Source organism: Manihot esculenta, chromosome 8 (assembly GCF_001659605.2).
Source record: "Manihot esculenta cultivar AM560-2 chromosome 8, M.esculenta_v8, whole genome shotgun sequence".
Taxonomy (NCBI): domain Eukaryota; kingdom Viridiplantae; phylum Streptophyta; class Magnoliopsida; order Malpighiales; family Euphorbiaceae; genus Manihot; species Manihot esculenta.
The window spans coordinates 12,496,982-12,569,070 of NC_035168.2; the positions used below are offsets into that span (position 1 = coordinate 12,496,982).

Sequence of the window (72,089 nt, forward strand, 5' to 3'; positions counted from 1 at the left end):
CTGGTTTCTGATGCTCTAGTTTCACCCTCTGGCAAACCTCACAGGCTGTCACAAACTGCGCCACTTCTTTCTTCATGGCTGGCCACCAATAGACCCTTTTCAGATCTTAATACATCTTGGTGGCTCCTGGGTGAACACTATACCGCGCATTATGAGCTTCCCTCATAATGTCTTTCTTCACACTGCTCCTATCTGGTACACAAAGTCGACTCCCATAGCGAAGGATCCCTTTGCTATCAAATTTGAACTCTGCACTGTTGCCTGACTGAACAGTCCTGGCTATTTTCATCAACTCTGGGTCCTCGTGCTGTTTCTGAGCTATCTGCTCCAGAAACACAGGTGTCACTCTCATCTGTGCTAGCAACGCACCTGTACCAGACAACTCTAGCTGTAATCCCTCTGCGAAAAGCTTGTAAAGCTCCATCACGACTGGTCTCCGCTCTGCTGTTATATGGGATAAACTACCTAGTCACTTCCGGCTTAGGGCGTCTGCCACAACATTCGCCTTACCCGGATGATACTGGATCTTACAATCATAATCACTGAGCAATTCTACCCATCTTCTCTGCCTCAAATTCAGCTCTCTCTGACTTAAGATGTACTGTAAACTCTTATGATCGGTGAAGATCTCGCATTTAACCCCGTAGAGGTAATGCCGCCACATCTTGAGTGCAAAAATAACTGCTGCCATCTCTAGGTCATGGGTGGGGTAATTCAACTCGTGCTTCTTCAACTGTCTAGAAGCATAAGCTATCACCCTATCACTCTGCATCAAAACACAACCCAATCCCACTTGAGATGCATCACAGAACACTGTGAAATCCTCGTTACTAACAGGCAGAGCTAACACTGGTGCTGTTGTCAATCTCCTCTTGAGCTCCTCAAAGCTCTCTTCGCACTGGTCTGACCAGACAAACTTATGGTTCTTCTGAGTCAGTTTGGTCATAGGAGCCGCTATCTTCGAGAAGTCCTGAACGAACCTCCTGTAGTAACCTGCCAGTCCCAGAAAGCTTTTAATCTCAGTCACTGTAGTGGGTCTGGGCCAGTTAGCTACAGCCTCTATCTTCTTGGGATCTACCTCAATTCCTTCTGCTGATACCACGTGTCCCAAGAAGGAAATGCTCCTCAACCAAAACTCACACTTCGAGAACTTGGCATACAAACCATGCTCTCTCAGTGTCTGCAGAACTATCCTCAGATGCTGGGCATGCTCCTCTGCATCTCTGGAATACACTAAGATATCATCGATGAAAACAATGACAAAGTGATCCAGAAACTCACTGAAAACTCTGTTCATAAGATCCATGAATGCTGCAGGGGCGTTAGTCAACCCGAACGGCATCACTAAGAACTCATAATACCCATATCTGGTCCTGAAAGCTGTCTTTGACACATCTGCCTCTCTAACTCTCAACTGATGATATCCGGATCTCAGATCTATTTTCGAGAAACAACCTGCTCCAGCTAGCTGGTCGAATAGATCATCAATCCTAGGTAAATGATACCTATTCTTGGTAGTGACCTTGTTCAACTGTCTGTAGTCGATACAAAGTCTGAGGGATCCATCCTTCTTTCTGACAAAAAGCACTGGAGCACCCCAAGGTGAGGTACTAGGGCGGATGAAACCCTTATCTACCAAATCCTGCAACTGCTCTTTCAACTCCTTTAACTCTGCTGGCGCCATCCTGTAGGGAGGAATAGAGATAGGTCTGGTACCAGGCAACAATTCTATTTCAAACCCTATCTCCCTATCAGGTGGTAGTCCTGGTAAGTCGTCTGGGAACACATCTGGAAACTCTCGAACTACTGGTACTGTGGCTGGTTCCCTAACCTGACTATCTAGCTCCCTCACATGAGCTAGAAACCCCTGACAACCCCTCCTAAGCAAACGACGAGCTTGAAGGGCTGAAATCAAACCTCTGGGTGTACCTCTCCTGTCTCCTCTGAAGACACACTCTGACCCATCCTGATCTCTGAGCCTAACTATCTTCTCTCTACAGTCCAAAATAGCACTATATGCAGATAGCCAATCCATCCCTAGAATGACATCAAAATCTGTCAAGTCTAGAACCACAAGGTCAGCTGGAAGGCATCTACCCTCTATGAACACTGGACTGAAACGACAGACTGACACTGCCACTGATGGGTCACATTTGGGTCCACTGATCCAGAGAGGATACTCTAAATCAGAACTGATCAAACCCAATCTCTCTATGGCTCTCGAAGCAATAAAGGAATGAGAAGCACCGGGGTCCATCAAAGCATACACATCTGAACACCCAATGATGAGATTACCTGACACCACTGTGTTCGACGTGTTCGCCTCCTCCTGTGTCACAGTGAAAATCCGTGCTGGGGCTACTGGATTTCCACCTCGGGAACCTGCTGCTGAAGTAGAGGCTGCCCCTCTCCCTCTACCTCTGCCACTACTCTGAGGCATGACTGGAGCTGCTGGTTGTACAACTGGTTGTACCACACTGTAATACCCTGCTTTCTCAGACATCGGAATTCTTACCGTCCGGTGGAATTCGAAGTTGTCGGAGCCTTCCCTCAGGGTAAAACAAAGGTTTTAAGATGGTTTTAAGTGGTTTAATGGTTTTATGTTAGAAAGGATATGAGTTTTGAAGAGAAAAGACTAAGGAGGCAAAATGCAGGTTCGGCCGCCGAAGGTAATGTTCGGCCGCCGAAAGTGCTATAGGTTCGGCTTCCGAAACTCCAAGTTAGGCCGCCGAACGTTGCATGGTTTCGCATGCAGGTTAGGCTGCCGAAGGAGGGGCGGTTGACCACCTATAAAGGGCTCCTTGCTCTGGAAAAAGAGGAGGTTTCTCTCTCTTTTGGGCTAAGGTGAGTTCATGCTTTCCTTGGGTTGATTTCATGGTTTCTCTTCAAATCTTTTAAGGTTTTCATGAGTTTTCTCCTTGAATTCAAGAGTGGTGAGCTTGGAGCAAGGAGGTGGAGCTTGGAGACTTTTGGAGCTTGGATCTCCATATCTTCAAGTTTGGGATCACACCAGCCTTTGTTCTTCAAGAGGTATGTGTTGATCCTTATGTTTGATGATGTTTTAAGCAAGTTTTATGGAGGGAGAAGGGAGTTATGCATGAGTTTTTGCATGAGTTGTGCATGTGAGGGTTTAGGGACCCTTTGTGCCTTTGTATGTTGTTTGAGTTGTTTTTGGGGTTTTGAGCTTGGGCTAAGCCCCTTTGTGCATATCTTTGCGTATATGCTTGATATGTGTGTTGAGATACATGTTGAGTAAGGTTTGGGGGAAGTTGAGCATGAGGTGAGCGAGGTTCTGCCTAACTGGAGAACCCAGCTTCGGCCGCCGAAGGAGGGTTCGGCCGCCGAATGTGTTGAGGAGGTGGTTTCGGCTGCCTCAACCTGCCCCCGAAGGATTAGACTTTCGTCTCTGGAGGGGAGGTTCGGCCGCCGAAGGTGCCGCCGAAGGTAGGAGACTTTCGTCTCTGGAGTATGGTTTGGCCCCCGAAGCTTACCCCCGAAAGGGTTCGGCCGCCGAAAGAGGAGATTCGGCCGCCGAAAGTATGTGAGTTTCGGCTCTGTTCAGGACATTCGGCCGCCGAACCTGCCGCCGAAAGTGTCCTGTCCAGCCTTCTTTTGCATGCTTTATGTGTTTGGTTTATGAGCTTGTAGAGGGGTTTTGGGGAGTTGTTGTAGAGTTGGTTATGAGTTGTTTAGAGTGTGCTTGACACCTCAATCGAGTCCGTTTGTGTAGGTTTGGACCCGACAGTTCAGGGAGGTTGTCAGGAGTAGCAGTTACAGAGTCAGTACAGTTTCTGCCAGAGGAGCAGAGGTGAGTAGAACGAAACGTAATCTTTTATTAAAGAAACATAATGCTTTAGCATAGTGCATGCATCATGAATGCTATGATATGTATTAGGGTGATTGCATTAGAATCACGAATGTGAAGCATTGCATATTATGTGATCAGAGATTAGGTGGACCCAGGCGACTCCAATAGCCTAAGCTTCGGCTCCTGTCATTGTGTCAGGTCAGTGTTGACAGAGGGTATTTTTGGGGTCATGTCTACCTTAGTGAGGATTGGACCAAGGCGACTTCAATAGCCCGTCGAGGGAGTTTTGGGGTCATGTCTAATCCAAGATATATGGAGATGCTTGAGTTGTGATGCATTGTCATAGTAAATGCGTATGAATGAACTGTTTTTCAGTGTTTCTACTCACTGGGCTTTAGTAGCTCATCCCTTTCCCCTAACCCCAGTGTTGCAGGTACAGAGTAGCTGGGAAGTGAGAAGCAGCAGAGTGTCGATTGCAGATTTGCATATGTAATAGTATAGTGTGGACATGATGTAAGTTAAAGGATATATGTAAAGTGATGTAATAGTTAGTCAGTTAAGGTATACATGTATTAGAATGTGCTTTTGCCTATTGTCAGTGTATGTTAATCCCTAGTGTATGCATGTATCCTATTTTACAGTTGCTTGATGAGAAATGAGTCAAACCAGGCTTAATACATGTTGTGTTTCGCAAACCCAGTGACTTATAACTGTGAGGGAAGACAGGGATTACTTCCTTTGACCCAAGACCAGTGCGGAGGAAAGACCAGGTTTGATTCCTGTGATCCATAGAGAGGCCAATAGAGAAGACCAGGTTTGATTCCTGTGACTCTATGGTAGCCAAGTTAACTTATGATATGCTGACCCTACAGGGTGGGTTCTATGTTTCAGAGCATAGTGCATGGAGGTTACTTGGTAGAGTATCACTGCTTTAGTACAGATAGCCCTGAGGGCTAGTTCAGATTAGTACGTCTGAGCATTTGGTTCACATGATTGGACCTATAGTACAGTGTTTTAAAGGTTAAGTCTGGTAGTTTTAAAGACAAGTTTTAATAAGTAATAGTCGAGTCGGATCATGTATGGGATTTTAACAGACACACAGAGTTCATAGCAGGCTTACTACGGGTCCCGGCGGCCTTAAGCCGATCTGGATCCTAGTGCCGAGCAGTTTGGGCCGTTACAAAGAGGGTACCGGTTTTCGGGCTGTTACAGATGGTATCAGAGCATAGGGCCTCTAGAGTACGGTGTGCTGAGCTAAGATGCTCAGGGATTAGAGAGATCTCACATCGGAAAGAGGTTGTCGTAGAGGGCAAGCACAATAAGATAAGATCATGTCCACTAGGATAGGATGTTGCATCTTGTCTATATGATGATGTGTAATGCCATGTGAGATACATGTGCATTGATGATATGAGATATCTGATGTTCTGGATGCATGTTAGATCCTTTAGCCCTCAGGATGTATGAGATGAGATGTATGAGATAGAACAGACCAGGTGTGGCTTAGTCGCCACTGGCACAGAGTAAGAGCAGTTCCGGCGAGACTGTAGTGCCCCTGGCAGAGTTAGCCATAACGATGAGATGGATATGTAGAGGGCTATTAGTGACCAGTTCATCCATGAGATGCGATGCTTTGCATGTGTATGGGGTTAACACGGATCATATCATGATGATATGCCCATATGCTGTTATGTTTATGTGGTGCCATGTTTGATGTGGGTTCATGTGTTGCCACATGGACTATGTGATGCTATGGTTTCTGTGTGTGTGCTCCTTTCTTAGTAAGCAGGATGCTGGATACTCGTTGGTCTATGGGATTGACAGGAGTTCCATCTGAGAGAAAAGGTAGAAATACTTGTTCCTCTGTTCTGCTTGAGCACAGCATAATAGCATCAGAGAGAGGGTATATCAAGGGACTCTAGGAAGTCCTTTGATACAGTCAGAGGAGGACTGGACCCTAGAGGATGGCAGTTGATGAGCGAGGTTAGTAGAGAGGTTAGTGTGCCAGAGAGGGTACTGAGAGAGTTGCTAGGAGATGCTATGGTCTCGGGTTTTATAACCCCAGGTATAGTGAGAGTGATCTCTCATCTCTAAGTGCAACCCCTAAGAGAAGAGAAGAGTAAGAGAAAGAGTAAAGGAAGAGTAAGAGAAAAGCAAGAAGAGTAAGAAAAGTAAGAGCAGGAAAGGAAGAGAAGAAAAAGAAGAGTGAGTTCAGGAGAGGTTAGAGTCCGGTCTGGGATTAGACCAGTAGTCGAGGCAGAGGAAGAGGGTCAGCCTCTTATCCCTCAGGTTTCCATAGAGAAGGTCCGTCAGCTTCGGCTAGGATCTTCACCCAGGCTCAACAGGAGGCAGTCGCATCAACCACAGTGGTGCCAGGTATGCTCACTCTAGAGTGTTTTGATGGGCATGTTTTTGTGAACCCTATTGTTTTTACTCCTGTTGCTGTGAGAGCCAGATAGGATGGGTTTGATGACTTCTAGGCTTAGAGTGAGAGTTACCTCTTTGGGTTAGCCGACCCGAGTATGATCCATCAGAGGCAGGGCATGTAGCGAGTGGATGCCTTCCAGCTGACCTTTTGGTTCTAGATTGGACTGTTCGATGTCATTCTAGTGATGGAGTGGCTAGCTACTCGTAGTGCTACCGCGTCAGTAGAGCCAAGGTAGTTAGGCTCACAGTTTAGGATGGACTAGAGGTAGTCCCTAGGAGGGACAGAGTAGATTGCCTAGAGGTTTGATGTCAGCCCTACAGGCTCAGAGTTTGCTCAGGAGAGGTCGTTAGAGGGTTCTAACTCCTGTGAGAGAGTTTAGTCGTTGGGTTCGGGAACCAGCCTCTGTGTCTGGGGTTGAGAGAGTTCTTAGACGTCTGACCAGACGAGCTGTCAGGTTTATCATCTGTCAGGGAGATAGAGTTGGGATAGAAATGGTTCTGGACCCAGAACCATTTCTTTCTTTCCCTACATGATGGCACCTGCAGAGTTGAGCGAGTAGTAGAGAGCAGTTGTGAGACTTGGTAGATAAGGGTTTTATCCGACCTAGTACCTCACTCTGGAATGATCCAGAATAGTTGCGGGAAACGAAGGATGAATCCTTGAGGCTTGTAGCGACTGTAAGCAGTTGGACAAGGTCACTACCAGGGACAGGTATTCCCATTCAGGATTGATGATCTATTGGATCAGCTAGCAGGAGCTGGTCGTGTTTCCTAGATAGATCTGAGATCCGGGTACTACCTGTAGTGAGTTCAAGTTAGTATTAGTTAGTCGTGAGAAGTCAGAAGAGGAGCAGCTAGTTTAGTACAGATGAAGAGAGAAGGGCAAGGATCGGAGTGTGCAGCGAAAGCTGTTGCTGTGTAAGAGACGTTGTGGTAGTACTGGAGGTGTCTCCTAGAGAGGGGGAGATCTCCGGAGATCTCACCTGCTTCGCTCAGTTGTGTTTTCACTCCAGTAATACCGAGTCTCTTTTATGTATGCATGTTTTAGAGCAAGAACATTCGGGGACGAATGTTTTTGTAAGGGGGGAAGATTGTAATACCCTGCTTTCTCAGACATCGGAATTCTTACCGTCCGGTGGAATTCGAAGTTGTCGGAGCCTTCCCTCAGGGTAAAACAAAGGTTTTAAGATGGTTTTAAGTGGTTTAATGGTTTTATGTTAGAAAGGATATGAGTTTTGAAGAGAAAAGACTAAGGAGGCAAAATGCAGGTTCGGCCGCCGAAGGTAATGTTCGGCCGCCGAAAGTGCTATAGGTTCGGCTTCCGAAACTCCAAGTTAGGCCGCCGAACGTTGCATGGTTTCGCATGCAGGTTAGGCTGCCGAAGGAGGGGCGGTTGACCACCTATAAAGGGCTCCTTGCTCTGGAAAAAGAGGAGGTTTCTCTCTCTTTTGGGCTAAGGTGAGTTCATGCTTTCCTTGGGTTGATTTCATGGTTTCTCTTCAAATCTTTTAAGGTTTTCATGAGTTTTCTCCTTGAATTCAAGAGTGGTGAGCTTGGAGCAAGGAGGTGGAGCTTGGAGACTTTTGGAGCTTGGATCTCCATATCTTCAAGTTTGGGATCACACCAGCCTTTGTTCTTCAAGAGGTATGTGTTGATCCTTATGTTTGATGATGTTTTAAGCAAGTTTTATGGAGGGAGAAGGGAGTTATGCATGAGTTTTTGCATGAGTTGTGCATGTGAGGGTTTAGGGACCCTTTGTGCCTTTGTATGTTGTTTGAGTTGTTTTTGGGGTTTTGAGCTTGGGCTAAGCCCCTTTGTGCATATCTTTGCGTATATGCTTGATATGTGTGTTGAGATACATGTTGAGTAAGGTTTGGGGGAAGTTGAGCATGAGGTGAGCGAGGTTCTGCCTAACTGGAGAACCCAGCTTCGGCCGCCGAAGGAGGGTTCGGCCGCCGAATGTGTTGAGGAGGTGGTTTCGGCTGCCTCAACCTGCCCCCGAAGGATTAGACTTTCGTCTCTGGAGGGGAGGTTCGGCCGCCGAAGGTGCCGCCGAAGGTAGGAGACTTTCGTCTCTGGAGTATGGTTTGGCCCCCGAAGCTTACCCCCGAAAGGGTTCGGCCGCCGAAAGAGGAGATTCGGCCGCCGAAAGTATGTGAGTTTCGGCTCTGTTCAGGACATTCGGCCGCCGAACCTGCCGCCGAAAGTGTCCTGTCCAGCCTTCTTTTGCATGCTTTATGTGTTTGGTTTATGAGCTTGTAGAGGGGTTTTGGGGAGTTGTTGTAGAGTTGGTTATGAGTTGTTTAGAGTGTGCTTGACACCTCAATCGAGTCCGTTTGTGTAGGTTTGGACCCGACAGTTCAGGGAGGTTGTCAGGAGTAGCAGTTACAGAGTCAGTACAGTTTCTGCCAGAGGAGCAGAGGTGAGTAGAACGAAATGTAATCTTTTATTAAAGAAACATAATGCTTTAGCATAGTGCATGCATCATGAATGCTATGATATGTATTAGGGTGATTGCATTAGAATCACGAATGTGAAGCATTGCATATTATGTGATCAGAGATTAGGTGGACCCAGGCGACTCCAATAGCCTAAGCTTCGGCTCCTGTCATTGTGTCAGGTCAGTGTTGACAGAGGGTATTTTTGGGGTCATGTCTACCTTAGTGAGGATTGGACCAAGGCGACTTCAATAGCCCGTCGAGGGAGTTTTGGGGTCATGTCTAATCCAAGATATATGGAGATGCTTGAGTTGTGATGCATTGTCATAGTAAATGCGTATGAATGAACTGTTTTTCAGTGTTTCTACTCACTGGGCTTTAGTAGCTCATCCCTTTCCCCTAACCCCAGTGTTGCAGGTACAGAGTAGCTGGGAAGTGAGAAGCAGCAGAGTGTCGATTGCAGATTTGCATATGTAATAGTATAGTGTGGACATGATGTAAGTTAAAGGATATATGTAAAGTGATGTAATAGTTAGTCAGTTAAGGTATACATGTATTAGAATGTGCTTTTGCCTATTGTCAGTGTATGTTAATCCCTAGTGTATGCATGTATCCTATTTTACAGTTGCTTGATGAGAAATGAGTCAAACCAGGCTTAATACATGTTGTGTTTCGCAAACCCAGTGACTTATAACTGTGAGGGAAGACAGGGATTACTTCCTTTGACCCAAGACCAGTGCGGAGGAAAGACCAGGTTTGATTCCTGTGATCCATAGAGAGGCCAATAGAGAAGACCAGGTTTGATTCCTGTGACTCTATGGTAGCCAAGTTAACTTATGATATGCTGACCCTACAGGGTGGGTTCTATGTTTCAGAGCATAGTGCATGGAGGTTACTTGGTAGAGTATCACTGCTTTAGTACAGATAGCCCTGAGGGCTAGTTCAGATTAGTACGTCTGAGCATTTGGTTCACATGATTGGACCTATAGTACAGTGTTTTAAAGGTTAAGTCTGGTAGTTTTAAAGACAAGTTTTAATAAGTAATAGTCGAGTCGGATCATGTATGGGATTTTAACAGACACACAGAGTTCATAGCAGGCTTACTACGGGTCCCGGCGGCCTTAAGCCGATCTGGATCCTAGTGCCGAGCAGTTTGGGCCGTTACAAAGAGGGTACCGGTTTCCGGGCTGTTACACACACTGCCTGAACTCATCTGCTGGGATGGTGCAAAAGTCACCTGAGGACAATCCCGAGCAATATGCCCTTTCTGTCCACATCTAAAACAAGCTGTAGATCCCAACCGACAAGCTCCTCCATGTGGTCTTCCGCATCTTCTGCATACTGTATAAGCTGTGCCAGAGCTTGAGCCACTACCTATTCCCAGACTAGACTTCGCTTTACTCCAGAACTTGTTCTTTAACCCTTTTGCTCTATCCCATCTCTTGCTGCCTGAAGTGCCTGAACTGGGGGCCTTAGAACTCGAAGCCTGTGCTTTTGACTGTTTCTGAATATTGGCACTAGCTTCCATTTTCCTGGCTGCATCCACTATAGTGTGGAAACTCTCCTTTTCTGCTGGAAGAATCAAGGAAGAATACCTGGGATGCAATCGCATAGTATATCTCCTTGCCTTCTTCTGATCAGTATCATAGGCTTGACCCACATACTGAAACAAATCCAGGAACTTATCTGTGAATTCATCAACACTCATTTCGTCTGTCTGTCTCAACTGTTCGAACTCTATTACTTTCATCTCCCTGGAGCTATCAAGAAAAGCCCACCCTGCAAACTCATTGGCGAACTCTCCCCATGACATACTGTTCATCCTGGGGTCCACATAATTCTTGAACCATTCTCTGGCTTTCTTGCATTTTAATGTGAACCCCGCCATCTCAATGGCCCGACTATCATCAGCTCCCAACTCACTGGTTATCATCCTAACTGATCTGAGGTATTCAAATGGATCATCTCCCGTGTTGTATTTAGGAGCATCCAATGTCAAGTACTCTGTCATTTGTACCTTACCTCCAGATGAGCTAGGTTGATGTCTGTCAACAACAGGGGCTACTGATTCTGGTGGTGGTGGTACTGGGTCATTTAGCTCTGGGTGCGCTGCACTTGGATGGGTAGGGGAAAGTAGATACATAGGATATGGTGGGTAATAATGAGGATAAGGCATATAGGGCATGTAAGGAGGATATGGGACAAAACTAGAGTACTCCGACATACCTCCCATCGGATACTCTGGGTCCTGCGGAAAGGCTGAATAGCCAAAACCTAAGGCCTGAGTGCCTCCCTGCGACTCTCCCATACCTTCCTCAAATCTGCCTATACCCATGCTGTCATCTCTAGACTGGTCAATCTCCATAGCCTCCCTCATTTCCTCTGATCTTTCTCCTCTCGCTGTACCTCTTCTGCTCTCGTCTACAGACCTTCTAGGGTCTATTGACGTACCTTCCCTGCTAGATCTCTGAGACCTTGCCCTCGGTAATACAGGAGGACGAGCAGTTGGTCTCTCACTGTCTGGTGGGACTCCAGTCAATCGAGCTGATCGACGAGTTCCTTTCATCTTTACTCTCTGGAAAACAACACAAAATATAGCACTTTAGCACATAAACAACACATAGCAATAATGCACATGCATAAATCATGGCATTTCACAGCATTAAACAGATAGGACTCCATACCCTATCCTAGTGGACATGATTTCCTATTGTGCTTGACCACTTCTAACCTCTATGAGCCCGACACTCTCTCTAAAGGTCCGATCATGTGAACCTAGGGCTCTGATACCAATATGTAACGACCCCAAAATGGACCGTCACCGGCGCTAGGATTCAGGTCAGCTTAAGGCCGCCAGAACCAGCAGCAAGCCTGCTATACTCTCTGTGTACCTGTAAATCTCATACATGATCATACATTTTCTGTGAAAATGAAAACTCTTTTCTGGATCAAGGCTTAACCTGTGCATGCACTATCTCTGTACTATGTACTTTGTACCCCTGACTAGAGCTTGCTCTAGATGGGATAACTCTTACCTGTTAAGCCTGGTTTTTCACATACTCTGTAAAACACATATATATATACAGATCATGTATATAACAAAAGATTTACAATACAAACATCACTAAGTCAAGCACATTTCTAACTTTATACACAACTATTACATCTCTTTAATATTACATGTCCACTCTAAGCTATTACAAATCTCTTTACTCTTTCTGTATTTTGTTGATCTCTTCTATACACTGAACACTGAACCTGCAAAACTGGAGTTAAGGGAGTGGGATGAGCTCTATAGCCCAGTGAGTAGAACAGTAAAACATATCATTAAAGCATGATCTTATGGAATGCATCATAACACAGACAATCCACATCAAGGGTAAACCTGTCACCACATAGTCCCGGTAACTCTGCCGTGCCAGGGCGTAGAATCGAGCACCTGGTCTTCCTGTCATATATCTATATATATGTGTATATAACACCTCTGTACTTACCATTGCCAGGGCGTAGTCAAAGGCTCCTGGACTTTACTCTATACCTGCCAGGGCATAGTCAAAGGCTCCTAGACTTCTCTCAGAGACTATTGGATCATTCAGCATTCACCCACATCAACAAATAACTATGCAATGTAACATATTCGTGAAGTCTAATGCAAACAACCTATTATATACTCATGATGCATGAACTATGCTCAAAACATTTCATTACTCAATTAAAAACCTTAAGTTTCGTTTAGTTCCACTCACCTCTGGCTAACTGGACTGACTCTGCAGGCTCGGAAAACTCTGGAGCAGAACTCACTGCTGCTCTCTCTGGTTCCTCTAGTCTGTGTAAGCACAGAAAGACGCAAATGAGGGACCAAACTAGCTTAAAAATCCCCTTAACCTCACTCTAAAACTCATGCAAAGCATGCAAACGAAAAGCTGGACAGAACACTTTCGGCGGCAGGTTCGGCGGCCGAAAATCCTCTCCAGAGACGAAACTCATGCACCTTCGGCGGCCGAATCTCTACTTTCGACAGCCGAACCCTTTCGGGGGCAAGTTTCGGAGGCTAAAAGGCACTCCAGAGACGAAAGTCTCTAACCTTCGGCGGCACCTTCGGCGGCCGAACTCCCCTCCAGAGCCGAAAGTCCAAAAGCTCGGAGGCAAGCTTGGGCAGCCGAAGCCACCTCCTCATGGGTTCGGCGGCCAAATGTACCTTCGGCGGCCGAACCTGAGTTCATCCGTAAGGCAGAAACTTGCTCTGCCTCTCGCCAAAAGCACATACCTCTTCCAATCTCAACCACCTCACTCCCTTAACTTGCATATACCCAAGGATATGCTCAAAGGGGTCAGAAACTACCTTAAAACCCCAAACACACAACACAAACAACACAGAAACAAGCTTTACTCACAAAAGCATCAAAACCTCACAAATAACCCTATTCATGCAACTCTCCCCCAAAACCACATAAAACCTTCAGAAAACATAAAAACAAGCTCAGGATCTTCACTTACCTCTTGAAACCAAGAAGCTGAACGATCCTAACGTGGAGTTTTGGAGCAACTCTCCAAACTTCACAACTTTGAGTTTTTAGCTTAAAACCTTCAAAATAACATCAAAACTAATCAAATCTTTGCAAGATTGGATGAAAACATGAAAGAATACTTACAAAGGACAGGGTCTCACCTCAGAAAGTGAAAGAAAAAGGTGATGTTTATCCTTTCAACCGACTGAGGGCCATTTATAGGTGGCTGGCGAGACCACCTTCGGCGGCCACACGTGAAACCGAAAGCCATGCATGTTCGGCGGCCGAACCTCAACTTCGGCGGCCGAACCTGGCTTTTCTGCCTTGGTTCATTTCACTCAAAAACTCATTTCCTTATACTTTACAACTTATGAACATATCAAAACATGTAAGAAAAACATAACGCTCACCCTTCTAGAGACCTCCGACATCCTGGACTCCACCGGAAAGTAGAATTCCGATGCCGGACTCCAGCCAGGTATTACAGTTCTAGTATGTTTGGTCCCTCATTTGAGTCCAACTGTGTAGGTTCGGACCCGAGGAATCGAGGACCCCAGCAGTGAGTCAGCTGCTTCAGTCTTTGTCAGAGCTAGCTGAGGTGAGTAGAATAAACCTTTACGTTTTAAAACGAATAATTTATAAAGTATTGAGCATATTCATGCATCACGAATGCCATGTGATATCTTAGGTTGTTTGCATTAGAATTCACGAATATGTTGCATTGCATTCTATGATGTTGATGTGGATTGGTTATTGGATGATCCTTTAGTCCTCATATGATGTGATGTGATATGGTACGGTATGTCATGGTATGGAAGTCCGGTTGACCCATTCTACGTCCCGGCACTATGTAAGAGAAAGACCGGTTGATCCATTCTACGTCCCGGCACCTTGAAAATGTTATGTTATGATATGTTTAAGAGAAAGTCCGGTTGACCCATTCTACGTCCCGGCACTCTGGAATGTAGAGGACTATTGGTGACAATACCATCCGTGATGTGATTTGTCTGTGATGTGTTGCATTCCATTATGGCATATGATTTAAATGTTTTTAATATTCTACTCACTGGGCTCTAGTAGCTCACTCCTTTCTCTAATCCCCCAGGGTTGCAGGTACGGGCTAGACAGTGAAGTCAAGATGGATGAAGTCACGTGTATGTAATAGATAGAATGTGGACATGATAAATTGTAAAATGATGTAAAGTTATGAATAGTTATGTTATGAAAAAAAATGATATTGAGGATTAGAGGTTGTGCTTGACCCTATGTGTATGGTGATCCCTTTTGTATACATGATCTATGTTTTATGATGTTTATGTTCCTCCAAACTTGTGTATGATGAAATGCCCCATTGGAGCATTTGTTGAGAGCTCCAGTGTGGGGTTTATGTTTATGTTTATGTATATGTTTATGGGCATGCACAAGTTGAGCTTGGAAAAAAAAAAGAAAAGTTCAAATTTTTATGTATGTTGTTGATCATGTATGGGATTAATCAGGTTTACAGGATGCATGTCAGGCTTGCTACGGGTCCCGGCAGCCTTATGCCGATCTGGATTCTAGCTCCGGTGGCGGTCCGATTTTTGGGTCGTTACATTGAGGATGTCCATCTTCTAGGACGTGGCCATCATCTAGAGGAAATCTAGAGCCTTTTCCTTATTCCTTCAATACCAGAAGATATTTTCGCATTCCCATCCTTTCTTAGCTCCACATACACGTTCTAGCTGGTACAAAGGGGATCAAACCGCCGGACATCCGATGGCGGAGGACAAAAAATTTATTCTTCCATCACTTTAGGGAAGAAGATATCTGGTTAAACAGTGTCTGGTATTTCCTCCCACTGAAAAATTATAACTCTTCATTTTTTCGAGTGTCCAGCTAGTACAATTGAGAGAAGAGGGCCATGCTCGGATCAATGTTATTATTAAAACAGACAAACTGGAAGGCCACTAAGATTCTCCAGTTGTTGGGGTGCAACTGGATGACTGAAAGTTTATGGAATCGAAGGACCTTAGTGAAAAATGGGTCTGTGGAGAACTGAAGACTTCCTTTTAGTTGCTCTTCGTAGACTATGATGGTATTCTCCGTAGGGATCTGGTCATCTGCGCGAACGCTTAGGGATGGAGAAAAGACGCGAAAGATTTCTCAAGAGATGTGGTATTCATTGTGAAGATGATCTATATCTCTCTCCGTTAGTATGGGAGGGATATCATTGATTAGGCTGCCTTCACTTTCATGGACCGCCCGCAACAGAACTGTAACGATCCGAAAATCCGGACCGCTACCGGCGCTAGGATCCAGGTCGGCATAAGGCCGCCGGGACCCGTAGCAAGCCTAACATTCATCCTGTGAACCTGTTTAATCCCATACATGATCAACACATACATAAAAATTTTGAACTTTTCCTTACATTCAGTCATTCTTTCATTCATTCACCAAACTCAACCTGTGCATGCACTATACATAAACATAGTCATAAACATTATCTCCTCTTTGGAGTCTCATCATTGCCCCACTGGGGTGACATAACATGTATTGAGTTTGGTTTACAATAAACATCATTAAACATTAAGATCATGTACTAGAAAGGGATTAACATAATACTATGGTCAAACACAACTCTAAACTTTCATAAGCATTATTACATAACATTTCTACATCATACTCTTACATGACTGTACTCAACATAACATAACAACATTTATCATGTCCACACTAGCTATTACATGACCATGACTTCATTACACTTGCTGACCTCCTGGTCTATCCTGTACCTGCAAACCTGGGGGTTAAGGGAGAGGGGTGAGCTACTAGAGCCCAGTGAGCAGAATAATAAAAACATATATTAACATTCATGCTTTCATGAAATGCGTCACATCACAGACAATTCACATCAAGGGTGAACCTGTCACCAAATAGTCCCAGCATCATATCCGTGCCAGGCCGTAGAATGGGGTCCTGGTCTTCCTGTCATATCATAACATTACTTACCATTGCCCTAGGGCCTCATCTGGCACCTGGTCTTCGCATTCCATATCGTGCCAGGCCGTAGAATGGGGTCCTGGTCTTTCATTCCATGCCAGGCCGTAGAATGGGGTGCTGGTCTTTCCTCAGGGACTAATTGGATCATACAGCATTCACCCACATCCACAACCAAGAATGCAGTGCAACATTTTCGTGGATTCTAATGCAACAACCTATTATATCTCATGGCATTCGTGATGCATGATTCATGCTGAAACATTTATTATTTACTTTAAAACATAAAGAGTTATTCCACTCACCTTTGGTTAGCTCAGACCAGACACTGGGGCAGCTGACTCACTGCTGGGGTCCTCGGTTCCTCGGGTTCGAACCTACACAGGTGGACTCAAATGAGGGACCAAACATCTATGAACATGACTCTAAAAGTACTCCCCAAAAACCCCCTAAAACACCTTAAAATATCCATAGAAAACATGCAAAGGAGGGCTGAACAGGGTACTTTCGGCGGCAGGTTCGGGGCCTGGAAGGCCCTCCAAAGCCGAAAGTCATGCACCTTCGGCGGCACTTTCGGCGGCCGAAGGTTCCCTCCAGAGACGAAACTCATGCATGTTCGGCGGCACCTTCGGCGGCCGAAAGTCCCTTCCAGAGCCGAAAGTCATCTTTCGGGGGCAGGGTTCGGCAGCCGATTCATGCTACCACAGGCAGGTTCGGCGGCCGAAAGGACCTTCGGCTGCCGAACCTGGTTTCTCCCAAAAGGGCAGAAACTCAGCTCCAACATACACAAACGCCTCCCAACTCATTCAATCATGCATTTTCCTATTCTACAACATGCATACTCAAGCATACAAGCTCCTAGGGGCTTCAAACTATCCTAAACCCCATCTACAACACATCAAACAACCCACATTGTTCATAAACATACATAAACTCATAAACATAACCATAACCTATCATGCATTTCTACCCCATAGATCTTCATAAAACTAGTTTAAAACATGCAAGAAAGGTTGGATCTAAGCTTACCTCTTGAAGATCGAGAGGAAGGACGATCCTAGCTTGGAGGTAGGGAGAAATCCACTCTTTGGTCTCCAAGCTTCCAAACTTGCTCTTTTTGCTCAAATCTCTTCAAATCAACATAAAGCTTGTTAAAACGTGAAAGATCGGAGGGAAAACATCAAAAACGAACCAAAGGAGAGCATGAACTCACCGTGGCCGAAAATAGGGAGAAAACTCGCCCGTTTCGGCCATGGAGCTCTTATATAGGGCTGGCAGACCACCTTTCGGCAGCCGAACGTGCCCCCACATCTCATGCAAGTTCGGCAGCCAAATATGAGGTTCGGCGGCTGAACCCTTGAGATTTTCAGAAGCCTAACTTGCCCCCCTAAACCATCCAATGTTCGGCGGCCGAACCTGAGGTTCGGCGGCCGAACCTGGAAATGTCTCCTTGGTCTTTTTCATTTAAAACTCAATCTCCTTTTTGTTTCAAACCGTAAAATACATTAAAACATTTATGAAAACATGATTTTACCCTTCTAGAGGTTTCTGACACCCGAGATTCCACCGGATGGTAGGAATTCCGATACCGGAGTCTAGCCGGGTATTACATTCTTCCCCCCTTAAGAACATTCGTCCCCGAATGTTCACCAAACAAACATAGCATGGCATCAAACATAAGCATACACATAGGAACACATAACACTTACCTTAGAAGAGATGAGGATATTGCTGGAGCATGGACTCCCGTGTCTCCCAGGTACACTCTTCGATGTTGTGGTGATTCCAAAGGACTTTCACCATCGGGATTTCCTTGTTCCTTAGCTTTCTGATCTGGGTGTCTAGGATCCGTACCGGCTGTTCAACATAGGTGAGATCCTCTTGGATCTCCATATCAGGCTCACTAAGAACCTTGCCTGGATCTGACATGAACTTTCTTAACATGGAAACATGGAAAACCGGATGGATTCTCTCCATTGAAGCAGGTAAATCCAGCTTATACAATACATTCCCGATCTTCTGCAAGATCTCAAAGGGTCCGATGTACCGTGGAGCTAGGTTACCTTTCTTCCCGAACCGAATCACCCCTTTCATTGGAGACACCTTAAGCAATACCAAATCCCCCTCCTGAAACTCTACTTGCCTTATGCGGATGTCTGCATAACTCTTTTGCCTGCTTGCAGCAGTCTTGATTCTTTCTCTGATTATTGGCACCACTCTGCTGGTGATCTCTACTAGCTCAGGCCCTGCCAAGGCCTTTTCTCCAACTTCTTCCCAGCAAACAGGTGATCTGCACTTCCTTCCATACAAAGCTTCATATGGAGCCATCCTGATGCTAGCATGATGGCTGTTATTGTAGGCAAACTCCACCAAAGGTAGATGATGCCTCCAAGAACCGCCAAAGTCCAGCACACATATTATGAGCATATCCTCTATTGTCTGAATGGTCCTCTCTGACTGTCCGTCCGTCTGTGGATGGAAAGCAGTGCTAAAATCCAACCTGGTACCCATAGTGTTCTGCAGACTCCGCCAAAACCTGGAGGTGAACTGGGGCCCTCTATCGGACACTATTGAAACAGGGACCCCATGCAGCCTAACGATCTCATCAACATACACCTGCGCCAACTTGTCCACAGAATAGCCACTCCTGACAGGGATGAAGTGAGCAGATTTGGTGAGTCTGTCCACAATCACCCATATGGAGTCCAATCTGTTGGACGTTGCCGGTAACCCCACCACGAAGTCCATAGCTATATTCTCCCATTTCCACTCTGGAATCTGTAGTGGGTTAAGCATTCCAGCCGGCTTCTGATGTTCCAGCTTCACCCTCTGATACACTTCGCAGGCTGACACAAACTGCGCCACTTCTTTCTTCATAGCTGGCCACCAATACACTTTCTTCAGATCTTGATACATCTTGGTGGCTCCAGGGTGAACACTGTATCTGGCATTATGAGCCTCTCTCATAATGTCTCCCTGTAGCCCTATGTCATCTGGTACACACAATCTACTCCCATAGCGGAGGATCCCCTTGCTGTCGAATCTGAACTCACTATCTATGCCTGACTGAACAGTCCTGGCAATCTTCACTAATTCTGGGTCCTCATGCTGTTTCTGAGCCACCTGCTCCAGAAACATGGGTGCCACTCTCATCTAGACAACTAAAGCACCTGTACCAGACAACTCCAACTGTAACCCTTCATTCATGAGCTCGAAGAACTCCCTCACTACTAGCCTCCTCTCTGCTGAAATATGGGACAAACTGCCAAGTGATTTCCGGCTTAAGGCGTCTGCTACCACATTTGCCTTACCCGGATGGTACTGGATCTTGCAATCATAGTCACTGAGCAGTTCTACCCATCTTCTCTGCCTCAAATTCAAATCTCTCTGACTCAGGATGTACTGCAGGCTCTTATGATCTGTGAAGATCTCACATTTTACCCCATAAAGGTAGTGCCTCCACATCTTAAGTGCAAAGATTATCGCTGCCATCTCTAGGTCATGTGTAGGGTAATTCAACTCGTGCTTCTGCAGCTGCCTAGAAGCATAAACAATCACCCTTTCATTCTGCATTAGCACACAACCCAGTCCCACACGGGACGCATCACAATAGACTGAGAAGTCTTCATTACTAGATGGCAGAGCTAACACTGGTGCTGAAGTCAACCTCTTCTTTAGCTCCTCAAAGCTCTCTTCACACTGGTCGGTCCACACGAACCTCTGGTTCTTCTTAGTCAGTCTGGTCATGGGAGCTGCAATCTTAGAGAAGTCCTAAACGAACCTCCTGTAGTAACCTGCCAAACCCAAGAAGCTCTTGATCTCAGTCACTGTTGTGGGTCTAGGCCAGTTAGCTACAGCTTCCACCTTCTTGGGGTCTACCTCTATTCCATTTTCTGACACCACGTGCCCCAAGAAGGAAATGCTCCTCAGCCAGAACTCACACTTGGAGAACTTGGCATACAAGCCATGTTCCCTCAAGGTCTGCAAGACCAACCTCAGATGATGGGCATGCTCCTCTGCATTCCTGGAGTACACTAAGATATCATCTATGAAGACAATAACGAAGTGATCCAGGTATTGACTAAACACTCTGTTCATGAGATCCATGAATGCTGCAGGGGCGTTGGTTAACCCGAACAGCATCACAAGGAACTCATAGTGTCCATATCTGGTCCTGAATGCTGTCTTCTGTACATCTTCTTCTCTTATCCTTAGCTGATGGTACCCCAATCTCAGATCTATTTTGGAGAAACAACCTGCTCCGGCTAGCTGGTCAAATAGATCGTCGATCCTTGGCAACGGGTACTTATTCTTGGTAGTGACCTTGTTCAACTGCCTGTAGTCGATACAAAGTCTAAGGGATCCATCTTTCTTTTTCACAAATAGCACTGGAGCACCCCAAGGTGAGGTACTCGGTCGGATGAATCCTCTATCTACCAGCTCTTGCAACTGTTCTTTTAACTCTTTCAATTCTGCTGGTGCCATCCTGTAGGGAGGGATAGAGATCGGTCTAGTTCCAGGCATCAACTCAATTTCGAACTCTATCTCCCTAGCAGGTGGTAAACCTGGCAGCTCGTCTGGGAACACATCTAAGAACTCACTGACCACGTGCATTGAGGTGGGCTCTCTAACATGACTATCCAGCTCTCTCACATGAGCTAGAAAACCCTGACAACCCCTCCTGAATAGCCTACGAGCCTGAAGGGCTGATATCAAACCTCTAGGTGTACTCCCCCTGTCTCCTCTGAAGACAACCTCTGACCCATCCTGACATCTGAACCTGACTACCTTGTCTCTGCAATCCAAGGTAGCACCATGGGTAGATAGCCAATCCATCCCTAGAATGACGTCAAAATCTGTCAAATCTAGAACCACAAGGTCGGCGGACAGGCATCTTCCCTCCACAAAAACTGGACTACACTGGCAGACTGACTCTGCCACTGACGGGTCACACTTGGGTCCACTGACCCATAGGGGACACTCTAACCCAGAGACCATCAATCCCAACCTCTCGACGGCCCTCGGAGCAATAAAAGAATGAGATGCATCAGGGTCCAATAATGCATACACATCTGAACAACCAATGATGAGATTACCTGACACCACGGTGTTGGATGTGTTTGCCTCCTGCTGAGTCATGGTGAAGATCCGTGCTGGAGCTGACGGACCCTCACCCCTGAAACCCGCTGAAGAAGAGGCTGCCCCTCTTCCTCTGCCTCTACCACTAGCCTGAGTCGCGGCTGGAGCTACTGGCTGTGTCACACTACCTGAAGCTGTCTGCTGAGACTGTGCCCCAAAGGCTGCCCTAGGACACTCCCGAGCCATGTGGCCCTCTTGCCCACATCTGAAACAGGCTGCCGTCCTAGCCCGGCAGACTCCCTTGTGTGGCTTACCACACCTTGCACATACTGCATTATCTGCACCAGAGCTTGAGCCACTACATAATCCCAGACCTGACTTAATCTTGCTCCAGAACTTGTTCTTCTTAGACTTGGCCTTACCCCATCTCTTACTGCCTGAACTGAGAGAAGAAGGGTCTAACTTTCCCCCACCTGGGGTCTTGGAACCAGAAGGTTGTGCCACTGACTGCTTGACTTTCCCTTCGATGATAGCACTAGCCTCCATCCTCCGAGCCATATCCACTATGGTATGGAAACTCTCCCTCTCTGCTGACTGAATCAAGGAGGAATACCTAGAATGGAGCCTCATGATATACCTCCTTGACTTCCTCTGATCTGTGTCCAGATTCTGCCCAGCATACGGCAACAGCTCCAAGAATCTGTTTGTATACTCATCAACGCTCATCTCATCAGTCTGCCTCAACTGCTCAAATTCAATCATTTTCAGCTCCCTGGAACTGTCAGGGAAAGCCCATCCTGCAAACTCATTGGCAAACTCCTCCCAGGATAGACTATCCAACCTCGGGTTCACATAGTTCTTAAACCACTCTCGGGCCTTCTTGCATTTTAATGTGAACCCAGCCATCTGAATGGCTCTACTATCATCAGCTCCTATCTCATCTGTAATTGTCTTGACCCTCTCAAGGTACACAAACAGGTCATCATCGGTTTCAAACTGGGGAGCACCCAGCTTCATGTAGTCGGTCATCTTGACCTTGCTCCCCTCAGATAAGCTAGGTTTAGGCATTTGGGTTTCTGGGACAGTAGGTACTGCTAGTGGTGGAGGAGGTGCAGCATCCCCCGGGGTAGGGTTTGCTGTACCTGGATAGAAAGATGGGGGTGGGTACATAGGGTATTGTGGGTACGGTGGATAGAAAGGTGGGTATGGCATCTGAGAGGGATAAGGGTTAAAACTGGGGTAATCCGATGTACCTCCCATCGAATACCCGGGATTATGAGAAAAGGGTGGGTAGTAAGGTGGCTGAACAAATCCCGAGGTCTGAGTGCCTCCTTGGGACTCTCCCATTCCCTCTTCCGACATACTTACTCCGAGACTGTCATCCCTCCTCTGATCCACATCCATCTGATCCCCCACATCCTCTGACATATCCCCTTGCACTGTTCCCCTCACTGATCTGCTTCTACCCAGATCCAAAGACCTTCTAGGGTCTCTTACTGCTCTTTCTCTGCTGGACCTACTAGACATTGCCCTAGGCAATGCAGGAGGACGGGCATCAGTGCCCTCGTCCTGGGGTGGTACTCCAATCAATCGTGCAGATCGACGAGTTCCTCTCATCCTGTTTACTGAAAAACAGCACACATCACATAGAACATTAGCATCAAATGGTTCATGTGCAAACACATGAACCCGCATCACATATATCACATACATAGCATATCATTAATGCACATGCATAAAATCATGGCATTTCACATCATTATTCAAGACAGGACTCTTTATCCTATCCTAGTGGACATGATCTTCCTATTGTGCTTGACCTTCTATAACCTCTATGAGCCCAACACTCTAGGTCCGACCATATGAACCTAGGGCTCTGATACCAATCTGTAACGATCCGAAAATCCGGACCGCTACCGGTGCTAGGATCCAGGTAGGCATAAGGCCGCCGGGACCCATAGCAAGCTTAACATTCATCCTGTGAACCTGTTTAATCCCATACATGATCAACACATACATAAAAATTTTGAACTTTTCCTTACATTCAGTCATTCTTTCATTCATTCACCAAACTCAACCTGTGCATGCACTATACATAAACATAGTCATAAACATTATCTCCTCTTTGGAGTCTCATCATTGCCCCACTGGGGTGACATAACATGTATTGAGTTTGGTTTACAATAAACATCATTAAACATTAAGATCATGTACTAGAAAGGGATTAACATAATACTATGGTCAAGCACAACTCTAAACTTTCATAAGCATTATTACATAACATTTCTACATCATACTCTTACATGATTGTACTCAACATAACATAACAACATTTATCATGTCCACACTAGCTATTACATGACCATGACTTCATTACTCTTGCTGACCTCCTGGTCTATCCTGTACCTGCAAACCTGGGGGTTAAGGGAGAGGAGTGAGCTACTAGAGCCCAGTGAGCAGAATAATAAAAACATATATTAACATTCATGCTTTCATGAAATGCGTCACATCACAGACAATTCACATCAAGGGTGAACCTGTCACCAAATAGTCCTAGTATCATATCCGTGCCAGGCCGTAGAATGGGGTCCTGGTCTTCCTGTCATATCATAACATTACTTACCATTGCCCTAGGGCCTCATCTGGCACCTGGTCTTCGCATTCCATATCGTGCCAGGCCGTAGAATGGGGTCCTGGTCTTTCATTCCGTGCCAGGCCGTAGAATGGGGTCCTGGTCTTTCCTCAGGGACTAATTGGATCATACAGCATTCACCCACATCCACAACCAAGAATGCAGTGCAACATTTTCGTGGATTCTAATGCAACAACCTATTATATCTCATGGCATTCGTGATGCATGATTCATGCTGAAACATATATTATTTACTTTAAAACATAAAGAGTTATTCCACTCACCTCTGGTTAGCTCAGACCAGACACTGGGGCAGCTGACTCACTGCTGGGGTCCTCGGTTCCTCGGGTCCGAACCTACACAGGTGGACTCAAATGAGGAACCAAACATCTATGAACATGACTCTAAAAGTACTCCCCAAAAACCCCCTAAAATACCTTAAAACATCCATAGAAAACATGCAAAGGAGGGCTGAACAGGGTACTTTCGGCGGCAGGTTCGGCGGCCGAAAGGCCCTTCAGAGCCGAAAGTCATGCACCTTCGGCGGCACTTTCGGCAGCCAAAGGTTCCCTCCAGAGACGAAACTCATGCATGTTCGGCGGCACCTTCGGCGGCCGAAAGTCCCTTCCAGAGCTGAAAGTCATCTTTCGGGGGCAGGGTTCGGCAACCGATTCATGCTACCACAGGCAGGTTCGGAGGCCGAAAGGACCTTCGGCTGCCGAACCTGGTTTCTCCCAAAAGGGCAGAAACTCAGCTCCAACATGCACAAACGCCTCCCAACTCATTCAATCATGTATTTTCCTATTCTACAACATGCATACTCAAGCATACAAGCTCCTAGGGGCTTCAAACTATCCTAAACCCCATCTACAACACATCAAACAACCCACATTGTTCATAAACATACATAAACTCATAAACATAACCATAACCTATCATGCATTTCTACCCCATAGATCTTCATAAAACTAGTTTAAAACATGCAAGAAAGGTTGGATCTAAGCTTACCTCTTGAAGATCGAGAGGAAGGACGATCCTAGCTTAGAGGTAGGGAGAAATCCACTCTTTGGTCTCCAAGCTTCCAAACTTGCTCTTTTTGCTCAAATCTCTTCAAATCAACATAAAGCTTGTTAAAACGTGAAAGATCGGAGGGAAAATATAAAAAACGAACCAAAGGAGAGCATGAACTCACCGTGGCCGAAAATGGGGAGAAAACTCGCCCGTTTCGGCCATGGAGCTCTTATATAAGGCTGGCAGACCACCTTTCGGCAGCCGAACGTGCCCCCACATCTCATGCAAGTTCGGCGGCCGAACATGAGGTTCGACGGCCGAACCCTTGAGATTTTCGGAAGTCTAACTTGCCCCCTTAAACCATCCAATGTTCGACGGCCGAACCTGGAAATGTCTCCTTGGTCTTTTTCATTTAAAACTCAATCTCCTTTTTGTTTAAAATCGTAAAATACATTAAAAAATTTATGAAAACATGATTTTACCCTTCTAGAGGTTTTCGACACCCGAGATTCCACCGGACGGTAGGAATTCCGATACCGGAGTCTAGCCGGGTATTACAAGAACGATAGGAGCTGGAGCTCGAATGGGACCATTAGAGGAGAAGCTTGAGGCAGAACTTTCACCAGAAGCAAAAGAAGAAGTATTTCTATTCATTGCTATGAAACTAAAAGCGAATAGGAATTACCTTAAGTATGCGAATAAGAGAAGTGGTTGAGACTTTTCTAAGATACAGAAGTCAGTTGTAAGCAAAAGTAGTATCTGGAGGAGATGTAGGATTTTTATGACGGTTTCAACAATAGATTTTAAATGCAGCTCAAAGAACAAGACAATCATCATTTATATGTAGGAGTAGACAAAGCGACATGAACAGGGAAAGGCCAATCTAAATGAGCCATGTGCCCCAGATCGTGAAGACAAATGTTACCTTCAAATCTGAAGAATCAAAGACCAGTAGGAGAGAACCTCTGATGTAATACAATAATCGCTCAAAATAAGTCATGAGCTGTCACCATAAATCAGGGCCACGTGACAAGGGTCTAATAAGCTGATATGCAGTCCTACCCATGGAAAGGAAGACCCAGACACTGTAACACCCGGTTCTTCATTAAGACTCGCCCTCTCCTGAATAGGTAGAGTCTTCACATAAAGTTACAGTTAGTATATAAAATCTAGCAAGATTTTCGTTACGCCTGTAATCACGGGATCTCCTATCAATTAGCCGGTGGAATCTCCTATCAATTAGCCGGCACCAGCTGAATTTTCAGGAAATATTATAATTAACTCCATCTTTTTACAATATAAAAACTAATGATTGCAGAGATAAAGGTACGAAATCCTTGTTCAACTATTCTTGAGTTCTAAGTAATTTCTTATATTTGTCATTTTTTCCAGTTTACTAACTTGAGTATCAAAATGACTGTCATAAATGTCAACCACTTCACTTTCTCTTTCTTGCAAGTTAATTGATTGCAGTATAGTTTCATTTGAAACACATCAATTACAAACATAGATAAATTAACTTTTCACCCAATTCTGGTGTTGCATATCCAGTGGTTCTCGTGCTAGTAAAATTTTCCTTAAAATGTGCATGTTAATGTTATTTAGTTTGTTTCGTTCAACTAGTATGGATGATGAATAATTTTGATAATAAGAAAATTTACAATTTAGCTTTTGTAATTTAATGAAATTAACTATTTAATTTTTTTATTTTTAAAAATATATGAAATATTTTATGTAATTTGAAAATGTTAAGTATTTATTTCTTCCAATTATTTAAACCGGTAGAATATATGACATGAGTAAAATGCTATTGCTTCTAATTTTAAAATAAAACTATTAAGTTTTTGTAAGTATCAAAATCATAACTAATTAGTCTCGGTAATATATAAAAAAATTCAATAAATTATTTAAAATTATAAAAACTATTTAATGTAATAAAAAAACTAATTAATTAGTTACATTAAACAATAGAATTAAATAGGAAAAATTATATGATAATCAAATACTCAAATTTTAAAAAGTATTAATCAACTCATATAATAATTAATATATAATTTTTTATTATAATAATAAAAATTATCATAAAATATAAAAAATATTTATGTTTAATTTAATTAATTTTTTTCTTTATTTAAATTTATATATAATCTAAACAAAATTATATTATAAAATTTTTCACTCATTATTATTTATCAATAAACATAATCTTTAATTTTCTATTAATTTTCACCTAAATAATAACACACTAACTTCCTAAAAGGTTATACAATCATAACCATCAAACAAGCAATATTTTATATCTAAGAAAAAGTTAAATTTCCCTTATTAGTTACCTTAACCAAATATAACCTGAAAATTAATTCTCTTGCATTTTCTAAAGGGTTTCTTTCTTCTTTATTTTACTCAGATGCTACATTAGTATCACTCGGCGTCTGGAGCCTCAATAATGCACAAACCAATAATTGTTTAGACTTTTGCATGTAAGACGAAAGTAACAATTTTCCCTTTTTTTTTTTTTTATTTTCCCAGAAAGATGAAATCTGATATTTCAATTTAGTCCAATATTTTTAAATTTTAAATTTTAAATTTTAAGTTTTAATTAATTTGTGGTTTGGTTTTAATTTAATCTGATTCAGTCAATTCAAAGCATATACGTGTCAATATTTTACAGATATGGATAAAGACTAAATTTCATATATATAATATAAAAATAAAAGCTATGTCAGAAAAAAATTATTTTTATTTTAGAGTACCATTTTAAGAATTTTTATATAAAACGTGTAGTATTACGTTAAAATTAAAAAGTTTGATTGAATTAAATTAATTTAAAATTTGATTTTATTTTTAATTGTGGTTTGATTTGAATTTTAATTTTAAAAATTTTAGTTATTTTAATTCAATTTAATTTTAATTAGAAAAAATTAAAAAAATCGAATTAAATTAATTATTAATAATAGTATATTATTTTTAATAATATAAAGAGATATAAAATATTTTAATTAAATTTTAAAATATTAAAATTAAAGTGTAAAAAATAAAAAATTTATTAAAAATTTAAATCAATCAAATCGAATCAAGTCGATCTGAATCAGACTAATTCGATTTGATTTTTAATTAAAATCAATTCGATTTAATTTTTATAAATATTAAAATTTTAATTTTTAATTTATTTAATTTAATTTAATTTTAAATCAAATCCATCGAATAATCACTCCTGCGTTTTATTTAGTATAATTAATTGTTAATGGAAAACTTTAAATGAATTTTTAATAAATTATGTAATATTTATATTTTTTTAAATAAAAATTTTAAATTAAAAATAATTAAATTTATTATTTAAAATGATTAGAAAAAAATTAATTAAATTAAATTTTTATAAAATTCTATATTTGAAACCGACGAATAATGTTTAATTTCAAAATTTTCTCATCCATGAGTTGGATTCATTTTATTCTAATTATAATATTATATATATAATTGAAAATTGTATTATTTATTATAATAAGACATCCAATATGAATTAGCATTAATTAGCGAAATCTACGAAAACAACTTTGATACTAAAAGCAAAAGGGAAACAAAACTTGTCCACTTGTTTCCCTCAATCTAAAACTCAAATATAATAATTTCACAGTTCCTCTCCGTCGCCAAATTTTCATACAAACCAAACAAAATGAACACTGCTGATACCTCCTCCAACACCATCTCCGACGATCCCAAGACTCCTCTTCTTCCCGTCCATGATCGAACAATCCAACGTCAATCAAGCTCCCACTCATCTCTGACTTCCCTTCTCACACCAGGAAATTTCTACATCCTCCTAGGGCCTCTTTTGTGTGCCATAATATGCCTGTTGGTGAAGTTAGATGCTCCGGTGACTAGCCGGAACATGTTGGCTGTTCTTGCTTGGATATTCTCATGGTGGATGACGGAGGCTGTGCCTATGCCGATCACTTCTATGGCACCTCTGTTTCTATTTCCACTATTTGGAATCGCTTCTTCGGATGAAGTTATGAAATCTTATATGGATGATGTGATTTCTCTTGTTCTTGGAAGCTTTATTCTGGCTCTTGCTGTTGAGCATTATAATATACACAGGAGATTGGCCTTAAACGTGAGAAAGAAATTTCCCTTCAAATCATGACTAATTCGGTTTTTTTCTTTGTCTTTTTTAAATCATTGGTTTCTTGAACTAACTGAACTTGGGATTAATTGTTGGGTATTCTAATTTACAATATACAGATTACCCATCTGTTTTGCGGAGATCCTGTGAACCCACCACTTCTCCTCCTTGGCATCTGCGGCACCACAGCGTTTGTCAGCATGTGGATGCACAACGTGGCGGCGGCGGTGATGATGATGCCAGTGGCGACAGGTATTTTGCAGCGGCTGCCGGTGGGTCCGGGCCAAGCACAAAACAGTGTGGTGGGAAAGTTCTGCAAGGCAGTGGTCCTTGGAGTGATATATTCTGCCGCCGTTGGAGGGATGAGCACTCTAACGGGGACTGGTGTCAACTTGATATTGGTGGGGATGTGGAAGAGCTATTTCCCACAGGCGGATCCAATCAGCTTCAGCACCTGGTCTTTCTTTGCTCTCCCTTTGGCTTTGGTAATTTTCTTTGCTTTGTGGGCCATACTTTGTTTGTTGTATTGCTCGAGAGGTTCAGGGCAAGTCCTCTCTGCTTATTTGGACAAAGCTCACCTTAAGAGAGAACTTGAAATGCTAGGTAAGTTTCCTGAATTTTGATCTACAGTTTCTTTTATATTTTCCCCTCAAATCCCTTATGGAGTTAAACCTAAATCAATTCATTTTTTACTATTTATTTATTTTATTTTTAAATATCAATATTAAATAAATGCTTTTACAATATAAAATATTTAAATTATTTTAAATAATGATAAATTATAATAATAATAATATTATTAACAAAATACAGTTAAAATTAAAATTAATAATATTTATCATAACTCTCACCGTTTTAATGTAATAGTAAATATATCTGAGTAAATTTAAGATGTCTCGTATTCTACTTCCATCCTTAATTCTCATTTCAACAAAAAAAAATTTACTGAAAAATCGGAAATAAGCATTAAATTTATGCGAGTGTTTGATGTGGTGCAGGTCCGATGGCTTTTGCTGAAAAGATGGTTTTAGCTATATTTGGGGTTGGTAACCAATTAAGTGGTAATTAGTTGCTGTGATGTTAAGTTTTAGAAAGTTTTATTTTGATATTGGTTGGCCTGCAGGTGCTAATAGTCTTATGGATGACAAGAAGCTTAACGGATGACATTCCTGGCTGGGGAGCTCTCTTCGGTGGACTTGCTGGTGATGGAACTGTCAGTGTGAGTGTCGTTTTCTAAACCTAATACACCCTTGATTGCTATTCTATGAATTTTAAATTTTGAATTTTGAGTCTTAATTTAAACTAATTATATATATAATTTTTTACTCGTATATATTTATGTATATTTTGAATTTTTTTCCTAAATTTAGATGCTTATTAAAATAAATCATATGAGAAAAAAAATCAATTCTCACATAAATGCTGGTTTTCAAACAAATTTTTTAGAATTAAATTTCTCACAGTTTTAAATAAAATCAGACTGAATGGATTAAAAAAAAGACCAAATTGATTGTTAATTTTATAATATTTTTAAAATCAATAAAAACAGGATTTTATAGGAAGATAGCAAAATAAAAAAAAATAGTGATAAAATGGCCAAATGTTGATCTTATTCTATTTTAGAATTCTAAGGAGTGCATCATTCAACAGATATTATGACATTTAGAAAAAATGGACATAATGGATAGCTGATTTTGTGAATCTTTCAAAACCATTAACAATATGATTTTTATGTATTAAAAAAATGTAATGAAATCAGATCCTATCAGTTTTAAAACAAATGATATTTTACATTTTTTTTCTTTAATTTGGATTTGTCAAATATTACACATTTAGATTAATTTTTGTTGTCATTCTTCTGAATTATTTTACTTTACATACAAGTAAATCCTGAGCGTTCCCGTTTGTTTATTTTTAAATTGAGAAAAGTATAAAAAAGTATATTTTACTTTTATTAATTTTTTATTTCAAGAGTTGTAATTCAATTTATATGGATAATATTTATGGTATTGCAAGTTAATAGATAGCTGCAATTTTTAGATATTGTCAAGAAATATTGACATGAAAATATATCACGAGATATTAATTTAATACAAATTGAATATGTGAATCAATATAGAGTTCTTATTTAGGAGAATTCAAATTTTTGGGATCCTAATTAGATTTCATTTAAAAAAATTTATTCTTATTGTAAATATTTCTAATTTAGATTGATTATTTGTGTATAAATATTCAAACCTTCTAAAAATTAATTCAATTGGAATAGAATAAAAAAGTCATTCCAAAATTCTTTATAGTATCAGAATTTTTTTCTTGAATTTAGGGTTTAAATTCTATTTTTCTCTTAGAGTTTTTAAAACCCTAGATCTACTTTTTTGGTACTACCTTATCCAAGAATCTTCTTTCATCTCACCGCCGCCGCCACCAGCAGAGTCGCCAGACCGTTACTAGCTAGCCATCCAGCTCCAATGCTGGAAAGCCACGCACGTGAGGTTCACATGCCTTTGCAAGATTCTGCGTGGAGATGCGTGTGATATTTTCTGGTGGTCTTTTTCAACAGCGATCATTTCCGATAGACTCGCCTTTAAGTCGTACAACTGACCTGTGTAGACCCATGACTTGGTTCACCTTTTTCTGGTGTGGGAGACGTTTTCCAATGGTTTTTCTGGCAGTGATCCTTTTCGACAGACTTGCCTTCAAGTCGTGTTTCTGATCTGCTGGACTCATGCCTTTTTCTTCAGTGGCAATAATTTTTCATTGTTTTTGACAAAAAAGGGTAGTTGTTGTGTTTCTGATCTGCTGGACCCATGCCTTTTTCGCTGATGAACAGCAATTCTTTCTTCAATGGCAATAATTTTTCATTATTTTTTATAGAAAATAGTGATTTTTTCTTGAAATGGCAGTGACTTGTGTGGGTAATGTAAGGACTTCTGATAACATTTTTATTTCGTCTCTTGATTTTGCTCCTTGGATTATTGATTCTGGTGCAAATAGATATATGACGGGTTCCTCTGAAAGTTTTCTTAATTATCTTTCATGTCTACAAAAAGATACTGTCAGAATAGCAGATGGTTCTTCCACTCCTATATCTGGAACCGGTTTTATTGTTTGTACTCTAAATATCAAACTATCCTCTATTCCTCATGTTCTTTGTTTCCCTGTTAATCTTTTATCTGTTAGTACTCTCACCAAAATATTTAACTGTAAAATTAAATTTTTTCTTGACCATTGTGTTATTCAGGATCTTCAAACTGGGAAGAGAATTGGCAATGGTAGACTGCACAATGCCTTATGTATGTTGAAAGGGAATCTGAGTTTGAATTCACCTCAGGCTCTTTTTAGAAGAAATCATGATGTCAACTAAGGAATCATACAGTGGTATCGACGGTTAGGACACCCATCCTTCTTTGTTTTAGAAAAACTTTATCCTGATTTATTTTTCAAAACTCAATGTGGTTCTTTAGTTTGTGATGCTTGTGAGTATATTAAGCATATAAGAACCTCTTATCCCTCCGGTAACAATAGGAGTATGATCCCTTTTTGTGACCATCCATTCTGACGTTTGGGGACCTACTCAAATGGTCTCACTATATGCTAATCGTTAGCTTGTTAATTTTATTGATTTTTGCACTCACATGACTTGGATTTATTTGATAAAGACAAGAAGTGATGGGGTTTCTTGCTTTCAATCTTTTCACAAGATGATTTGTACTCAATTTGATGCTAGGATAAAAGTTTTGAGAACTGATAATGGTACATAGTACATGGATGGCCGTTTTTCTGCTTATTTGGAGTCTAATGGGATACTGCATCAAATTGGTTGTCCTTACACTAGTGCCCAAAATAGTGTTATTGAAAGAAAAAAAATAGATACCTGTTGGAAGTAGCTCGATCTCTCCTTTTCACTATGAATCTTCCAAAAACCTATTAGGGAGATGCAGTCTTAATTGCAACTTATCTTATTAATAGAATACCTCTAAAAGCTCTTACCTTTAAAAGCCCTTTAGAGGTGCTACAAGGAAAAAATACTTATATTGTTCCACCAAAAGTGTTTGGATGCATGTGTTTTGTTCATACTAGGACAGGTGAGAACCTCGATCTGAAGACTATTAAATGTGTGTTTATTGGATACTCTCCTGCACAGAAGGGTTACAAGTGTTACCACCCTCCATCTAGAAAATACTTTGTCAGTATGGATGTTACATTTAGAGAGACTGAACCATACTTTAGTACTACTCCATCACCTCTTCAAGGGGAGGATAATGAGAGAGAAGAGATGATTTCTAGTCCTATAACTCTAGAACGTTTTACTCTAAAGGAAACTATTATACAAGGAGAGACTATTGGTGATCAGGAGACTATTATACAGGGGGAGACTATTGGTGACCAAATTGGGGGTTTGGATAAACCGGATTTAAGGAGATACTCAAGAAAAGACAAAACAGAAGCAGAAAAAGTCATTGTACAGCCTATTCAGTATTATGAATCTTCCTTTTCTCCATCTGATGAGTCATCTCTAAATCTTGAGCCCTTTGATGATCTAAATAAACCAATTGCTTAAAGAAAAAGAGTTAGATCTTGCACAAAGCACTCTATTTCTAACTTTTTCTCTTATGATTCTTTGTCTCCATCCTATAGAGCCTTTGCCTTATCTATTTTTTCTGTGTCTATTCTACAGAATTGGAAAAAAGTTTTTGCAAATCCTAAATAGAAGGGAGCAATGATTGAAGAGATGAAAGTACTAGCAAAAAAGAGACCTGGGAGCTTGTCACTCTCCCACCTGAGAAGAAACTTGTTGGTTGCAAATGAGTGTTTACTGTGAAACACAAAGCAAATGAATCAAGTGAAAGATTCAAGGCTAGACTAGTAGCCAAGAGATACACCCAAACCTATAGAGTGGATTACCAGGAGACATTTACCCCTATTGTCAAAATGAACTCAATCAGAGTATTACTATCTTGCACTGTCAACCTTGATTGGAATCTCCAATAATTTGATGTGAAAAATGTATTCCTCAACGGAGACTTGGAGGAGGAAGTGTATATGGAAATTCCTCCTGGATTTACTGATGAAAAAACACAAAGAAAGGCGTGCAGGCTAAAGAAGGCTTTGTATGGGTTGAAGCAGTCACCCAGAGTTTGGTTTGATCGATACAGTAGAGCTATGATTTCCTTTGGCTTTCAACAGAACAATGCTAATCATACCCTATTTATCAGACATCATAAGGGTAAAATTACTCTTCTTATAGTCTATGTTGATAACATAGTAATGACAAGAGATGACACTGAAGAGATGATTCGGGTGAAAAAGCTTTTGGCTCGGGAGTTCAAAATTAAAGATCTAGAAAAACTGTAATATTTTCTGGAAATCGAGGTTGCCAAGTCAAAGGAGGGAATCTTTATTTCTCAGAGAAAATACATTCTAGATCTTTTAGAAGAAACTAATATGTTAGGTTGCAAACCAGCAGAAACTCCCATTGAGAGCAATCACAAGCTACAAGCAGGGATTGGTGAATTAATGGATATGGGTAGATATTAGAGGTTGGTAGGTAGACAGATTTATCTTTCGCATACTCGACCAGACATAGCATATGCAGTCAGCTTAGTTAATCAGTTTATGCATGATCCTCGTGTGTCTACTCCTGGAAAAGGTCTTTGCATACATTCATTCACAGATGCTGATTGGGCTGGACCCCTTGATAATAGATGGTCGACTAGTAGTTACTGTACACTTGTGGGATGAAACCTTATCATTTGGAGAAGTAAAGAGCAAAGTATTATTGTTCGATCAAGTGCTGAGGCAAAATATAGAGCGATAGCACAAGGTGTTTGTGAACTCCTATGCTTGTAGAGATTGTTGGATAAATTGAAACTATTGGAGAAGGACAAACTTCTCTTGTACTGTAACAATAAAGTTGCCATCAGTATAACTCACAATCCAATTCAACATAATCAAATGAAATACATAGAGATTGATTGATACTTCATTAAACAAAAGTTAATAAATGGTGTCTTGAGATTATATCATGTGACTTCTGATGAATAACTAGTTGATGTATTTACCAAAGGGATTAGCAACAAGACCTATCATATCTTAATTTGTAAGTTGGGCATGTATGATATCTATATATCAACTTGAGGGGAAGCGTTGATTAACATAGAGTTCCTAATTAGGAGGATTCAAATATTTGGAATCCTAATTAGACTTGATTTAAGGGATTTTATTCTTATTGTAAATATTTATAATTTAAATTAATTTTTTATATATAAAAAATTCCACCTAAAATTTTTCATAATCACAAATCTTAAATATTAAACTACCTCACATACTTTAAAATAAAAATGATTAAAAATGAGTGAAATCGTAGAGTACAGTTTTTCATACTTTTTTCTTTAAAATATTTACTTTTATTATATAAAAAAAAACTATCTTTAATTACGTAATATATTAATTATATTCTATTTTCGTTCTCATAAAAACATAGATTAATTATCATTTGCACACAGGAATATGCTTAAATCTAAATATATATTTCTTTTTTGGAAAATAGGTTTTGATGGCAACACTACTATTCATAATACCAAGTAAGAAGCAAAAGGGTGAGAAATTAATGGATTGGAACAAGTGCAAGAAGCTTCCATGGGGCATAATATTATTACTAGGAGCTGGTTTCGCCATTGCAGATGGGGTGAAGTCTAGTGGGCTGGCTGATGTGCTTTCAAAAGCCTTAGACTTCTTGGAGAAAGCACCATACTTGGCCATTGCACCAATTGTGTGTCTCATTAGTGCCACAATCACTGAATTTACATCCAATAATTCCACAACCACCCTCTTGGTCCCTCTGCTCATCCAAATTGCAAAAACTATGAATGTCCACCCACTGCTTCTTATGGTTCCTGGAGCAATTGGGGCACAATTTTCTTTCTTGCTTCCAACTGGAACACCTTCCAACATTGTAGGCTTCACCACAGGGCATATTGAGATCAAGGATATGATCAAGACTGGGCTGCCTCTCAAGATTTGTGGTATTGCTGCACTTTCTTTTCTAATGCCTACACTAGGTAACTACACTACCTTTACCTTTTCCTTGTCCTTTCTTTCTTTCTTTTTCTTTTTTCATTATTCTAATAGCTAAAGGTTTAATTCACTCCTTTTGTTTAACAGTCAATTTAAGCTCAACTTAGTCCAAAAGTCAAAATATTCGAGTTAGATTTTTTTATTTTTGGATTAAATTTATTGATTTAGCCCAAAAACCAAGAGGTTTATTTTTTTAAAATTTTCTTAAATTCTGAGAAAAATTGAATTTAAATTGAAAGTCCTAGGACAATTTGAACTGTATAAGGACATGGTTGAAATTGAGTTTGTGATATTTTTGTATTTGATTGAGTAATGGTTGGTTATTTTTCAGGAGCTTATGTTTTTAGGACAAATGGAGAAGTTCCATTTGTGCAAAGTTTTATGTGATAAGCAGCTGGTCTCTTCCTCATTGTAATAATTACATAATTGTATTATATATTTTGTGCAATCAGAGAGTGAAATGCTCTCATTATCTCCAAAATTTCTTCCTAAATTTGTGCATTTCATTTCTTTTCTCAGTTATTGTAAATGTACATATGTAGTGGTTCCTACGGTGAATCACAGTTACAATCCTAATTAAGTTCTTATAATTATTCCTCGTGTAACTGCTGCATTTTTTTCTTAAAGAGGAAACAGATATAAGTTCAATTAAACTCGTAGATAAAAATCTACCTTTAATTTAAAATTTTAGATTAATTAAGTTTATGTACCGTTACTCAATGATGAAATGAGTCCTTATTTAATATAATGTTATTTTTTAATTATAAAAATATTTTTTATATGATAAAATTTCATTTTTATAATTTTAAAAATTATTTATTATATTTATATATTTTTAAAATTTTTATAATAATTAAAATATTAAATTTTTTACATTTTAAATTATAAAAAATAATATTTTATTATTAAAAAATAATATTATATTAAGTTAGGACGTATTTAATCATTGTTAAAAATATAGAGATTTAATTAATTTAAAATTTTAAATTGAGCTTATTTAACCTTTAAGGAAAAATATAGAGATTTAATTGGACTTATTTTTAAAGAGAAAAATATTAATAGAGGTGTAAATAAACTAAAATGTTCGTGAATTATTTGAAATTTGGCTACATAAAAGTTCGATCGGGCTCGACTCATTTTCTAAACGAATCGAGCTCGAACTCACTTTTTAAACTCGTTAAATAAACGAGCTGAACTTGAGTTTAACAGTATTCAGCTCGTTTAGACTCGCGAACTCAGTTCGTTTTCAAGTTTATGAACAAGCTCACGAGCTGACTTGTGAATAGGCTCGCGAACAAGCTCTTGAGCAGGCTCGCGAACAAGCTCTTGAGCAGGCTCGCGAACAAGCTCTTGAGCAGGCTCGCGAACAAGTTCGTGAGTAGACTCGCGAATAACCTCGTGAACATTCTCGTTCGCCAACACCAATTCCACATCGAAAGTTGAACAAATATGAAGGATTGTGACTTATCTATAAAAAGACAATTTTTCTATATTTTTTTTCATTAGTTTTGATTTTGAGAGATTTCAATTAAATAAAAAAATTTAATTTAAAAGTCTCTTAATAATTTTATAATTTAAATTTTATTTTTAATTTAAATTTGAATTATATTGAGCTTATTTATAATATAATTGAGCTCAAATTCGAATCTAAATAAATTTAAATTCAAATTTTTTGAGTGGAGTTTAAATTGGCTCGTTAATATGATAAACAAGTTTATTACTAATCGAGATCGAATCGAGCCCGAATTTAATATTTATTTTATGAATCAAACTCGAGTTTATAAATGAAGTTCGAGTCAAGTTCGATCTTGAACTCGAAACTTTTAAATTTATTTTCTAATTAAGTCTGAATTTATTAAAACTCGATTCGATTCGGTTTGATTATAGCCGTAACTATTAATTATTGATTAACTCAAATGGCAGCGAACTCGAACTTTTAAATTTATATTCTAATTGAGTCTAAATTTATTAAAATTTGGATCGATTCGATTACAGTCTTAACTATTAATGGTTGATTAACTCAAATGATAGATGTATATTGAATTGAAATTATAATAATAATATAAGAAGTATTAAACTTGCTAGAAAAATTATTTGATTAATTAATTAATTCAAAATTTTCCAAGCTAAAGCATTTAAATTTAAAAATTAATTAAGGATAAATATTAACATAATTAAAAATAAAAATTAATTTAACCAAATAAATAAACAATATAAGCTAGTAATTGAAAGCGATACCTTTACATTATGATATGGTGATGATCAAGTTTAAAAATTAAAATGTGAAATATAATGCTTCTATTAATAAAACACAAAATGACTTTTTATTGATACATATCTAGACTCAAATATACAATAATTTACTCTTAAAAAAGTCACTTCATATTGTTTATTTATTTAGTTAAATTATTTTTTATTTTTTAATTATGTTAAGAATTTATTTTTAGATATTTATTCAAAATTTCAAACCACTCAGTCTCCCACTAACAATTAGATTTTGATAAATTTTACATTTTTGTACCTTGCTTATAAAAGAAAATTTAAATTTTTTATTATTTTATAATTTAATTCAAATCATTGATATAATTATGCATATTTATAATTTACAATTATATTTAATTTTAAAATTTAAATTAGAAAAAATATAATTTGTTGACATTGTAAAATACAATGACTTATTTAATTTATATAACATCTATTTACATAAAAAAATCTAAAAATTTTCATTATTTTATAATTTAATTCTTAAATTTATATATTCCTTTCCCTTTAAATTCTCGAAATCCCATTATTTTTCTTTATTGGTTTGATGCGAGAGACTATAACTTCCGTATCATTTTATTTATAATTAATTCTAATAAAAATTATAGCAAATTTCATATTTATTAATTTTGTTGAATATCCATCGGGATAAAATGCTATTTTTATTAAAAAAAATCATTTTAATATCAAATATAGAAACTAGAGACTTATTATTTACGGTTATACTATTAATCTTATAAATTTTAGCTTTCATAATATTAAATATCTTGATTTTAAGATATTTTAAAAAATTTAAAAAAAAAAAATTTTAAAAAATTATAATTAATAAATTTTAAGAGGATAATAAAATAAAATCAAAACTACCAACGGATTAGAAACAACCCTAAAGCTGATTTGAAATATAACTAATAGATCTCATGTCAATTACTTATTGACTATCATTTGGGTTTTTAAAAATTTATCAAATTTATTTATTTAAATATCTCAATTGCGTGCAACAATTAAACAAACACTCCTCAAATTATTTTATATTTTATATTATTTATGCATTAAATATTTTTTTCAATTATATTCATATAAGAAATTTATTTAAGTGTTTGCATTTTACTTCATATATCTAGCCATTATATATTTAATAAAGATAATTATAAATTTTTTAAAATTAGTACATTCAATTTGAATTAATTTTTTCATTGACGGTTCTTTAAATTTAAAAGGAATTTTTTTATTGATAAAATAAAATTTTAAGAACTAAATTATTTTACTAATTTAAAAAAATAGAAATTAAATTATAATTTTTTATATTTTAAATATTATAAATATATAGATACCACCGATATTTATAAATTATTTCATGCATTTTTAGAGTACTATTAAAATATTTTTATTTTTTATTTCTAACAATAAAATAATTTTTCATTTAATTCTATTTATTTTTGCTGATCAAATTATTCTATTATTTATATTTTTTTTCTTCAATTCTTTATTAATAGATATATCTAGGACTAAATAGTTTTTTTTTTTTTTCTTGACAAAAAAATTTAGGCCAAAATACTTCAAAGTGAGTTTTGATCAGAAGAGAATCACCGAGCAAAGAGCAACTCAACAGACACAGAAGAAGAAGAAGCAGCAGCAACACAAGGCCATTAATGGATCGCAGAGCAAGAGCTTGATTTATTTGGGGAAGACTACGAGGAGGATCAAGAAGATAGACAGAACAATGGTACCCGTAGATCATCTCCCTCTTCCTCTTCTTCATCATCTTCCTCTAGTTCTTCGTCATCATCAGCGGCTTCATCTTCATCCAACAGTAGCGATGGTGTGGAGACAGCAGCAGTGCTAGTGGGAGCGCTAGCAGCGTAGGGGAAGAAGAGGATGAGAACGGTGAAGGAGTAGAAAAAAGTTCCATAATTTTAGAGATTGTAATGAAGAGGAAGAAGATAAGACCTTTTTGCCTCTGATAATGAAGATTATGTAAAAGCCCCTAGATACGACCAACATGCCCCTCTGTCAACAAATCATCTGCTTGGGTTCTCAGGTCTTTCTTGCCTCTCCACTTGTATTTAAGTTGGAATGATCTGTTTTTCTATTTGAATTTAATTTTTGGTTCTCATTGATCTTTGAGCAATAAGAGAGAAGCTGTAGAAGGCAAAATTAAATTTTAAATTTTTTTCCACATTTTTCATTTATTTTTGATTGTTATTGATTTAATTAAATAAAAATATTTTAATAGGTATTATCTTATAAATAATAATAATATTTAGAGATTAAATAGTAAATCTCCCATTATTTTTTCAATCCAATTTTAAGTATAAATTTTTAACTTTCGAATTTTGAGAATTTATTTTTCCAACCTACTTATAGATATAATTTTTTTTCTTTGGCCTGATGGGTAAAAGCTCTAGTTTTTCCCACTTCCAATATCATGCAAAGTGCAATGGCTTTCTATTGAGTTCATTTAGTTGCATTGAGCATTAATCACAGAATCTCTCAAAAAGAGATTCATAGAAAAGAGGGGTTACCAATTTATCATGTAACTTTGTTTAATTTGCACAATTGCAAAATTTTATCATTTATCTAAAACATCAAGATCTAATAATAATAATAATAATAATAATATCTAGTCTTCATAGTTTTATAACTTGTAATAAATTGAGACCACATTCATTTATCCCTCTATCTCTGCCTCGAAGTTATTCTCGATATCACGCGGAGTAAAGTACTTTCTTCGACCACAGAAAAATTCCTTCGTATTGGACATTTAAAAGGATATTATATAAGAGAATGATATTTTACCAGTTATTTATAATTTAGATTAATTTAGTATTTTGCAGGGAGAAAGAAAGGGGAAAAAAGGGAGAAAAAGATTCATCACAGAGATGTTTATATTTTGACAAACAATTTGATTACACCTATATGGCCAAACATGGGATTAACTCAGTATCTCCTTATTTCTCTCGTTCTTTTTCAACAAAGCTATATTTATATAAAATACAGAATGATGGGATCAGAGACTGCCCAAGAGTAAGCGAGGGGAAAATTACATGGAAAATAAAAGGCTTTTCTCGGATATTGACACCGTTATTTATATATAATTCAGAATGAAGTAAAGTAGGTAAAATAAAATGAAATTACAACAAGTGAAACCAACTCACTCATGTCCGTTCTCTAGGTTCAAGGGCAGCTATTTCTTTCACAACTTGCGCTTTGTCTGCTTCAAATTGTTCATCCTCTGCAGATATGTAATCTAGTCAACCCACTACCCCACCCCACAACAATAACAGAAAATTTCAGTGGTTTTGCCTTACCTTTATCAGTTTTGAAATCAGCAAACAAGCGCAAAAGTTTGCTTCTATTTGCTACGAGTATGGTAACAATATCAGGAGGTTTATTTTGATTTGCAGCAAAGAGCTGTCAGGAGAGAGAGAGAGAAATGATAATGCACATTATCATAAATGAAGAAAACCAACTATACCAATTCACAGTGCGCATCTACATTGAAAAATGGTACCTTGAAAACATGAAATGCTTCTGTCTGGATGCTCTTACTTGATTCCTGAAAAGGAGTCTTCAACACATTAATGTCGCATTCACATATAGCAAAAGTTTAAGCTGGTTGAGATTTCTAGCAACTAACTAGTTGACATCACAAACTCAAGAATCCAAACATCAGTGTTTTGAAACCATCCACACCTTTAAGAGAAGCAAATAATACAATCCATCACATACAAAGATAACGCAAGCAATGAATGAGATGTTATGTGCAGAGTTTCACTGTCATTTATAACATATGGAAAAACCCAATACATTGTAATCTAATCTTAAATTTCCGATGGAACAATTGCTTTTTGTCAAAGAAAAGAAATTAAGGCTACGTTTATTTGCAGAAAACAACTTGCATGTGTAAAATATTTTGTGGAAAAAGTGTTCTCCATAAAAAATATTTTCTAATAAAATAACTTATTTTTCATTGTTTGGCTGTAATATTAAAAAATAAAGGACATTATAATACATTTATCTATAGTAGTGTTAATAGGATTCTCAAGATCCAGAAACAACTTCCTCTTTTATTTTCCTTAAAAAGACTTAATTTTCCTTTGAGCTGTAAAATACTTCCCATTGACCAATTCTTCTAAGTGCCTCAAATGTCAAAAATGTGGAAAATATTTTCCTTGAAACAAAAGAAGTCTGAGCTAGTAAATGCTAAAAGCTTTACAAATGGCAAGTTCATATGTACATAAGATAAATGAAGGAAGAATTAGAGGGATGGTGGAGAAGGTTGACAAGTAATCTTTAAGGTATCATATTCATACTCTCAGGAGATTCATGAGAATCCTCAAGTTATCCCTTGAGCTCACATATCGTGTCATAACAACTGAATTTGAGCGATCCAGTAATATATCTCCCAACAGCTGTAACAAGCAAAGAAACTTGTTTAGTAGACAGTATTATTATCAGAGTAATAAACTTACGTGAAGGCATTTCCCACTCTGAATGTATTTAGAGAATGCTCCATTCATTGCTCAAATAATAAATTTGCAAGAATGTTATATATTTCGCCTACCTTGATAGCTTGTCGCCTGGTGATATAATTGGCAGATTCGAGTAGCTTTGAGTTATACTCAGCAAAGAACTGAAACCAGCACAAAGTTAAACAAAAGCTTATATGATAACATGATGAGTGTCAAGTAACGCAATAAAAAGGACTATAGAAGCCATAAAATTAAATAACGGGATTTTCTTTTTCTTTTTTTTTTTTTTTGGGTTGGGGGGGGGGGGGGGGTGGTGGTGGTGGTGTTACCCACCATTATTTACAGGCCCCCCATAACTTGCAGTTGTAACGGCATTACCAGAGCCTTCATACAAAATCACATGCAATACTGCAATCTGCCATTTTCTTATTTCCAGCAAGCTTTATACAGCAACAACATTTTTTTTTCCCTTCATAATCTCTCTATTTCTCTTCATAATCTCTCTATTTCTCAATCAAATTTCTTCTCTCCCTTTAAGCTAAGAATCATCAAAACATATCTAGCTAGTTTTTCTAACAGATGAGTTTCATTCTGTTCTTTGCTTTTCTTTTATTATTTTTATTTTTAATATTTATTGATTAAAGCTTTTGTTGATGTTAGTTTTGTCGTTAAAGTTATACTTAAACTCTTTGTTTCATTACTTATTGTTTTTAGCTCTTTTGCTACCTACATAATTATTTTAGCTATAAATTAAGGAAAATTTGATGATGTTTAAGAATGATATATTAATAGTCTTTATTTGATGTGTGCATACCTTTTATATAGTTGTATATCTTAATCTTACTTGTATCTATCAATATCTACTTAGTTTAATAAACTTTACAAATTTTTTAAAATACTTTGCATAGCACCAGGTCATTACCATTATATTACAGTCGTTATAGGCTTGTTTCCGTTACTCACGACTGCAACTATGAACGTGGTCGCAACCACAGTTTAAAACCATGATAAAAGCACAAATTTTAAATGCATATGTTAGTGATTCACAATGGCTATGCAACTATAAACATCACGATAGAATATCCAAATAAAGAAGAAATAAATCAGTATAAAGTTAAAAGATGGCAAAGGGATAAATATATATTAGAATAGTACATTGGTGATTCTATGTAGGATAACCTACATGGAGCCACGAGCCAACAAGATTATGAACAAATGTATACGGGTGAGCCCTATAAAATAATAACTGCCTAGTAGTCGGTCCCAAGAAAATAACTTCTCATCAGTTTTCAACGCTTGTGCATTTTCAATTAAATTGCCAATCCACATATTAATTCTGCATCGAATGGCAAGGATAGCATATAATTTCACCAACAAAAGACCAAAAGAAACTCAAATCATTATGAAGAATTTTATGAGAAATTTTTAATTACATTCTAATTGAATTGATTTTTACAAGATTTGAGTATTTAGACACAAAGAATTAACCTAAATTAGAAATATTTACAATAAAAATAAAATTTCTATAATCAAGTCTAATTAAAATCTCAAAGATCTGAATTCTCCTAATTAGAAACTTTCTATGTTGGTCAATACATTAGGCCTAGGTAGCACGGGCAGTTTAAATGAAGTGCTAGTGACCAACATGGACACACAATTGACACACCTCGAACAAGTGTCTAACAAGCTTCCAAACGAGTCAAACTTTTTTAATATTCTTTGATATCTCTAACAGATTCCCAACATTGGTGGCGGCACAATTGGAACACATCTATGACAAGCCTGCATCTTTTTTTTCTTTTTCTCTATTTTTCATATAGCAGATTTTCTATACATGCAATTTATGAAATGAGGTACTAGGTTATTGTAAACTTTTTCTTTCCCCTTCAAAAGCATAATTCCAAAATTATGCTCACCAAATATATTGATAGAGTTTATTTAAAACTTTAAGCGTATGATACATATTATTAAAAATGAATTTAAAATTATATTTATTAATATCATTAAAATTTAATTTTTAATAATAATAAGAATAATAATGTGTCCCTCCCATGCCATATCCATGTTGACAGCTTGACACATCCATATCATGTTGCTAAAGTATCCCATGTCCAACAAATGAACTAATCTGAGTTTCCTGTTATTGTTTAGCTTTCCTAATTTAGTCTCATTGAATCACTAAATACGTGAACTAAGACAGGTCCTAGTTCTCACCCATTGGTCTTCTCACAAAATCATTTTTATCTGCCTTCAAAATACTTCGGAAATCCAGTAATCAAACATGTTTATGATCCAGTATGTGCATGTGCATGATTACAAAAATACATTATCAAAATGATAATAGACTTTCATAAATACCTATACAAAACCAAAACAATAAGAGAACTTACCCATTCATAATTCTTTGAAAGAAATTCTGCTACAGTCGATTTATGTCTTGTGAGGAGTTCCTGCAACAAAATGATGAGGGATTATCAGGTTAATGCTAATAAAATTGCAACTAGATGACTGAATCATAATACCTACAATGATGCATGTTATTACCCTGTTTTTTTGTGGATGTTAAATAGTTGAGGAAATTAATTCTGTGTTGTTTCATTGTAACATTGAAAATCAAATTACAGGTTGGAATACATTGGAAAAACTCATTTCTTTCTTGAAATTATTTAAGCCTATAAAAAATTGACGTCTCAATTTATTGCTAAATATAAGAGAAGTTACACAAAAAAGGGGAGAATTGTTATAGCTGCCAATGGCTAGCCATAGAGAGCAATGATCACAGGACTACTGTGTACGTGAATGTGTGATTCATTTTTCCAGTTCAATCTGTATATGCAAGTTTAAAGTCTTCCATCCCGGTATGTAAGTTTGAGAAAGTTTAGAAAATGACTTCACATTTTTATTAATTAACTACTTCTGTGAGAAGCCAATTTCCTTGAAAACAAAACAGATTTCCCGTTGATGATAGGAACATTTTCAATTAACCAAATTTCTCTATATATACCAAACATTGAAAATGGAACATCAGGGAAAATTTCTTCCAAAAGATATTTTACCAAACCGAGCCAAAGAAGACATAAACTTCCCTAAACAAAAAGTTACCAAAATGGTAATTTCAAAAAAAATACCAAATTGATTAAATATAAAAATTGGGGATCATATAGCCTTCATTTTATATCAATAAAGCTTCAGGCCAGTAAGCAACTATCAAATGAACGTCCAACAGTGGTAGTACAATTTAAAAAGAAAATGGATGACTATGGAATTCAATGTGTCATATAAAATGGCCAAAGACAACAGTAGCAAACTCATTAATGCTATGGGTAGGGTTTCAACTCCAAAAGAGGCTATTGCATTGTTACTTGCTCATCTTTTAAAAATGGACAACAACATAGATGTAGAGAGAGAGAGAGAGAGAGAGAAATTCTTCAACCTTAAAAGTAGCAGCAGCATCTGCTGCAACGTCAAAATTTGGAAGTTGTATATAATCAAAGAATTTCTTCATATGCTCTGATTCAAGAACATATCTGCAAAACAAAACACAAAACACAGGCATGCACAAAATTTATTATAGATAAATACTACAACAACAACTAAGCCATAATGCCAAACCAGTTGGGATCAGCTATCTGGATCCTTAATCGCCATTCAGCTTTGTAAGACACCAAGTTCACATTAAATAGTAAAACAGCAGTTTAATAACCACTTGAATTTCAGGTGTAAGCAGCAGGCAAGAGGGAGCCTCCTCTCCCCTTAACACTTTTATTTCTCATCATATATCTAATTAAATTTTATAGCATTGACGTACCTAAAAAACTTTCAGCTTAACTAAACTCTTACATTTTCTCATATATGCAACATTGGGGCCTCAAACTACATAAACAATCAACATAAATAAAAATTGTTTGTATCAATCTTATAAGCAAGGTTGGCCCTCTAAGAAAAAGTATTTTAGCTCCGCTTCTGAGTGTCATCTTATTGTAATACACAACTTTCAAATTGCCTATAATTATAATATATAATATAATAATTATAATATGAGTGCATATTAAGTATATAATTTACATAAAAATTATAAACAAAACAAATGCATAAAATCAGTTCTCGGTTTGGTTCAATCCAATTTGGTTCTTAGTAAAAAAATCGAAACAAAATAGTAAAATAAGTTCAGTTCGATAAGGTTCGTAATAGTTTATTATGGTCCTTTTTGTTCTGTTTGAGGCTTCCAAGAATCATGCACTCAATTAAAATACATGCTCTTGAGTCTTGAATGGCTTTGACTTCATACCAAGCAACTTCAACACTTAGAAGAATCAACAAAAACTAGAACTACTACAATTGAACTCATGAATGGACACCTCAAATTACTCCAAAGCTTCTGTTTAATGCACTAGAATGCTCAATCGTAAAACTAGCTATTCATAAAGACTTTCCTTGGCATGGTTTCAAATAATCTCACTTTAATAGCTATTTGATGGACTAGTGTCATGTTATCATTTTGCCTCAAATCTACGAAAAAATTGCATCGGTAATTGCCATTACCAATATACAGGGGACTACTCCTTTCTTGAAACCTTTCTAGATTTTGTTACACCATAACCCACTTTAGAGTAATAGCTCTAACAGGGAAGAGAAGATAAATAGAACAGTGGATGGAGAAGAATTAAGAAGAAGAAGAAGAAGAAGAAAGTGTTTGGATAGAGAAAAGAAGGGAGAGATGAGAGGTAATAAGCTGATTTTTGTATTAGAATCTGAATGCCCTCTTGTGTATATTATGTAATAGAACAGACTAGTAGAAGAATTGTATATATTCTCTATTGAACAAGGGTGTTTATATACATATTAAAGGGACTTATTAAGGTAATAAATCACTCTCCTAAAAATCCTCTATCAATCAATTAATATCAATTAACTCTATGATTTTGCGATCTATCTTAACTAAAATCCTCTCTCAATCAATTAATATCAATTAGCTCTATGATTTTGCAATCTATCTTAATTAAAATTTTCTGTCAATCAATTAATATCAATTAACTCTATGATTTTGCGATTTATCTTAATTTATGTACATATTATATTCACACTATAACACTCCCTCAAGTTGGAGTATAGATATTTATCTTGCCTAGCTTGTTACAAAAATATCATGTTCTAGGCCAATTTAATGTCTTGACGAGTAAATCACCCGGTTGCTCTTTTGTCTTTACATAATTGATGAAAATTAAATTCGCTTGAATCTTTTCACGGATAAAATAGCAATCAACTTTAATATGTTTAGTCCTTTCATGGTATACAGAATTAGAGGTGATGCTATATTCATGACTTTTAGGTGGCTTTAACTTTATGTTGTTTTGCACCAGTTATTGAAAATTATGTTTTAATAATAAATATTCAACAAGGATTTAATATCTTTATTTGATGCATTTTATTCTCATTACTTATTTCACTTAATTTTATCCAAGCCCTTGAATATCTATTCGTTTAGTGCATTTTGCAATAAAAAAAATGAAATAAAGCACAGTAACAGGTCATGACTTTTAAATACAGACATGACAGCTCAGTTTGGGTCATACACAACAACAACTACAATCATGAGCATGGCCATGGCTGCAATCGTGATTTGAATCCATCAAAATTATTGAAATATTCACATCCGTTAGGGCTATTTCTACTTCCAAAAGGGTGTTAACTTGCTTATCTAAAGATCAATTAACATGAACCCTTTCAAGTTTGCTAATTCCTCAAGGAAAAGGACTTTCAAGACCTAGATAATCATATTCTCTTTTCCCATGAAAAAGAAGAAAATTTATTTCTGAAATGCATGCTATCTGATTCCACTTTTGAAAGATTATTGAATGCGACCTTGACTTTACTCACCTTGCAACGCTCTGGTGACGTATGCACTCCCTTAACATTGCACCATAGTGTAAGGCCATGTCTGTGTTCTCATATCTAAAGAAGCAAAAAATGGAAATTAGAAGATGCTAACAAATATTGGACAAACAAAAATGTTTGAATATCCCCTCAACTTGCATCCAAGATTTAAAAAGAAAAGGTACCAATGCCATCACCTGAGGAAATCAATTAAACATAATTTCATCTAAAATACACTGAATGGATGCCCAACCAAAGCATTTATCTGATTCTAATGTAAGAAAAAACTCAAAACAGTAACTCTAGTGCTCGTCTTTCCAACTGAAAACCCTCAAGCTAAAACTGCCCCAAGATTACACAATTTTAGAGATGAGAGAAAATGCCAATTTTCTTTGTTGATAATGCTATTAAGTAGTTCCAAACAAAAGAAAACAAAAATGTTATTTTATCCAAAAGATTCCAAGAAATTAGTAATAAAAAAGTGTTCAAAACATAAATATTTTCCTGTCCAACTTTAACTGCACAAGTAAAGTTAATTATTATTAATTCAAACAGTGTGTATTTAACCATATAACAGAAAGAAAATAGGCAGACTGATGAAAAGCAAAGCTAATAGTTGTGGAAAGCATTTTAGAGATAATGCAACTAACCAAAAGTTTTAACCAAAGACTCATCAAGTAAATCTTCAATAACGTGACAAATGGAACCATCACAAAGCTTACCCTCCTATTAAAATATCCAAAAGATCTGTGTTCTTTTCCAAGTATTCAGATGCAATCAACCGAGACTGAACTTGTTGTCTTTGTAAATTTGCAACAACTTGAGTGGCATCTTTTCGGGTCTGCGGAAAGAAAACTCATCATGCTAATAGCAACAGCAAAATGCTTCCCCATTTATAAAATCCAAATGTGAAATTCATTCAGAAAAATCACTTAGCATAGAAAGTGCTGAAAATTAAAAATTTCAAGTTATTAAATACAAAACTGCAACATAAATTAGATTGCTAAATATGGTTACCTCCAAATTCAATTTCGGAAGACAAATTATCAAAAGACGGAGTGTATTTTCTCTGAAGAACTCTTGAGTCAATTGTGCACAAGCTTCAGAGATCGGCTCAGATTCACTATTGCCATAAAGAATTGACTTTAACTCCCTGATATTTCTAGAGAGCTCTTCCATCTGCAGAAAAGTTAATCTTAGGGACGTGATGCAAAATTTAGAAAATTTAGCAAAATATAATAAATAAGAAACACCCAACAACAAGATGAACAGAGAAAATAAAAACATGTATATATATATATATATATATAGAATGTAAGCAAGGGAAATCTCATAAACCAATTGCCAAATGCTCTCAGTATTCATACTACTCAGTTACAATAACAGCCAAAATTTCAGCGAGCAATATTTCATTTCACTGGCGAATAAAATGAAACGAAGCCAAATTGCATGAAACTTTAACCATTACTCCTCTCACTTACCGGATCCTCAGCCGCTATCAGAATTCTTTGCATACAGAGCATAAAAAAAGTTCAAGCAGAACAAAATCTATGCTTGTTTTATTCACAAAACCAGCTCCCACAAACCAAACCGTATCACCTGACGACTTCTATCGATCATAGATAGTTCCCCATTTCAGACTTAGAAAAAAACTAAAACCCACAGTATTTACAAATGCCTACAACTTCATTCTTGCCCCCAAATAGACCACATTCCTGTAAGTTCACATTTACTTGAAATTCCAGATCTCTTTAAAACCCAAAACCAAGTTAAACCTAAATTAAGTTCATGACAGAAACCTTTTCTTCACGCTTGGCATCTCGTGGATCGGAGGAGGGCCGATCAGCGTAGATGAGAAGATCTCGAGTCTGACGAACGATATCAGTTGGAGTACGAGGCTTAGACTTGAAAAGCCCCTTCATCTTCTCCGATTTCGAATGAGTTAAACTCACCGGTGATCCAGCTGTAGCTGTTGTGGTAGTTGCCGTTGCCGCTGCCGCTTCTGCTGCTGCTGCTGCCGCCGGCTTTGAGAGCCTCTGTACCACTTCTCTCGAAGAGGCTCTCTCCGCCGCAGACGCAGCAGGTTTAGAGACGCAGGTTCCTATGCTTCCTCTGTCTAGAAACCTCCTCCTCCCTCGTTCAGTGCTTAGTAGCCCTAATCGATCTGATCCTTCTCTGTGCTTGTGCTTGGTTTGGCACTTGTGGATTTGAGGATGGCACGCTTTTTATTTTTTATTAATTATTTTTCGTGAGATCCGACGGTTGTGTTGGGTTTTACACCAACGGTTGGTCGTTACTCCCTACTGTAACTAATAACTTTGGTGGTGGGTGGATAAAGATTAAAAGTCTCTGCGCCGATGAAGTTGTTTGCATTTACACGGATTTACTTTCTGCATAAAGCCTATTTATAACTAAAGTTATACTCCGGCCAAAATTTGAATGGAACCAAAATCAGCGAAGTCAAACTTAATTGGATCAGATCAATGATTTAACTAGTTATATCGGTCTTAAATTGGTTACTCATGGATTCTGAGTATTTAATTGATTCGTTTACAAATTAAATTTATTTAAATTTTAAAAAAATAATTATTTTTTAATTTTTAAAATTAAATAAAACTCGCTAATTAATCTATTAATTTTAAAAAAGTATATTAAAATATTTTAAAGTATTAGAAAATTTACTAATTAGTCTATAGAAAGAATAGGTCTTCTTCATCTTATTCTTCTTCTCCTGGTAGTTGTTCAACCTTCAGCTCTTCCTTCGGTGGCTCTATTCACGCTCTGGTTTCCATAGTTCCGTTGAGGGCGGTCTATGATAATAATACCCTTATAGTGAACGACATCACATCCATGTTGATTGAGAGGGATGTAGATCGCTTACAGGACCATTACCAAATCTCTCAAGAGATCTTTCAGATTTATGCTCTAAATCCAAATGTTCACGTAGATGACCAGATCCTCATGGTATAAGAGGAACAGTTGAAGGTGAATCTTTAGTTCCCAATTGACCTATTCTTTGTTGAAGTCCTTAGCTTCCACAAACTATCAATCTCTCAACTACACCCCAGCAGCTAGAGAATTTTGGTGGTTTTCCGCTTCATCTACTTCAATAACAATATTGAACCGAGTGTAGCCCTCTTCTCCCAGTTGTACCAGCTAGGTATCTAGAAAAACGAAAAGTTTTGATTTTTCAGTGGGAAGAAGCACCAAACCCTTTTTTATCAGATCCCCTTTTCCTTGAAACATTGGAAAAACAAGTTCTTCATCCTTTGCCACTGGGTGTTTAGGGGTTTTGGCCAACTATGGATTGATTGGAATGTCTAGATAGAGTTTCGGAAGGATGGGGCTCGACCGTGCAGGGATGAAGAAGAGGCTTTGGACTTCCTCCAAAAGATGGCTTCGACCCATAGAACGGATATAAACATGGCAGTGAGAAATGCTATCCTCTCATGGCAAAGCCATTACCAAGCAGAATAGGCTCGGTTGCCTCGGCCATCCGATTAATAGAACCTTCAGATGATCCTACCTCCTTCTACAGAGTAGGGTATTTTAACTTACTACCTTTACCTTTACATTATTTTACTTACACACACCTTACTTTATTCAGATACACCAAAAGATGGCTTCAGCTCACAAAACAAATATAAACATAGCGATGAGAAATGCCATCCATCCTTTAACGGCAAAGCCATTACCAAGCAGAACTAGCTTAATTACCTCTACTATCTGATCAACGGAACCTTCGGATGATCCTACCCTCTTCTGCAGAGTAAAGTATTTTACTTTTACCATCTTTACCTTTACACTATTTTACTTACTCACTCTCTACTTAATGCAGATATGGTGGGCAAAGGAAAAAACAAGTTCGCTAAAGCTACACATGTTGCTTGCAAAGGCAAGTCCACTATTAGACCTCTAGCCCACCTCCAACAAGAGCACGACAAGTGGAAGAGATCATCGCACTTCCTTCTCCCCCTCCTTTACCTATTATAGCCTCTAGGCCTTCAAACCCTCAGGTCGATTCTTCCGCAAGGAGTGCATCTCCACCTCTCAATCACCCTCCTTTTCAAAATTATGAAGAGGCAGACATAGGAGCTCCTTGGCCTTGGAGTATCAAGCATTTGCTATGGCCTTGACAAGAGTCAATTCTCTCCTAGAAGAGCCTAGATTGTCTCTCCTCATTGCAAAGATTGCCATGTGACTTGGAGATCGCCAGGGGCTGGTGTTATTGAGATAAATGGCTTATATGACAACATCATCTCCTCGGTTATGGAGTGCGCTTTGTCTGCTAATAGAGCATATTTTAGTCCACTTTATCATTATGTTCTTGATATTTATTTACATCTTTTCTACCTAATTTTGTGGTTTTAATCATGTTTCGTAGATAATAGGTGTAAAGAGACAATCTGGAGAAAATGCTCTTAAAACTGCCAAAAAGTGCCAAATATGGAAAGGGCCAAAAAAGGAAAGCTTTCAAATAAGGAAAGTTTTCAGAAAAGGAAAGTTTTCAAATAAGGAAAGTGCAGAAGCAAAAGCAAATAACAAAAGCTCAGTCATAAGATTATTTGAAATTCAAAATGCAGATCTTTCTTTCCTTGTTCAAAAATGTGCACACACTGCAGCAGTCAAATCTTCCTATTTAGGCAGCAAGATTTCATGAAGACGCACTTGAGCCTTGATCAATGCAGTTGGGACTCTTTTTCTTTCCCCAATTATTTGAGCCTTGATCAAGTGGATCGCACCATGCACACCACACCCAGGGGAGTACTCAGTTTCTTTTGCATTTTAATTTTTTCAATACATTGAGGACAATGCATGATTTAGGTGTGGGGGGTGCATATCTCTAAATCTTTTATTTTTTTATTTTTTTTTTTGTTTTTTCCTTTCAATTTTTTTGCGATTTTTCTTTCTTTCTCTTTCAGTTTTTGCGTTTTTTTCCTTTCAGCTTTCTTTTAGTTTTTGCTTTCAATAATACACACAACCACAATCTTCTTCTTTTTGTTTTGCTCTACTCAAACTGATAGACTATGTTGAATGAGCTTCTCTTTCCATGACCCCATTGATGTGATAACTCTTTAAACTTATGTTGAATCAATTGCAGTGAGTTATATTCATGTTTGAGAATTGCCTTTTGAATTGAATCTCTGAGCTTGCCATGGTGAAAAATGTATTGATGACACTCATTAGAGAGAATGAATTGAAATTTGTGTGAATGAACTTAACATGACTTGATTTAGCAATCGGTGTTGATTTGTCCAATGCATTGATTAAAGAAATTCAGCAAAGGCTTAGACTTCATAAGCACAATTGAAAACTGTTTCAATGGTTGAAAGACTATGAACAGAGCTAGTAGCCACTTGGACAGGTGACCAACTGAGTAACTTGGGGTGGGTATTACCAATATGTACCTTCATGTCAAAAGGTTGGTGACTTTTTCAAGCAAAACTTAAGTGCAAAAATCTGAATATAGTACTTCAAGGTAAGGGCAAATCACTCTGAAAGCTAGAAAAAGTTTTAACTGAACAGAATAAGTGCATGTATAATCTCTCTCTTGAGTAAAACAAATCCTAGCCATGGTAAGTAAAGGGAAACAAGGAAAGAAGGTGAGTAATCTTCATGCATATATTCTTCACTGCAATGATTCAAAATAGGTGTCTTGAGTAAGAGTTTAAGTGGAAATAAGGATCAAGTAGCAAAGAAAGCTTGTTTGACTAAGTTTATTTACTTAAGGACAAACAAAAGGCTAGGTGTGGGGTATTTGATAGAGCATATTTTAGTCCACTTTATCATTATGTTCTTGATGTTTATTTACATCTTTTCTACCTAATTTTGTGGTTTTAATCATGTTTCGCAGATAATAGATGTAAAGAGACAATCTGGAGAAAATGCTCTTAAAACTGCCAAAAAGTGCCAAATATGGAAAGTGCCAAAAAAGGAAAGTTTTCAAATAAGGAAAGTTTTCAAATAAGGAAAGTTTTCAGAAAAGGAAAGTTTTCAAATAAGGAAAGTACAGAAGCAAAAGCAAATAACAAAAGCTCAGTCAGAAGATTATTTGAAATTCAAAATGCAGATCTTTCTTTCCTTGTCAAAGCTGTCCACACACTGCAGCAGTCAAATCTTCCTATTTAGGTAGCAAGATTTCATGAAGACGCACTTGCCTCTTCTGCGTTCAACATTCAAAATTCAAACAAAGGCTCCACCTAAAAAGGAAAGATTGGACAGATTCACTTTCCCTTCTGCATTCAATGACAGCGCGCCACCTTCCTTCTACAGTCCATTCCGCGCGCCACTTTCCATCTGAAGAGCAAGCACACGCCTCTTTCCTTCTGAATAATTTTGGAACGCGAATCTTTCCTTTTCAGACTCAACTTGGGCAGCAAGCACCTCTTGGGCAGCAAGAGCAGCATGTAAGGACCTAGGGCAACACTTTCAACTATAAAAAGACACATAAGGAGCCTCCCCACAGCTTTTTACACACCACCTTGGACACACCTATGGGATTGCAAGCGACACCATCTCTTCTTCTTCCTTTCTTTATTTTTTGGTTTTTGTTTCAGCCATGAGTGGCTGAAACCTTTTATTCTAGTTGAAGATTGGTTGAAACTAAGGTTGTTTTATGGATTGTGATATCTGAACATAAACTATTTGTCTTTGGTTTGTTCAATATTCATACAATTTGGTGCTTGAATCTATTATTACTTTATTAGTTTGATCAAATTGGCCACTTGATTCTTGATTGCAAGGTAATTAATTGTTAGTTTGGATAATTTTTAGTCCGTAATTGCTGGAATTATTCAAACATAAGAACACTTGGTGTAACAACTAAGGAATTGTATGATCTAGCAACATCTCATGCGTTTGAGTAGCTAGGATTGGATCTTTCTATTTCTTCATGTAATTGACAATTGTTTCGATGCCTACAGCCCAAGGACGTTGCTTGGCAATTTGTTAATTAGTAATTAATTAGAGGACGTTCCCTAATTGATTTAATCATAAGGAGAGACATGGTGGTGAGAAGCGTTTTCCATCTCCATAACTAATCTATTGAATCAATCAAGAGAACATAAGTTTCAATGATCAATCCAAAGAATCAAAGTGGATCCATATCTTCAACTATACCTTTCTCATATTTGATATCTCTTTATTTCTTTTTACTATTTGCTTCTTTTATTACTTTCAGTAGTTGCTAATCAAATCAATCTCAAAACCCCCCCATTTTACTTTTATTGCACTTTATTTTTATTCCGCTTTCAGTTACTTGCTTTCAGTTGCACTTTCAGTTAATTCTCTTGGTCTTGTTGAGAAAAATGGATTAGTTTTCAATTCTCTGTAGATTCGATCCTTTACTACTATTTACAGTAGTAATATTGTTGATAACCGGAAAGGTTATTTTTGACCGGCTTCGACAACCGCGAGTCAAAAATTGGCGCTGTTGCCGGGAAATTGATTTAACTTATTTGTTTTTTTTTCATGACCAGATCTGCACTCAAGGACATTCTGCCTTAAGATTCAAAAAAAAAAAAATTGAAGCGCACAGTCAAAAAGCCTGCCATCGTAGAATTGATCATGGATGAGGTAAGTACATATACTCTCTCTTCTCAACTTTCTGAACTAACCTCTGCCATGACAAATTTCTTCACAGGTCGAGCTCAATAATTTCAGCCACCAAGGCCATGTATGTCCTACACTCTATGAGTATGACCAACCAGTACATGAATTTGGAGGATTCGATAGTCAGCCTGGACATACATTCAGAGGATTCTATGAACATCCAAGATATGATCCATACTATAACACATACAATCCAGATTGGGGAGCCTATCCAGACTTCAGTTATGAATAGGCTAACAACTACCAGGATTATCAAAGGTATCAAGCCCAACCAGCACCTCCGAATTCAAACCAGCACCTTCGAATTCCATCCAGCACCTTGAAAAGATGATGGAAACAATGGTAAGTTTCACGCAAAGCATGCGACAGGACATAGGACAGCTGACTGCATTTATGAGCAGATCTGAATCCCAAGGTAAGCTCCCTTCTCAAACTGAAACTAATCCTAGACAAAATGTTAGTGCCATTACCTTGAGAATTGGAAAGGAGCTTCAAGAGGTCAGATATGAGGAAGAAAAGCAAGTGGCAAAAGAGCCTGCACAGGCTAAAACAAAGCCTGCGCAAACTGAAAGCACTCCTGCGCACCACCTGCATCAGCCGGTCAGCTGAGCTCCATCTGAAACACCTCCTGTGCAGAAAGGCCTTGCGCAGGACAGTTCTGTAACTCTTCCAGTCACACCTCTTCAGCTGCCATCACATGAAACTCCTTCCAGCCTTCCATTGCAGACCAATCTTGCGCAGAAAGAGGCACCTAAAAGCCTTTCAGGCGCGTCCTTTCAGCTTCAATCGCAGATTAGTCCTCTTCAATTCCCCTTTCAGGAAGATCTTGCACAGAAGGAGCAAACTGAAATCAATTCTGCCATTCATCCAATGCAAACAGCCCATGCACACAAGGAACAAATGAAATTCCAAGCACCCAAACCAAAGGAGCATGCGGATCAATGCCTTCCCAAACCTCCGGATAAGGTAGAGTTTGTTTTGCCTGAATTTAGTACTAAATTGCAGCTACACATGGAGAAACATGAATTGGAATTCAAAGTGCTTCCCAATCATCTAAAAAATGCAAACATAAGGGTTAGAGGCACACCTCATCTGAAAGAGGAGAAGCTAATCATGTTACTTCATGAGTACATGGAAGAAATAGGATGGTTCATGACTAAATCAAAAGGAGTACTTAGTTTCTTTTGCATTTTAATTTTTCCAATACATTGAGGACAATGCATGATTTAGGTGTGGGGGTGCATATCTCTGAATCTTTTATATTTTTTTTTTGTTTTTTTCCTTTCAGTTTTTTTGCGATTTTTCTTTCTTTTTCTTTCAGTTTTTGCGTTTTTTTCCTATCAGCTTTCTTTCAGTTTTTGCTTTCAATAACACAAACAACCACAATCTTCTTCTTTTTGTTTTGCTCTACTCAAACTTATAGACTATGTTGAATGAGCTTCTCTTTCCATGACCCCATTGATATGATAACTCTTTAAACTTATGTTGAATCAATTGCAGTGAGTTATATTCATGTTTGAGAATTGCCTTTTGAATTGAATCTTTGAGCTTGCCATGGTGAAAAATGTATTGATGACACTCATTAGAGAGAATGAATTGAAATTTGTGTGAATAAACTTAACATGACTTGATTTAGCAATTGGTGTTGATTTGTCCAATGCATTGATTAAAGAAATTCAGCAAAGGCTTAGACTTCATAAGCACAATTGAAAACTGTTTCAATGGTTGAAAGACTATGAACGGAGCTAGTAGCCACTTGGACAGGTGACCAACTGAGTAACTGGGGGTGGGTATCACCAATATGTACCTTCACGTCAAAAGGTTGGTGACTTTTTCAAGCATAACTTAAGTGCAAAAGGCTGAATATAGTACTTCAAGGTAAGGGCAAATCACTCTGAAAGCTAGAAAAAGTTTTAACTGAACAGAACAAGTGCATGTATAATCTCTCTCTTGAGTAAAACAAATTCTAGCCATGGTAAGTAAAGGGAAACAAGGAAAGAAGGTGAGTAATCTTCATGCATATATTCTTCACTGCAACGATTCAAAATAGGTGTCTTGAGTAAGAGCTTAAGTGGAAATAAGGATCAAGTAGCAAAGAAAGCTTGTTTAACTAAGTTTATTTGCTTGAGGACAAGCAAAAGGCTAGGTGTGGGGGTATTTGATAGAGCATATTTTAGTTCACTTTATCATTATGTTCTTGATGTTTATTTAAATCTTTTCTATCTAATTTTGTGGTTTTAATCATGTTTCGCAGATAATAGGTATAAAGAGACAATCTGGAGAAAATGCTCTTAAAACTGCCAAAAAGTGCCAAATATGGAAAGTGCCAAAAATGGAAAGTTTTCAAATAAGGAAAGTTTTCAGAGAAGGAAAGTTTTCAAATAAGGAAAGTGCAGACACAAAAGCAAATAAGGAAAGCTTAGTCATAAGATTATTTGAAATTCACAATGCAGATCTTTCTTTCCTTGTTCAAAGATGTACACACACTGCAGCAGTCAAATCTTCCTATTTAGGCAGCAAGATTTTATGAAGACGCACTTGCATCTTCTGCGTTCAACATTCAAAATTCAAACGATGGCTCCACCTAAAAAGGAAAGACTGGACAGATTCACTTTTCCTTCTGCATTCAATGATCGCGCGCCACCTTCCTTCTGCAGTCCATTCCGCGTGCCACTTTCCATCTGAAGAGCAAGCGCATGCCTCTTTCCTTTTGAATAATTTCGGAACGCGAATCTTTCCTTTTCAGACTCAACTTGGGCAACAAGCACCTCTTGGGGAGCAAGGGCAGCATGTAAGGACCTAGGGCAATACTTTCAACTATAAAAAGACACATAAGGAGCCTCCCCACAGCTTTTTACACACCTACGGGATTGCAAGTGACACCATCTCTTCTTCTTCCTTTCTTTATTTTTTGGTTTTTGTTTCATTCATGAGTGGCTTAAACCTTTTATTCTAGTTGAAGATTGGTTGAAACTAAGGTTGTTTTTTGGATTGTGAGATCTGAACATAAACTATTTGTCTTTGGTTTATTCAATATTCATACAATTTGGTGCTTGAATCTATTATTACTTTGTTGTTTTGATCAAATTGGCCACTTGATTCTTGATTGCAAGGTAATTAATTATTAGTTTGGATAATTTTTAGTCCGTAATTGCTGGATTTATTCAAACATAAGAACACTTGGTGTAACAACTAAGGAATTGTATGATCTAGCAACATCTCATGCGTTTGAGTAGCTAGGATTGGATCTCTCTATTTATTCATGCAATTGACAATTGTTTTGATGCCTATGGCCCAAGGATGTTCCTTGGCAATTTGTTAATTAGTAATTAATTAGAGGACGTTCCCTAATTGATTTAATCATAAGGAGAGGCATGGTGGTGAGAAGCGTTTTCCATCTCCATAACTAATTTATTGAATCAATCAAGAGAACATAAGTTTCAATGATCAATCCAAACAACCAAAGTGGATCCATCTCTTCAACTATACCTTTCTCATATTTGATATCTCTTTATTTCCTTTTACTATTTTCTTCTTTTATTGCTTTCAATAGTTGCTAATCAAATCAATCTCAAAACCCCTATTTTACTTTTATTGCACTTTATTTTTATTCCGCTTTCAGTTACTTGCTTTCAGTTGCACTTTCAGTTAATTCTCTTGGTCTTATTGAGAAAAATAGATTAGTTTTCAATTTTTTGTGGATTCGATCCTTTACCATTATCTGCAGTAGTAATATTGTTGATAACCAGAAATGTTATTTTTGACCGACTTCGACAACCGCGAGTCATCTGCCTACTTGGCCAAGGAGTGTAACAAAGGCTTGCGGAGGGAGTTTAGAGCACAAGAGACAAGTAAGAACCTCTTTTAGGAAGAGTGATCAAAACTGAAGGCCCGAGAGTCCGAGATGGAGAACACCATGAAAGAGACCTTAGAGTCTATAAACAAGCTCCAAGCGGACCTAGATGAGGCAAACGCTACAAAGCTCCCCCTTGAAAATCGGGCTAAGACTGTATAGGATCAAGTGGCTAACCTTCAACGACAAGTCTAGGAGTTTCAGTAGTTTCAGTCTCATGCCACCACAGAAAGGGTTGCTGAGTTGGAAGTTGAACTGCAAGAGGCGGTGGCCTGAGGTGGGGAGAATGATAAGAAGGAGTTGGTCAAGCGATTTCCTATTAAGGACTGCTCCTGAATCAATAACATCTTTCCTAAAGAGGAAGAGGAGGAAGATGAGCAGGAGGAGGGGCAGAATGAAGACAATCCCCTCAACCGAGTCTCTATTGAAAGCATGATAGATATAAATGAAAATATAACAAACTCTTGGGAGGAGGTGACTGAGGATATCCCTCCTGCTATGTAAAAAAATTATTATATAATCTTCTTATCTTTCTTTTTACTAAGTATTTAGGATTGGTACTCAACCCAAAATAAAATAACAACCACAACTTTCGTCCAATTATTTGACAGATTGTTCGCCAACTTCGTAACTAATAAATAAATGTCTTAAATGTATTTTAACTGAGCTAACAATCGTATATTTGTGTAACGGGTTTTAACCCACCTCATGGCTCAATAAACTAATTTTAACATTCAGACTTTTATCTGACGATCACCAGCCTCGCGGCTTGGGTACAAATTCCTTAGAAAATTTTTTAATAGGAATAACACACAGCCTTAAGCCTGGCAGTTATCCGCCTCGTGGCTTGAGCACGAATGCCTTAAAAACTTTTTTATTGGGAATAACACCTGGTCATAAGCCTGACAGCTACCTACCTTGTGGCTTTGGCATAAAATGCTTGCGCAAATTTACTAATGGGACTAACACCCAGTCGTATACCTCGTAATAGCCCGACTTGTTGCTTCGGCATAAAATACCTTGAAAATTTTATTAACGGGAATAATATCCAATCATAAGTCTGGCGATTATCTGCCTCATGGTTACCCACCTGGCGATTATCTGTCTTATGGCTTTGGCATAAAATGTCTTCATAAATTTATTAATGAGACTAAATTCCGTTCGTATGCCTGGCAATAACCCGCCTTGTGGCTTCAACATAAAATGCCTAAGAAAATTTTATTAATCGGGATTAACACCCGGTTGTATGTCTAGCGGTTACCTGCCTTGTGGCTTATCCCTTAAAACACCTTCCTTAATCATTGATTCTTGCTTAATTTGGCAAACCATTGTTCCACATAACTGAATGAAACACAAAAAATGAAAAATACCTCATTAATATTATTGATAAAATTTGCGCAAATTATAGATATTCTAGGAATAGGGAATGACTCGATCATCTAACTTGGCTAACTTATAAGCCTAGGGCGAATAACTCTCGAGACCCTAAATGGTCCATTCCATTTCATGTCCAACTTACCAGACCTAGCATTACCGCCTATTACATCAGTCCATTTAAGAATTAAGTCCCCTACATTAAAGACTCGGAGTTTAATTCCCATGTTGAACATCTAAGACATTTTGTTCCTATAGAAAACCATTCTAATTGAAGCTTGCTCTCATAGAAACTCGACCTGGTCAAGGTTGAATTGCATTTCTTCAGAGTCCCTTGAGGACTCAGGATGCTAGGTCTTGAAACTGCTTACTTAGACCTCCACGGAAATTTCTACTTCAGCCCATATACCAGTGAGAAGGGGGTCTCCCTTATGGCTACTCTTAGAGTTGTTCTGTATGCCCAGAGGATGTGAGATAATTCCTTGGGCCAGCTGCCTTTGGCCTTATCAAGCCTTTTCTTTAAACCTTAAAGGATTATTTTGGTTGTAACCTCAGTCATGTCATTGGTTTAAGGATGGTATGTTGAACTGAATTGTAGGTCAATATTCCATTTCCTGCAAAAGTCTTTAAATTTATAACTTGTAAACTGTATCCTATTATCAGTAATAACTACCTTAGAGATTCCAAAATGGATAAAAATATTTTTGTTGACAAAGGAAATGGCTTGCTGCATGGTGATGGACTTGACTGCTTCTGCCTTAGCCCACTTGTTGAAATGGTCAATCGTCACAATTACATATTTCGTTGACCCAGTTGCTTCGGGGAAAGGGCCAAGGATATCTAGCCCCCATTGAAAAAAGGTCAGGGGCTGTTGATTGTTGCTTATATTTCACTTGGAGTTTGAGGAATTCTTGCATGTGATTGGCACCATTGGCACTTCTAGACGAGCTCTTTTGCATCCTGCATTACTATTGGCCAATAATATCCTTATCTGAATACCTTCAGGGTAATTTTTCAAGCTCTTTTGTGACTTTCATAGTCTAATTCATGGATATCTCTAGGGATACTCTACCATCATTCTCCATTACGCATTATAACCATAATTGAATTGACGATCTCCTGTATAACCAACCATTTATTAGTGCAAATCTAGAGGATTTTCTTATTACTTGTTTAGCCATTAATTCATCTGTCGAAAACTCATACTCCATCAAGAATTTGTACACCAGAGTCATCCATGATTCTACCTCCTCAATTGGTAGAGTCTCCTCTTTACTGGTTGCTAGAGTATGCAATATTTCAAACTAGAGAGGCTGAGTCAAGTGTTGCTCTCCTGCTGCCGCCATTTTTGCCAACTGATCAACCTCTTTGTTTTCACTTTTGAACACTTGATGAAGTTCACAGTCGCCTTGCCTGTCCTATATCCTCGTTATTAAGGATTGGACTTTTTTTTCATATTTGATGAGACTAGCATCCCGAACCTTGAACTGTCCCTGAAACTAATTAACAACCAATTGTGAGTCACTAAAAATAATGGATTTATGCATACCTATTTTCACGATGATCCTAAGTGCCATGATCATGGCCTCGTACTCGGCCTTATTGTTCGTAGTACTGAAGGCGAGTTTCACTGTGTACCAAAGCTTTATTCCCATCTGACTTGCAGGAGAATTCCAATTCCAGAACCCCTAGCTCCACAAGCACCATCCGTCCACAACTTTCATTCTTCAACCGCTGGTTCGAAGGTCTCAACAAGTGGAGTCATTTCTGTTATAAAGTCGGCTAAAGCTTGGCCTTTCATTGTATTTCTAGGAATGTACCTGATGTCATAGGCTAACAGTATAATGGCCCAAATGGACAATAGCTTTGAGAGTTCTAGCTTGTAAAGCACTTTTCGATGAGGATAGTTTGTCCTTACCTCTATAGTATGAGATTCAAAATAAGGTTAAAGTTTTGTGGTAGACATTGCAAAGGCCAACTTCTCGAGGGGGGATAATTTAACTCTACTCCCTTCAAGACTTGGCTGGCATAATAGACAGGGCTTTGCTTTCCCTTGTCTTCTTGTACAAGCAACAAGCTTACTATTTCCTGCATAACATACAAATACATCAATGGGCGAGCTTAGCAAAGGTGGAGATGATAAGAAATTTTTCAAATTCAGGAAGGCCTCAACGCATTCTTCCCCCCCCCCCCCAAAACTTATTTTTCCCTTTTAATGTTTTGAAGAATGGAAGACACCTCCTGGCTAAGCAAGATATGAATTGGCCAAAAGCTATAACCCACACATTTAATTTATGTATATCATTTATGCACTTAGGTGCTTCCATATCTTTTATGGCTTTAATTTTATCAAGATTTGCTTCTATGCCTCTTTCGGAGACTATGAACCCTAAAGCTTTTCCAGTCTTTACCCCAAAAGTACGTGGATTGATTTTCATACCTGTTTTATCCAGCACGTCAAAAATCATCTGAATATCGAGTGATCTTCTAAGGTTCGACTCTTAACAACCATGTTATCGATGTACACCTCTACTGTTATCCCTACTAAATCTTTAAAAATACATGACACTAACCTTTGATAGGTCTCCCCTGCATTCTTCAACCCGAATGGCATCACCTTATAATAGAAAAACCCTTCATCCATGATGAAAGTGATTTTTTTGACATTCTCGGGATCCATAAGGATCTGGTGGTATCTTGAAATAGCATATAAAAAAGAGACCACTACTTGGCCTGAGGTAGAGTCTACTAACCTGTCGATGGATAAAGTGGATAGTGATTGACTCGCAGTTGTCGAAGCCGGTTAAAAATAACCTTTCCGGTTATCAACAATTTTACAACTGCAGATAGTGGTAAAGGATTGAATCCATAGAGAATTGAAAACTTATCTATCTTTCTCAACAAGATCAAGAGAATTAACTGAATGAGAAGCTGAAAGCAAGTAACTGAAAGCGGAACAAAAATAAAGTGCAATAAAAGTAAAAAGGGGGTTTTTGAGATTGATTTGATTAGCAAACTACTGAAAGCAATTAAATGAGCAAGTAACTAAATAAAAGGGAAATTCAATATGAGAAAGGTCTAGTTGAAGAGATGGATCCACTTTGGTTGTTCGGATTGATCATTGAAACTTATGTTCTCGTGATTGATTCAATAGATTAGTTATGGAGATGGAAAACGCTTCTCACCATCATGTCTCTCCTTATGATTAAATCAATTAGGGAATGTCCTCTAATCAATTACTAATTAACAAATTTCCATGGAACGTCCTTGGGCCTTAGGCATCAAAACAATTGTCAATTGCATGAAGAAATAGAGAGATCCAATCCTAGCTACCCAAACGCATGGAGATATTGCTAGATCATACAATCCCTTAGTTGTTACACCAAGTGTTCTTATGTTTGAATAATTCCAGCAATTACGGACTAAAAATTATCCAAACTAACAATCAATTACCTTGCAATCAAGAATCAAGTGGCCAATTTGATCAAAACAACAAAGTAATCATAGATTCAAGCACCAAATTGTATAAATATTGAATAAATCAAAGACAAATGGTTTATGTTCAGATCTCACAATCCATAAAACAACCTTAGTTTCAACCAATCTTCAACTAGAATAAAAGGTTTCAGCCACTCATGGCTGAAACAAAAATCAAAAACAAGAAGAGAAGATGAAAAAGGGAACCGAATGGAGGAGATGGAGCTTGGTGCGCCTCCCTTGCCTTGGCCGAATAGTGTGATGAAGAGTCCTGGTCGGCTGGCCTCTTTGGAGTCTTTAAATATATTTTAAGATGCTGGCCTAGGTGGTTTCATGGCTGTCCATGAGTCTTTAAGAGGTTGCCCAAAATGCCCTTGGTCCAAGATGTGCCATCCATGCACATGTGAGAAGGGAAAAATGTGGGGCATGTGTGGCTTGTGCAAGACTAGGTCTTTTGGTCTTTGCTTGCTACCTTAGTGTCTTCAAGATCCTGTCCAAGGTGCCCAAGACTTGCCTTCTGATAGAGCATATTTTAGTCCACTTTATCATTATGTTCTTAATGTTTATTTGCATCTTTTCTGCCTAATTTTGTGGTTTTAATAATGTTTTGCAGATATTAGGTGTAAAAAGAGAATCTGGAGCAAATGCTCTTAAAACTGTCAAAAAGTACCAAAAAAGAAAAGTTTTCAAATAAGGAAAGTTTTCAAATAAGGAAAGTGCAGAAGCAAAAGCAAATAAGGAAAGCTCAGTCAGAAGATTATTTGAAATTCAAATCGCAGATCTTTCTTTCCTTGTCCAAAGATGTGCACACACTGCATTAATCATATCTTCCTATTTAGGCAGCAAGATCTTATGAAGACGCACTTGCCTCTTCTGCGTTCAGCATTCAAAATTCAAATGAAGGCTCCACCTAAAAAGGAAAGACTGGATAGATTCACTTTCCCTTCTGCATTCAATGACTGCGCTCCACTTCCTGTTCTGCAATCCGCGCGCATCCTTCCTCTTTTGATGCCTGATCCGCGCGCCTCCTTCTTTCTGGAGAATTTGCAACGCGATTCTTTCCTTTTCAGCACTTTGGGCAGCCTCTTCACTAATTAGGAAGCAAGTATGACCTAGGGCAACACTTTCAACTATAAAAAGACACATAAGGAGCCTCCACACAGTTTTTACACTCCCCTTGGGAGACACCTACGGGATTCACATCTCTTCTTCTACCTTTCTTCTTTTCTTTTATTTTTGGTTTTGGTTCAGCCATGAGTGGCTGAAACCTTTTACTCTAGTTGAAGATTGGTTGAAACTAAGGTTGTTTAAAGGATTGTGAGATCTGAACACATATTGTTTGTCTTTTGGTTATTCAATATTCATACAGTTCATGCTTGATTTCTATTATTACTTTGTTGTTTTAATCAAATTGGCCACTTGATTCTTGATTGCAAGGTAATTAATTGTTAGTTTGGAAAATTTTTAGTCCGTAATTGCTGGAATTATTCAAACATAAGAACACTTGGTGTAATAACTAAGGAATTGTATGATCTAGCAACATCTCATGCGTTTGAGTAGTTAGGATTGGATCTCTCTCTTTCTTCATGCAATTAACAATTGTTTGATGCCTAAGGCCCAAGGACGTTCCTTGGTAATTTTTTAATTAGTAATTAATTAGAGGACGTTCTCTAATTGGTTTAATCATAAGGAGAGACATGGTGGTGAGAAGCGTCTTCCATCTCCATAACTAATCTATTGAATCAACCTAAGGAATAGAAGTTTCAATGATCAATCCGAACAACCAAAGTGGATCCATCTCTTCAACTAGACTTTTCTCATATTGATTTCATCTTTATTTTAATTATCTCCTTGTTTAATTACTTTCAGTAGTTGTTAAATCAAATCAATGTCAAAACCCCCCCATTTACTTTTACTGCAATTTATTTTTATTCCGCTTTCAGTTTATCTCGGTTTCAATTTTATCTCGTTTCAGTTATTTTTGCTTTCAGATTTATCTCGTTTCAGTTTATCTCGTTTTTCAATTTTCTTCTTTTTCAGTTTATTTTTATTTCAGTTAATTCTCTTGGTCTTGATAAGGAAAATAGGTAAGTTCTCAATTCCCTGTGGATTCGATCCTTTCACCACTATCTACAGTTGTAAATTGTTGATAACCAGAAAGGTTATTTTTGACCGGCTTCGACAACCGCGAGTTAAAAATTGGCACCATTGCCGGGAAGTTGATTTAACTTATTTGTTTTTCTTTCAGGACCTGATCTGTAACCCTAAGAACACCTCATCGCAGATCTGAATATAAACAAAAATGAAAACAAAAAAAAAAAGTGAAGACCACCTTTGCATAGGAGCACCTTCTGTAACACATTTGGTCGCCGAACATCTCATCCAAGGCACGGTCACCGTCGCAGATCTGATCCATGGCTAAGGTAAGTACACCTACTTTTGATTCTCAATTGTCTGAACTAAAATCTATTATGAAAAATCTTGCCATAGGTCAATATCAACAAGCTCAACAATTTCAGCCACCAAGGCCATGTAGGATCTGTGGATATGTGGGACACCCAACTGATCAATGTCCTGCACTTTATCAGTATGACCAACCGATGCATGCATTTGGAGGATTCAATAGTCAGCCTAGACATACATTTGGAGGATTCAATGACCAACCAGTTCATGCATTTAGAGGATTCTACGAACAACCAAGACATGATCCATACTATAACACATACAATCCAGGTTGGGGAGACTATCCAGACTTCAGTTATGCAGAGGCTAACAACTACCAGGATTATCAAGGATATCAAGCCCAACCAGAACCTCCAAGTACCTACCAGCACCTTGAAAAGATGATGGAGTCCATGGCAAATGCTATACAAAACCTCGAACAGCGGATAGAACAATTGGCCACCGCAGAAAGTGCAGACATGTTGAGAAGAGAGGAAGAGTTTCAAGATGATGAGGAAGATGATGAAAGTTTGCAAGTTCAAGAACAAGCTGCTGAAGAGAAACAACCAAAAAACTGTTTGTCCAAACAAAACCTGTTGTTGATTTAGATGTCATTGATTATTTGAGCAAAGATATTTTTTATATGAATCAAGATGATATTCTGAACAATAATCTTTGCAGGGAAGAGAGCCAGAAAGAGCCAAAACTGAAAGAAACTGACTATTGCATCCAACAGGTGGACTGCGAACATGCGTAGAACAAGGGGGAGCCAATCGCACCTCTTCAGATCAGCCTTGTGCAGACTGAAACCACCACCTTTCGGCCGCCGAACTCCACCACCTTTTGACTGCCGAACCTCTCACCACAGCTTCCATCGCCTGAAACTCCTTTCAGCCTTCCAACGCAAACATTCCATGCTCACAAGAAACAAATGGTATTCCAAGCACCTAAACCAAAGGACCATGCAGGTCAATGCCTTTCCAAACCTCCGGATAAGGTAGAGTTTGTTTTGCCTAAATTTAGTATCAAATTGCAGCTAGCCATAGAGAAACATGAATTGGAATTCAAAATGTTGCCCAATCATCTCAAGAATGCAAACATAAGAGCTAGAGGCACACCTCATCTGAAAGAGGAGAAGCTAATTATGTTACTTCATGAGTACATGGAAAAAATAGGATGGACTATGACCAAATCAAAAGGAGTGCTACACTTTCTACTCAATTCAGTTGGGACTCTTTTCCCTTCTCTAATTACTTGAGCCTTGATCAAATGGATCACACCATGCACACCACACCCAGGGGAGTACTCAGTTTCTTTTGCATTTTAATATTTCCTATACATTGAGGACAATGCATGATTTAGGTGTGGGGGTGCATATTTCTGAATCTTTATTTTTGTTTATTTTTATTTATTTTTGTTTATTTTTGTTTTGATTTTCAGTTTGAATTTTTATTTTCATTTTTATTGTGATTTTTTTCAATTTTTCGTTTTGCTTTCAATAACACACACAACCATAACCTTCTTCTCAGTTTTGATATGCTTTTCTCAATCTCATAAGCTATGTTGGATGAGTTTTCTTTCCATGACCCCATTGATGCAATGACACTTTAAACTTATGTTGAATCAATTGTAGTGAGTTGTATTCATGTTTGAGAATTATCTTTTGAATTGAATCTTTGAGCTTGCCATGGTGAAAAATGTATTGATGACACTCATTAGAGAGAATGAATTTAAATTTGTGTGAATGAACTTAACATGACTTGATTTAGCAATTGGTGTTGATTTGTCCAATGCATTGATTAAAAGAAATTCAGCAAAGGCTTAGACTTCAAAAGCACAAATTGAAAAATGTTCCAATGGTCAAAAGACTATGAACAGAGCTAGTAGCCATTTGGACAGGTGACCAACTGAGTAACTGGGGGTGGGTATCACCAATATGTACCTTCATGTCAAAAGGTTGGTGACTTTTTCAAGCAAAACTTAAATGCAAAAGGCTGAATATGGTACTTCAAGGTAGGGGCAAATCACTCTGAAAGCTAAAAAGAGTCTTATCTGAACAAATAATATGTGCATGTATGATCTCTCTCTTGAGTAAAACAGATCCTAGCCATGGTAAGTAAAGGGAAACAAGGAAAGAAGGTGAGTAATCTTCATGCATATATTCTTCACTGCAATGATTCAAAATAGGTGTTTAGAGTAAGAGCTTAAGTGGAAATAAGGATCTAGAGTGAGAAAGCTTGTTTGACTAAGTTTATTTGCTTGAGGACAAGCAAAGGCTAAGTGTGGGGGTATTTGATAGAGCATATTTTAGTCCACTTTATCATTATGTTCTTGATGTTTATTTGCATCTTTTCTGCCTAATTTTATGGTTTTAATCATGTTTTGCAGATATTAGGTGTAAAGAGACAATCTGGAGAAAATGCTCTTAAAATTGCCAAAAAGTGCCAAAAAAGGAAAGTTTTCAAATAAGGAATGTTTTCAGAAAAGGAAAGTTTTCAAATAAGGAAAGTGCAGAAGCAAAAGCAAATAAGGAAAGCTCAGTCAGAAGATTATTTGAAATTCAAATCGCAGATCTTTCTTTCCTTGTCCAAAGATGTGCATACACTGCAGCAGTCATATCTTCCTATTTAGGCAGCAAGATCTCATGAAGACGCACTTGCCTCTTCTGCGTTCAGCATTCAAAATTCAAACGAAGGCTCCACCTAAAAAAGGAAAGACTGGACAGATTCACTTTCCCTTCTGCATTTAATGACTACGCTCCACTTCTTCTTCTGCAATCCGCGCGCATTCTTCCTCTTTTGAAGCCTGATTCGCGCGCCTCCTTCTTTCTGGAGAATTTGCAATGCTATTCTTTCCTTTTCAGCACTTTGGGTAGCCTCTTCACTAATTAGGAAGCAAGTATGACCTGGAGCAGCACTTTTAACTATAAAAAGACACATAAGGAGCCTCCACACAGCTTTTACACTCCCCTTGGGAGACACCTACGGGATTCACATCTCTTCTTCTACCTTTCTTCTTTTCTTTTATTTTTGGTTTTGGTTCAGCAATGAGTGGCTGAAACCTTTTACTCTAGTTGAAGATTGGTTGAAACTAAGGTTGTTTAAAGGATTGTGAGATCTGAACACATATTGTTTGTCTTTTGGTTATTCAATATTCATACAGTTCATGCTTGATTTCTATTATTACTTTGTTGTTTTGATCAAATTGGCCACTTGATTCTTGATTGCAAGGTAATTAATTGTTAGTTTGGAAAATTTTTAGTCCGTAATTGCTGGAATTATTCAAACATAAGAACACTTGGTGTAATAACTAAGGAATTGTATGATCTAGCAACATCTCATGCGTTTGAGTAGTTAGGATTGGATCTCTCTCTTTCTTCATGCAACTAACAATTGTTTGATGCCTAAGGCCCAAAGACGTTCCTTGGCAATTTGTTAATTAGTAATTAATTAGAGGACGTTCTCTAATTGGTTTAATCATAAGGAGAGACATGGTGGTGAAAAGCGTCTTCCATCTCCATAACTAATCTATTGAATCAACCTAAGGAACAAAAGTTTCAAAGATCAATCCGAACAACCAAAGTGGATCCATCTCTTCAACTAGACTTTTGTCATATTGATTTCATCTTTATTTTAATTATCTCCTTGTTTAATTGCTTTCAGTAGTTGTTAAATCAAATCAATCTCAAAACCCCCCATTTTACTTTTACTGCAATTTATTTTTATTCCGCTTTCAGTTTATTTCGGTTTCAGTTTTATCTCGTTTCAGTTATTTTTGCTTTTAGATTTCTCTCGTTTCAGTTTTATCTCATTTCAGTTTATCTCATTTTCAGTTTTCTTCTTTTTCAGTTTAGTTTTGTTTCAGTTAATTCTCTTGGTCTTGATAAGGAAAATAGGTAAGTTCTCAATACCCTGTGGATTCGATCCTTTCACCACTATCTGCAGTTGTAAATTATTGATAACCAGAAAGGTTATTTTTGACAGGCTTCGACAACCGCGAGTCACCTTCACACTCTCCTTGTCGCCCATACACTAATAAGGAAGGTGGAGCCTCATTTGAAATTTGAATTTTGAATGTGCACGGTATGAGGTGGCAAGCATGTGATCTTTGGATTTGGCTTCCTTAGTAAGCTGGATTTTGAAATTCAAAATTTGAATATGAATCTTGAAGATTTGAATTTCAAAATACTTTCCTTATTTTGCTCTTCATATATGGCAACTTGAGACTTGGCTTCTTGAATAAGGAAAAGGCTACTTGGAGATTTGAAATTTGAATTTCAAATTGCTTTTGCTGAATGTTCTTTCCTTCTTTGCCACTTTCCTTATTTAGAACTTTCCTTATTTAGCTTCACTTCATTTCAACTTGGCAGGCTTGCTCTCATTTGCTCCATTTAAGGTAGTTTTAAGGGTATTTTCTCTAAAATGTCCTTTTTCACCATTTTCTGCAAAATAATGTCAAGAGCACTAAATTAAGTAGAAATCATGTAAATAATCATCAATGATATCAAGATAAAATGGACTAATTTATGCTCTATCAAATACCCCCACACCTAACTTTTTGCTTGTCCTCAAGCAAATAAACATAGTCAAATAAGCTCTCTTTGCTCTAGATCCTTTATGTCCACTTAAGCTCTTACTCAAGACAC

The 72,089-nt window shown here is 37.9% G+C and overlaps 2 protein-coding genes across 3 annotated transcripts; one reads left to right on the plus strand and one right to left on the minus strand.

Moving 5' to 3' along the window:
• Nucleotides 1-28,429: 28,429 nt before the first annotated feature.
• On the plus strand, nt 28,430-36,684 carry LOC110607324 (tonoplast dicarboxylate transporter). Its single transcript, XM_021746411.2, has 6 exons — nt 28,430-28,993; nt 29,122-29,605; nt 30,001-30,044; nt 30,126-30,221; nt 35,553-36,063; nt 36,411-36,684. Exons 1-6 carry the CDS (start codon nt 28,553-28,555, stop codon nt 36,464-36,466), a joined length of 1,632 nt encoding a protein of 543 aa, XP_021602103.1. The 5' UTR covers nt 28,430-28,552; the 3' UTR covers nt 36,467-36,684.
• A 4,514-nt stretch (nt 36,685-41,198) lies between these two features.
• On the minus strand, nt 41,199-51,061 carry LOC110607323 (putative MO25-like protein At5g47540). 2 transcript variants are annotated; one of them, XM_043958963.1, is made up of 11 exons: nt 50,487-51,061; nt 49,705-49,866; nt 49,410-49,528; nt 48,691-48,765; nt 46,247-46,340; nt 45,204-45,263; nt 42,906-42,974; nt 42,655-42,753; nt 41,853-41,897; nt 41,650-41,752; nt 41,199-41,573 (listed from the first exon to the last, which is right to left on the minus strand). In XM_043958963.1, exons 1-11 carry the CDS (start codon nt 50,607-50,609, stop codon nt 41,497-41,499), a joined length of 1,026 nt encoding a protein of 341 aa, XP_043814898.1. In that variant the 5' UTR covers nt 50,610-51,061; the 3' UTR covers nt 41,199-41,496. The 2 variants fall into 2 exon arrangements, with proteins under 2 accessions (XP_043814898.1, XP_043814899.1); XM_043958964.1 differs by lacking the exon at nt 50,487-51,061 and adding an exon at nt 50,169-50,453.
• Nucleotides 51,062-72,089: the final 21,028 nt, after the last annotated feature.

What these genes read in the sequence shown, in the direction of transcription:
- LOC110607324 (XM_021746411.2), top strand. Translation starts at nt 28,553, where the DNA reads ATGAACACTGCTGATACCTCCTCCAACACCATCTCCGACGATCCCAAG. An exon ending in GAGAGAACTTGAAATGCTAG is followed by an intron (nt 29,606 to 30,000) that starts GTAAGTTTCCTG and finishes GATGTGGTGCAG; the next exon opens with GTCCGATGGCTTTTGCTGAA. An exon ending in TGGTTTTAGCTATATTTGGG is followed by an intron (nt 30,045 to 30,125) that starts GTTGGTAACCAA and finishes GTTGGCCTGCAG; the next exon opens with GTGCTAATAGTCTTATGGAT.
- LOC110607323 (XM_043958963.1), bottom strand. Translation starts at nt 50,609, where the DNA reads ATGAAGGGGCTTTTCAAGTCTAAGCCTCGTACTCCAACTGATATCGTT. An exon ending in TTTCAAAGAATTATGAATGG is followed by an intron (nt 42,975 to 45,203) that starts GTAAGTTCTCTT and finishes TGCTGGTTTCAG; the next exon opens with TTCTTTGCTGAGTATAACTC. An exon ending in TTCTCATGAATCTCCTGAGA is followed by an intron (nt 41,898 to 42,654) that starts GTATGAATATGA and finishes ACTCCTTTTCAG; the next exon opens with GAATCAAGTAAGAGCATCCA.